This window comes from Metopolophium dirhodum, chromosome 5 (genome assembly GCF_019925205.1).
Source record: "Metopolophium dirhodum isolate CAU chromosome 5, ASM1992520v1, whole genome shotgun sequence".
Lineage (NCBI taxonomy): Eukaryota > Metazoa > Arthropoda > Insecta > Hemiptera > Aphididae > Metopolophium > Metopolophium dirhodum.
Window position 1 is genome coordinate 25,096,045 of NC_083564.1, and position 57,728 is coordinate 25,153,772.

At 27.3% G+C, this 57,728-nt stretch overlaps 9 protein-coding genes across 21 annotated transcripts; 4 read left to right on the forward strand and 5 right to left on the reverse strand.

Annotated features, from left to right (window-relative positions):
• Nucleotides 1-3,586: 3,586 nt before the first annotated feature.
• Nucleotides 3,587-5,724, reverse strand: LOC132944625 (small ribosomal subunit protein eS10). The gene is made up of 5 exons (XM_061014077.1): nucleotides 5,566-5,724; nucleotides 5,237-5,381; nucleotides 5,059-5,172; nucleotides 3,800-3,982; nucleotides 3,587-3,707 (listed from the first exon to the last, which is right to left on the reverse strand). The coding sequence occupies exons 2-5, from the start codon at nucleotides 5,378-5,380 to the stop codon at nucleotides 3,654-3,656; spliced, it is 495 nt and encodes a 164-aa protein (XP_060870060.1). The 5' UTR covers nucleotide 5,381; nucleotides 5,566-5,724; the 3' UTR covers nucleotides 3,587-3,653.
• A 57-nt stretch (nucleotides 5,725-5,781) lies between these two features.
• On the forward strand, nucleotides 5,782-21,824 carry LOC132944622 (pre-piRNA 3'-exonuclease trimmer-like). Of its 8 annotated transcripts, none has more exons than XM_061014073.1 (13): nucleotides 5,784-6,232; nucleotides 6,863-7,097; nucleotides 7,176-7,460; nucleotides 7,527-7,746; nucleotides 8,142-8,243; nucleotides 8,322-8,429; nucleotides 8,934-9,033; nucleotides 12,027-12,126; nucleotides 12,218-12,307; nucleotides 12,402-12,484; nucleotides 13,499-13,606; nucleotides 13,662-13,712; nucleotides 21,174-21,824. In XM_061014073.1, exons 1-12 carry the CDS (start codon nucleotides 6,102-6,104, stop codon nucleotides 13,702-13,704), a joined length of 1,605 nt encoding a protein of 534 aa, XP_060870056.1. In that variant the 5' UTR covers nucleotides 5,784-6,101; the 3' UTR covers nucleotides 13,705-13,712; nucleotides 21,174-21,824. The 8 variants fall into 8 exon arrangements, 7 of the variants coding, with proteins under 7 accessions (XP_060870057.1, XP_060870058.1, XP_060870056.1 ...); XM_061014072.1 differs by lacking the exon at nucleotides 21,174-21,824 and adding an exon at nucleotides 16,607-16,725; XM_061014071.1 differs by lacking the exon at nucleotides 21,174-21,824 and adding an exon at nucleotides 13,887-16,599.
• On the reverse strand, nucleotides 16,745-18,618 carry LOC132944623 (uncharacterized). 2 transcript variants are annotated; one of them, XR_009664476.1, is made up of 6 exons: nucleotides 18,343-18,618; nucleotides 18,067-18,225; nucleotides 17,884-17,990; nucleotides 17,714-17,816; nucleotides 17,044-17,197; nucleotides 16,745-17,005 (listed from the first exon to the last, which is right to left on the reverse strand). XR_009664476.1 is itself a non-coding variant. In XM_061014076.1 (5 exons), the coding sequence occupies exons 1-5, from the start codon at nucleotides 18,407-18,409 to the stop codon at nucleotides 17,112-17,114; spliced, it is 522 nt and encodes a 173-aa protein (XP_060870059.1). In that variant the 5' UTR covers nucleotides 18,410-18,618; the 3' UTR covers nucleotides 17,024-17,111. The 2 variants fall into 2 exon arrangements, 1 of the variants encoding a protein (XP_060870059.1); XM_061014076.1 differs by lacking the exon at nucleotides 16,745-17,005 and having other exon boundaries at nucleotides 17,024-17,197.
• A 1,661-nt stretch (nucleotides 21,825-23,485) lies between the features above and the next one.
• Nucleotides 23,486-35,668, forward strand: LOC132944621 (G protein-coupled receptor kinase 1). 4 transcript variants are annotated; one of them, XM_061014067.1, is made up of 17 exons: nucleotides 23,486-24,766; nucleotides 27,859-27,935; nucleotides 28,144-28,220; nucleotides 29,941-30,042; nucleotides 30,405-30,479; nucleotides 30,539-30,600; nucleotides 30,682-30,733; nucleotides 30,815-31,006; nucleotides 31,095-31,260; nucleotides 31,461-31,602; nucleotides 31,664-31,838; nucleotides 32,097-32,209; nucleotides 32,283-32,445; nucleotides 32,525-32,693; nucleotides 32,766-33,019; nucleotides 33,122-33,286; nucleotides 33,758-34,278. In XM_061014067.1, exons 1-16 carry the CDS (start codon nucleotides 24,654-24,656, stop codon nucleotides 33,272-33,274), a joined length of 2,085 nt encoding a protein of 694 aa, XP_060870050.1. In that variant the 5' UTR covers nucleotides 23,486-24,653; the 3' UTR covers nucleotides 33,275-33,286; nucleotides 33,758-34,278. The 4 variants fall into 4 exon arrangements, with proteins under 4 accessions (XP_060870050.1, XP_060870049.1, XP_060870048.1 ...); XM_061014066.1 differs by lacking the exon at nucleotides 33,758-34,278 and adding an exon at nucleotides 35,106-35,668 and having other exon boundaries at nucleotides 23,487-24,766; XM_061014065.1 differs by having other exon boundaries at nucleotides 23,488-24,766; nucleotides 33,122-34,278.
• A 1,656-nt stretch (nucleotides 35,669-37,324) lies between these two features.
• On the reverse strand, nucleotides 37,325-38,470 carry LOC132944626 (S-phase kinase-associated protein 1-like). Its single transcript, XM_061014078.1, has one exon. It carries the CDS (start codon nucleotides 38,176-38,178, stop codon nucleotides 37,690-37,692), a length of 489 nt encoding a protein of 162 aa, XP_060870061.1. The 5' UTR covers nucleotides 38,179-38,470; the 3' UTR covers nucleotides 37,325-37,689.
• A 6,965-nt stretch (nucleotides 38,471-45,435) lies between these two features.
• Nucleotides 45,436-50,682, forward strand: LOC132944478 (inactive serine/threonine-protein kinase 19-like). 2 transcript variants are annotated; one of them, XM_061013847.1, is made up of 7 exons: nucleotides 45,436-45,755; nucleotides 45,916-46,088; nucleotides 46,153-46,379; nucleotides 46,444-46,600; nucleotides 49,392-49,486; nucleotides 49,559-49,655; nucleotides 50,554-50,682. In XM_061013847.1, exons 1-6 carry the CDS (start codon nucleotides 45,737-45,739, stop codon nucleotides 49,596-49,598), a joined length of 711 nt encoding a protein of 236 aa, XP_060869830.1. In that variant the 5' UTR covers nucleotides 45,436-45,736; the 3' UTR covers nucleotides 49,599-49,655; nucleotides 50,554-50,682. The 2 variants fall into 2 exon arrangements, with proteins under 2 accessions (XP_060869830.1, XP_060869831.1); XM_061013848.1 differs by lacking the exons at nucleotides 49,392-49,486; nucleotides 49,559-49,655; nucleotides 50,554-50,682 and adding an exon at nucleotides 46,707-47,942.
• Nucleotides 49,706-50,031, reverse strand: LOC132944480 (ubiquitin-fold modifier 1). Its single transcript, XM_061013850.1, has one exon. The coding sequence runs from the start codon at nucleotides 50,029-50,031 to the stop codon at nucleotides 49,756-49,758; it is 276 nt and encodes a 91-aa protein (XP_060869833.1). The 3' UTR covers nucleotides 49,706-49,755.
• On the forward strand, nucleotides 50,554-57,553 carry LOC132944477 (putative sodium-coupled neutral amino acid transporter 10). Its single transcript, XM_061013846.1, has 10 exons — nucleotides 50,554-50,682; nucleotides 50,756-50,873; nucleotides 50,939-51,112; nucleotides 51,290-51,396; nucleotides 51,471-51,592; nucleotides 52,113-52,261; nucleotides 53,286-53,422; nucleotides 53,530-53,760; nucleotides 53,841-53,940; nucleotides 56,339-57,553. Exons 1-10 carry the CDS (start codon nucleotides 50,605-50,607, stop codon nucleotides 56,989-56,991), a joined length of 1,869 nt encoding a protein of 622 aa, XP_060869829.1. The 5' UTR covers nucleotides 50,554-50,604; the 3' UTR covers nucleotides 56,992-57,553.
• On the reverse strand, nucleotides 52,255-53,019 carry LOC132944479 (uncharacterized). The gene is made up of 2 exons (XM_061013849.1): nucleotides 52,792-53,019; nucleotides 52,255-52,669 (listed from the first exon to the last, which is right to left on the reverse strand). Exon 2 carries the CDS (start codon nucleotides 52,658-52,660, stop codon nucleotides 52,280-52,282), a length of 381 nt encoding a protein of 126 aa, XP_060869832.1. The 5' UTR covers nucleotides 52,661-52,669; nucleotides 52,792-53,019; the 3' UTR covers nucleotides 52,255-52,279.
• Nucleotides 57,554-57,728: the final 175 nt, after the last annotated feature.

The following is a 57,728-nucleotide window of genomic DNA, read 5'->3' on the forward strand; positions in this document are numbered from 1 at the left end:
ACAGTTTCCAATTTTTTTAGTTTTTTTTCAATGAATGTCAATAAAATGTAATTTGTTGGGAAAAAAGCTTGAATATAATACAAGACTCTTAATATATTGTTACAATGATATTTGAAAATATTAAAAATCTATAGTCACAATTTTTAATTCAGCCTCCAATTAAGTAATTTAAAATTTAAAGATACAGCATAAACAACAACTCCTAAGATATTAGTCACTTGACTAAAAATGGTTTAACTTGTTTGTTTTCTAACTTTAAGGACTGGGCACTATTCCAAGATCATAATTATAGAACACACCTCCTTACTCAAAATTTAATAAAATAAGATATTTTAATTTATTATTATAGTATACCTGCCTATAATTATAAAAAACACTATAATAATTTTAACCTTTTAATATAATTGTGCAAGAAAATATTTCTATTTCTCATATTATTGTTTAAAAATAAGTGATTAATTTCTAATTTTTCAAATTATATTAAATAATTAATTTCACAAACATGATGGTGATACCATGCAGATTCATTTTTAATATAATATTCTCTTAGCATTTTAAATAGTAAAAAAGGTGGGTAAGTGGATGTCGCTCTGCTGTAAAATAGGTGACAAGTGGGTCACTGTAATGGATGGTGTTAAATTTGAATTCAATTATATAAAATCATCGTATAAGAAAAACGATACTGAGCGAAAACGTTCAGTCAGTCTATGATATTACAAAATATATTTGATGATATTATTGTGAATAAAGTAATTTATATATTATAACCTATTTGCGGGGAACCTTGTTTTAAGTTTTCAATCCTTAGCTATAAAAATTGAACATTTTATAAATTGAATAACTACAAAATAAGTATTAAATTTTGTCAAAATTCGAACTTTAAATGCTTATAAAAAAAAATTGTGTCTATGTATTTTTAATATTTTTCAACTGCTATTGTAACATTATATCAGGAGCCTTGCATTAAATTTTCACGCTTCTTTACCCAATAAATAACATTTTATTGATATTTATAGAAAAAAAAAATTAACTTTCTAGTATACATTTTTTTTTTGATAAAGGTAGACAAACTTATGAGGAATCTCGTATTATATTTTCAAATCTTAGATTTAAAAAGAAAAATTTTTATGAATTCTCAACTCAAAATAATTTGCAAATTTTCGTCATTTTTACGTATTTTGTCAATATTTAAACTTTAAATGCTTAAAAAAAAAATTGTGATAATGGATTTTAAATTTTTTTCATCTGCCTTTGAAACAATATCCTGGAGCCTTCTATTAAATTGTCAAGCTTTTTTAACCAACAAATAAAATTTTATTGATATTTATAGAAAAAAAAAACTAAAAAAAATGGAAACTGAAAATGTCCGTAAACAGCTCAAAATAAGTCAAAATATTTGGAAAATGTTGTGGTGTATAGAAAATGCTAATATAAACATTTAGTCGAAATTTCATGTGCCTACTGTCATTTATTTTAGAGTTGCACCAAAAACCAAAATCGATTTACTCGAAAACAGACTTTGCGTAAAAATTCCCGTTTTCCTTAATTTTTCTTTTGTTTTTCGCGTCGCTTTTGAAAACTACTGGGTACCAACTAGATTCACTTTCCTATCAGAGAAGTTACTGTTGAAGAAAATCCAAGCATTTTTACTGTCCTAAAAGGTGATGACAGACACAAAAATAAAAAAATAACACATCATTATAAAATTAATACATTCATCGCTTTGCTCTGAATCTAAAATGTGATCCTATTTTTAAATAATGGTTGCCTTTTTGAACATAATAATATTTTAAGATTTCAAATCAAAATGCTCATAATTTATTCATGATACTTATACGGAATATAATTTATTAGCTTTATGTTGATTCATTGCTCTCATATCCGTAAAAGAATGACAGTATGACACTCATTAACGACAAACAATAACTCCTTAAGATACTTATTATATTATTCCTTCTAGTTTCTACTTACTAACTATGAACTAACATACTTAAATACCTATGTGCATATGCCCAAGAGACGAATCACATTATCTATCTATCTATACACACGCTATAATGTAATATGTATTAATAAAATAATTTGAAGCTTCATAGAAGACTTTAAATCATAAATTAACCTCTTGATTTCCCTTCTACTAAACACTTGTCATCTTAACATTTTAACAAATAAAAAGACAAATAGCACGATGACTACTAATTCTCTTCTTGTCGCACTTTTAAATACAAATAGCTCAAAAATCATTATGTACTAGTGGTACTACAATATTAAGATACTTCATTGGAAAAACAATTTTAGTATTTTTAGCACTCTTCGTGTAAAGTTATTCAAGTAATAAATTGTTTAATATGTATTTTACTTAGAATCAAAGATTACCAGGTAGTGGAAAAAAATCGGTCCAGTTCACACTATTAATAATTATCTTCCGTGTACCATCATCAATGAGTAGCCAATGGCAGAACGCTTTTCTATCGTCTGGAGGTGTAACGGTTTGGATTCTCAATTAACGTGCATAAAAACAGTGTACTCTTATCCTGAATTGAGTCCAGCCATTACCGGGGCTCGGTACTTCATACATTTGCATTATATATCTTGGGAAACTCCATATTCAATATTTGATTCAATACTAATGGGTTTCATGATACATACAACCAAAATAAAACATTTATGTTGCATATTTTAAAATTATAACAAACTAAGAGAAGTATATACATAAAACAAATTAATTTTCAATAGTTTAAAAATTAAGTCACCACATACGCAAGTATTAGCTGTAAATTTGTTATGATCAACCTAGTCTTATTTATTATTTTTTCAATAAGATTTATTTTTACAAACAACTATTGCACGCCGCTGTTTTGTTTTTACTGAAAATTAAGAACTAGTTGTAAATTGTTATCGTTTTACCAGTTTTTAATCAATTTTAAAACTGCAGACTTTATCCAAACAATAACTATAATTAAAAGTGATTTAGGGAAAGCTTATAAAAATTGGAAAACTTTTTAAAAAGATAAAAGCAAATTTTATTTATACTATGTATAAATATATTATCTTCAATATGGGTTGTCTTCCCTAAGATTTTACAACAAATTAACTAATTTTCTACAAGTACACAACACCAATTAGGTCGGTAGATCCAGAAGTGTTAAAAGATTATTTTGTTTACAAAAACTTTCTGAGCCACAACACATGATCATTTAAAGAGTTTTAACTAGGAAAACATAGAATATGGGTACACTAACAATTCGTTATTAAAATATTATATATAATTATTTTTTTTTTTTATTAATACACTTTCCAAGTTTATTTCCATATAAATAAATATTTTATAAAAAAATAACTGCACATTAGAGCTTTTTTTAAAGCATAAGTGTTCGTATATTTCATTGTTTTTTAGTGTTTAAAGATCTGAGCCTAGGTAATTAGTCATTAATATTCATATTATGAGTGTGTAGAGAAGTATGTCAGTTTAGAAAATAATATGTAGTATAAATCTAACTGATAGGTAAATTTAATTTTAAATATTACTAAGATATTTAAGATTTAGGCAAATTGTCGGTTGAAACAATGAAAAAAAAAAATACAATTTGTAAATTTTATACTTTTTTTTATTTTTATTTTTGTTTATTTATAAGTAATATAATTAATTACATTTATTGAGGTGGAGCTCTGCCACGGCCAAATCCACCAAATGCACCAGGTCCTCTCTGAATTAACATAAAAATGTATGATTAATATAATTGTTAAGTTATATTTAAAAAAAAAGTTATTTGTCTGTTATAATTCTAATTATACTTACAAAGTCCAATTCAGCAGTACCAGCACCCACTTCAGCTTTCTTGTCTGTACCAGGTGCACCTGGAGCTCGCCTATATGTTGCTCTGTCTTCACCTGACCGACCGCCTTCAGGTCTACCACCTGGTGTGGTTCTGGGTCCTCTTGAATCTTGTCTAGCTTGTCTCTTCAGTGTAGCTGGAACAATCTGAAGACAAATGTTTATAAAAGCACATCAATATGCATACTGAGCATTATATAAAGATAAATAACAAAAAGTTATCGATCAGAGCTGTAGATTCATACATTTGAATTATTAAACTTGCTAAGACCTATTAAATGCTTGAAAACAGAAAAATGCTTCAGGGCAACAGGATTTTAAAATTTAAATTTGTTATACAAGATTGCATTTTTCTGTATAACAACATACCATGCATTTAAAGTACAAGTAAAGAGCAGTTTTTTTATAAGTGATTTTTACGATTAATTATGAGCCAAATTTGTTGAAAAGTTTATTACTATCTACACATAAAAAAAAAACCGATAAGTAGATGGATAAATAATTAAAAGTAAATTTCCAAAGTCTAATAAAAACAATTATAAACACAAATATGTATTTAATCATACAAATTTGAAACCAAAAAAAATTATGATGTTTATACTGCACATTTGAACATTTTTAGGAATATAGTTGCAGACATATTAATGCCTTTTTTAGTGTATGAACTTAAAAACCATAATTTTTTTTTTTTTGGAATGTACTTCATCAAAATCCACAAAATGTATTTGGGGCATTATTTTTGCGGATTATATTACTATATAATTTTTGGGACATTTATAAAATTATTTTTCGTATTATGACAAATAAATTGCCTTAATTCAAATAATAAATACATAGTACTACGTAATATAAATCATTATCATTTTAACTACAAAATATCAGATAATCTGGTTTTAAATTAGCCAAGGCTGAAATGTATCTATAAGTCACATCAACCAATTAGCTGACTTAATGACATACAACTTTTTTCAGAGTAGATGACTGTGTAATACAATTGTAATTTGTCAAATTTTTTACTCATTTTTTTTATTTTTATAAGCCTACACAATTTTATATGTTGAATGAATTGTTTTTAAATATTTTAAGGGCACTTAAATCCGAACCATTATTATTTTCAATACTTAATGTAGGTTATGTACTAATCGTACCAATACAAATATTTTAAATTATGAATATATTTAATAATAAAATATTGAAGTAAGTTTATAAAACCCTATATTTACCTCAGTTGGCAAATGAAGATAATCCCTAAGGTATTGAATTCCTTCGTTCGTCAAGTACCAATAATAGTGACGCCACGCAAATTGTTCTTTGACATAATCTCTAGATTTGAGACTCTACATAAATTAGAAAACAACATTAATGTATACAGAGTATATTCAGGATAACTGTCTTAAATACCTGCATAGCTTTGATAACTTGCAAATTTGGAATGCCTTCAATATCGGGATGTACAGGTTTATGGAAATCCTTTTCAGCGACCATAACACCTTCTTTGAACAAGTATTCGTAGATAGCCCTACGATTCTTTTTCGGCATCAACATTCTGTTAAAAAAGTATTATTTACTTACTTGAGAATAAATTTATAATACAACACAATATGTACAGATTACAAAAAATATAAATTTTGATTTCTGTCAAAAATCAAATTTATCAGACAGGGATGGCGTTACGAAGTGTATAATATAACTGAATAAAAAGTAAATTAGTTAATTAAATAAATACTTACTTCGATGTTTGTGGATGAAAAATGTTCTCAAATACAAACGGAACGGCCGAAACTGAGTAGTAAATACCACAATTATTTAGAAAGAAGAGACTATGTTATCACTCAACCAACCTCAAAATATTTTTCGTGTTGACTGTTCGCTGTTGAGACAATATTTTTATTAACCGCTAACGCGGTATAAGAAATTATAATAACAGCTACCACAATCTCGTTGTGTCATTTGCGCGGCAAATGGCAATATTATCTCTTATCGCTATCATAATTAGACCTATAAACAGTATAAACTATTTTAGTATTTTCATTCTCCAGACAATTAATAGCATAGAACAATATATTAGGTACCTTATTATACCAAATTTATGTACAGTACTGCAGCGCATATAAAATGTGTACAGTTGAATTTCAATAAGTTAGGTAATAGATATTTAATACCTATCTATTATAGGTTTTTTCCATAGATCTATAATAGTTTATAGATTTTCTTCACATTGATTGAAAATTCGAATTTTTTTTTGATTTTATTTTACATTTAAAAAATGGGTGAGATTACTTGTGAAAATTTTTATTCCGAATTACCGGTTATCGAAGAAGAAATCAAAGAATGTGCTTTTATAAGCTTAGATATGGAGTTCTCCAAATTATTCGACAATGTATCAAAGCCATTTAGGTAAGTTTTTTACATATATCCACAATAAAAATAAAAATCTACAGGAATAACAAGGCCAAATTTAAGTTAAATTACCAATAAAATTATCATAATAAAAAATATATTTTTTAGATGCATGCTCAATGACAAGTTTAAAAAGCCTGCCAGAATATATAGGTTATTATGATAGATATAGTGAACTTCCCTTAGTACTGGAGATTGATGTTTCTAATTAAAATTTTGAAACCCAACACAAACCATAAGAGCTATAAGTAAGCTCAGTTATAACTAAATACAGAAATGTTTGAAAAAATTCAATAATAGTTGCCAGTATTTTCTCATGATATATTACTAAAAAGTAAAAATATGTACCTTCTTAAAGAAAAATTGTTTTCGTTTTTTTTAATTTTTCCTTTGACCAAACCTGTAACTTATTCAGTGTGCTGGTATTAGAAAGACTGTTATTTCTCATTGCTAATTTAGGAAGTAAAATATCTACATTATTTAACATTTTTTTTATTTAATTATTTTTTTATTACGAATATCTATGTTTTGGTTTATCTTTTACAAATGCAGTTATTCATAGACATTTTTTTACAATATCATCTAATCAATTATTGTAATTTACTAACATCATAAATGCATTTACAGTTTATTCGATACAACGGAAGAACGATACAACAAATTGCACCGAAAAGTATCTGATATAACTTGTATTCAGTTTGGTATGGCGATTTATGTTTATGATGACAAAATTAAAACATTTAAAACGAGTACATACTCATTTTATACATACCCGCAGACATTTTATAAATCTGATAGTGTGGTCAATTTTCAAACATCATGTGTTGAATTTTTATGTAAACATAGTTTTGATTTTAACAAGGTAAATCTTATTTTATACCTATTTATTTTAATTATTTTAATCAATATTTTACAACTATTTAATTTTATTTTTATTTAGTTGTTTCATAGCAGGGTACCATATTTAACCGATGAAGAAGAATTAAAAATAAAGTCAGAAATGTTGGATGAATTATTTTTTGACAAATATTTTGAAACTAATATAAAATTTCGTTCTATTGAAGAAGAATTAATGAAAGTTTTAAAAATTGTTTCTGAATGGTATGATACTGCCAATTATGGAGAGCAGACGTTTTTAGAAATAAATGGATGCAATGAACCTGCATTTATTATATTAATGCAATATTATCTTCTGAAAAAGTTAAAATATATACTCATAGATGAAGTAATATTATAAAGAAAATAACCATTACCTACCTATGATAATTTGTAAAATATTTATATTTTTTAGAGTCAATTAGGATTGAATATTACAAAAATAGAAGCTAATACAAATTCAGAAATATTGAACAAAACAGTTCATGAAAATCTAAAATTAAGTTTATTAAATAAAATGATGGGTGTCAAATATTTAATGAAACTAATATCAAAATTGAAAAAACCGATAATTGGGCATAACTGTGCTTTAGATATTTTAATTTTATCCAACCAATTTTTCACACCCTTACCTGGTCAGTGTATATACATAGTTTAACATATTTACATATTTATCAGGCTAAAATACTAAATTAGTTTAAAATTTAAATATTTCCACATTTCACCTTTAGATAGTTACCTAAATTGTAATATTATAGATCCACAATTTGTTGGTTTTGCAATCATTAGATTGATCGAATGACTGATGAATTTGTCCCTATCCATCATAGCTACTTTCAGTCTTTGTAAGTTCTTCCTATGTCTTCTATGATCTGTTTCATATAAAATTGTTGATTGTACCAAATCAAGTTTCCCAATTTCATTAAACTAAATCCTATTGCACAATTTTTTTTTAAGTTTATGAAGCATGATAAATTAAATCAAATATATTCATACATAATGTATACATTCTATACGTTTCTTATTTCAGAAAACTTTAAAGATTTCCAAAATTTTGTATCCAACAACTTTGGACCAATTTATGATACTAAATTATTATGTAAGGAGGTTAAACGTATAGTATCTAAAAATGGTTTGTAAGGTTATTAAATTATAAAGTTTGATTGACTTATGATTTTTATAAACTAAATGAAAATTATTTTTTCATCAGATAAATGGATTGGAAGTTCTCTCCCGGAAATATATTCATATTTAAAAGATGGAGATGGCAAAAAATATCCAGATTCTATAAGTATTCAATTGACTAGTGTTGAAGAACGTAAGAATATAACATATTTCATAATATTCATTATTCATATTTAGTTAATTAATTATTTTTTTAAAAACAGCATTAAAATTAAAATGTACTGCTTTGTCCTGTTTTTGGTAAAAACCTATGAATATAAAAGAACCATTAATATTTATTTCATAAAAAACTATCTATTAAAGTAAAAATAATAACTTTTAATGATGTATATTATTATTTTAGAAATAATATTTGTGTAATAATTTATGATGAAATTTGTTTTACTAAATTTTATTTTAATATATAAATAATAAACAATCATTTCTTTTTAACTAACATTAAAAACGTATAATTTCTGTAGGGCGTTACCACTGGGTAACCTTCCTAATCTTAAGACTCACTGTTAATTTTTCTGCCTTTTATCAAACCTACTTATTATGCAAAACTGTATAGATTGTAGATTTGCTTAAAATAAATAATAATAATAATAACATAACATTTTATTGCATTATATTGAAAAGTCTTTTTATATTCTAGCTCAAGATATGAAATTACACCATGCTGGGTGGGATGCCTATTACACTGGTTATTGTTTTGTTAGAATGATTCATATTATCAAAAGCTTCTCTTGTAAAACGTAAGTTGATTTATCATATGAAAATAAAATATTTTAAAAATATTTTAGCTGCACTTAATATATTATATTTAAAATGTTAAGTTAAATTAATATATAATATATACGTTACCATCAGTGATGTAAATTAGGTTATAACATAAATACCCAGCCAATATTAAAAATGTCGAACCGCAATTTCTTAAAACAAACTATGTGATGTACCTATAAAAATTCCTGGTTTTTCTGTATAATTGGTATGGTGCACTGAAATAATTAAAATTTGATAAATATTATACTAAAAAACATTGAACTAAAACATTTTGAACAGTTATATGCATTTAGTCTGTTATACTACTAATTGTTACTATTGTATATCAAACAGTTGCTAGCCGTACAGGTACAGGATTGTCTGGATTATTTAAACTTTAAAAATTGTGTATTATTAAATAAATATATTATGATAAGGGTTATAGGAACTAAAATTTAAAATAAAACTTCGGCATCTGCATGTTACACTAATGGAATAACCTAGGTAAACCACCGTCATGTAAAAATTTATCAGGAACATAATATATTAATATGTGCTTGCCAGTGGTTGTTTTTTAAGTTACCCATTTGGGCTGGTCGAAACTTTTACCCCCTTCTATTTAAAACTGAAATGACACCACTGACTACCACCCACAGCCTACAGATAGGTTTTATAACACAGTAAACTATTAATAATGTCATCCTCTGTAATTACCGATTTAGAAATCAAAATACTGCGGACTGCCGAGGACCCATCGTTTTTATTATTAAAATTATCACCTAAGAAAATCTAGGAAAACAGATTTTAACAAGTCGTATAGTTTCTGACAGCTCTCTGTTATTAAGAAAATGCCGACTGATAGTTACGAAGAATTCAAGGGGGGGGGGTGTGACGACCCACCATACTCCCATTGCCACCGGCCCTGTAGGCAAGGTTGTAAAATTCAAATATTTTGTTATTACATTTACAACTATGACTAGGAAATTACCTTGATGTCTAATAGTGATAAACAATGTTGATAATTTTGTGTACCGAAATATTTAAATTTGGTTAGAAATTAAATAATACATATAAAATAAATTATATAAATAAAATAAATAAATTGAATCATTTATTTTCACAATTTTATATACTGTGACACTTTGAAGGTAGGTACTACAGGTAAATACTAGATATATGTTATGCAATGACGCAATGTGCTAGTGCTTATTAGGCATGCGTTTGTACAAATATTATAATTTAATTAATTATTATAACAAATAAGTTATCGCGATTTCTATTGTGTGCCTACTATATAGATGACATAGATTCTAATATTCTATATAGACAGCTATATTTTACTTAAAATGTACCTACTGTACGACAATCGACATATTAGAGCTGGAAAGTATGTTATTGTTAGTACGGATTATAGATAAAACGAATTGACAATGCAAGACTGTTTCTAATTAAAATGTAAAAATACATTTTTTAAACTTCTACATACTTAACTGTTTACAACTTTTAATAAGTACTTACCTACAATTAGAGTTTACCTAACAACCAGTTTACAATATATTTTTGATTTTTGATTTGAAATTGAATTCAACATTTTTATCAAAATATATGTCTGAAAAAGCCCGAAGTTGTTGTCATTACCTAGGAAATATTTCTAAATTCATCATTCCCTGAGAATAGTGGACATTAGCGTTATTTCCTAATTAATATCGTATACTGTCTAATTTTATCGGAAATATTGTTACTGACTAATGACTAGTCATTTATGTTAATTCCTTAATTTACGTCTATGCCGGTAACATATATACCTAACTATATTTCTATATTGTATTATATTATTATACTGACTTATTTTAATTATATAATTTTATCATATTTCAGTAATTAATTACAAAAAATTAGCTTAAATTTATGTAATGAATTTTTGTAAATTCTATCTTTGTTTTTTAGATAGACATAAAAATAGTATCAACCGGGTACATTTAATATGATTCTAATGGTGTTTATAACCAATATGACTAGTTGTTTTTTGTGAATAATTATTATTTAACGGTTTAGGACATTTTGGCGTAGGGCCATTACAGAAATTAGGTATAAAATATAAATATATGTATAAATAATTTTTGTATACAAAACTGTACATAATAATTAGGTATATTTAAGTATAATAATACACATTTAATTAAAATAAGGAGAATGCTATTAAAATTATGAATACAAATATTCAGGTCATCATACTAAAATTATGTGCTATTCCTCTTAAAAAACTCATAATATTATGATTATCATAATCGCTGACTAATTTTAAAATACGTTTATTGACGTCGATTTTATTTTTTTTTTTGTGGACTTTTGCCTGTTTCTAATTGGCAAAAGAAGGTGTCTCGGCCACTTTGAATTCACCTTAAACATGATATAAATACCCATAGTGTCGGGAGGTCAACTGCCATTTGTAGATTAAGCTGACAATTTGCCGCTTCTGCATGATTATTTGTTCGATCTTCTTTAAGTGCGCGATCATGAACGTTCCAAATTATAGGGGGGAAAAGTGGGTTACGACGACGATTTCTTACAACTGTACCGATGTAGTTTTCTTCAAACCATTCTAAGAGAGGAAATATTTCTTCAGGCAGTTCATCATATAATAAGTTTACACTATTGTAAATGTCGTCAATTTTAACAAAAGCTGAAGCCAAATAATCCCATAGTATATATATATATAATTATTATTATATAGTTCATACGGCATACCTGCATCCAACCGACGAATGTGAGATAAAAGCTGATAAATTATATCGGTACAATATAATTAATGCTAACATTATATTATCTAAACGCGGTTAAAATCATTTTATGAAAAAATGACTACGCCGAAACGATCACGCCAAAATGGCCATGCCGAAATGTCCGGATTCGATTATTCAATGATACTGAATGTTTTTATAAAATATAATTAATTTAATAAATACATTTGAATGAATGTTTATAGTGAAAATACGGGTCAAAGATATACCTTAACAGAACTTTTAAAATCAATAGAATTTTCTAAGAACAAATTGTTCACCAGTCGATCAATTTCAAACATTTTGGTGAGTATTCATTAATGGTATGAGGTATAATATTATGTTACATTAAAAATGATATATTATATACCAACTCAATAAATATGTTTTTAAAAAGGATTTGGAGGCAGATGATCATCATAATCCCACAAATTATTTAATTATTCAGAATAAAGGAATTCTTTATAAAGCTTTGGATTTAAAAATAGTAAATAATATAATAAACTTGTATTAATAATGATATTATCTATTTGTATATTATTTCATTTCATTATGATTGTGTTTATATTTTTTGGTTTCAGCTTAAACAAGATCTCCAAGAAATTTGTAGTTTTGATATAAAATTACTTTCAAAATATACTGCACTGGTTGCCTTCCCTTTCATGTACGTTTTCCTAAATTATTTGATTTAACGTTTTTAATATACAAATTTGGTTGTACCTACGACATTAATCTAAAGCCATAATTCTGTAACTTGTTAGGTTAAATCAATACTTTTAGAATCATAAGCAAGCAAAGCGTGGACAAAACAAATTTTGAAATCTCCAACCACTAACTACTTTGTTTAATTATCCTCTTTGCAATTTTTATTGGTCTTCTTACTAATATGATGTTATGAGTGATAACATAATATACAGTTTTCAAAAATTAATTGTTAACAAAGTAACAGTTAAAATAGTAAAAAAAAGTTATAAATTTAAATTGAGATTTTTCACCTTAAGTGATATTTTGTTTTAAATTATAATTTTTGTGGTCCAGCTATACATTAAAAATGTATAGTATTTTTTTTTGTATTATTGGTTAGACTTAAATTCATAATTTGTCTGTATATTTTAGATTCTGAGCGAAGCGATGAATCTATTGATTTTATAATGATGTGTTTTTTTTTATTTTTTTTGATTTTTGTGTCTGTCATCACCTTTTAGGACAGTAAAAGCGCTTGGATTTTCTTCAACAGTAACTTTTCTGATAGGAAAGTGAATCTAGTTGGTACTTTGGGGGATCAAAAGTAAAAATTTCCCAGTAGTTTTCAAAAGCGACATGAAAAACGGGAATTTTTACGCAAAATCGATTTTGGTTTTTGGCGTAAGTCTAAAACAAATGACCGTAGGGACATGAAATTTTGACTGAATGTTTATAATTGAATCGTTTTTCTTATACAATGATATTATATCATTGAATTCAAATTTAACACTATCCATTACAGTGATCCACTTGCAACCTACTGTACAGCAGAGCGATATCTACTTATCCACCTTTTTCAATTTGACCAAACACCAATAATTGATCACTATTAATTTTTTTTTTTTAATTTTACCTGTATTTTTGTAGTTGTTTTAAATTATTCATTGTATTAATTATTATTACCTAATTAATATTATTTTTTAACTTTTAATAGGCATAGTCGTATCATTTATAAACTAAAGACAACCTACAAAGTGGAAAATTATTCAGTATATCAAAGAAAGAAAAAAAACAAACAAATTATTTGCCTCAGTTTAGCTATGTTAGTATTTATATAAAAAAAAAATTCAAACATTAATAAGATAATTTTTTTTCAGAATAACTGCTTGTGTGACAATTATGAAATATTTAAGAAAATAATTAAAGAGGTAAGTACAAATTCTAAATATCTATAAAAATATTTACTTGTTGTTATACAATTATATACATTAGGTTTTAAATTATTTTAATAATATTTACATAAATGTTAAATAATTCAATTGAAAGATTAATGTAAAATAAAGTTTCTAATTAGTATTATTTATATTTGTTTAACTAAAAAGTGTTTCACATAGCTTATTCACAAAATCACAAAACAATGTGGAAAACAACACAAAATAATTTAATTAAAAAATATATACTTTATTAGTTATTACATAGAAGCCAGAAGGCCAGCCAAGATTAAGACCTAGAATGGTGTCCTTAAGCCTTGAAAAATGTAGTACCAATATTATATTAGCCCTTCGTGAAAATATTATATTAATTATTTAATTGTACAAACTTTACGATTTTTTGTTTTTTTCATGTGCAAAAACCCTTTATTACTCAACTTGAATAAACGATAAAATATATTAGACATATAATATGAACAAAAAGTAAAACAATTTAAATTAAATTAAATTATTGATTTATTTATTTTAAATACTAATAAAATAATTATAAATAAATAAATTTGGTCCAATTGATTTAAACAATTTAAATCAAATAATACTACAAAAAATACATGGTTTATCTAAATACTGGGTTTATACAATTTTACATATTGTTACTGGGTCTATGCATGTCTTATAAGAGTAAAAATATAGACGATTCGTTCAATTCTGAGTGTAAAAAAAATGCATATTTGAAAATATTTCATAGGTTAGGGAATATTTAACCCATTTAGCATATTTTGGAATATTTTGTAAATTGTGAGAAAAAAATATTTATTTATTATTAATATCAATAATACGGAACCCGGAAAATTTTTTTTTAACATTTATAACTATTTGTCATTTAAATATAAAGAAAACACACAGTTATAGTATCATAAATGGCCGTGAAAATTAAAAAAATCAGTCAATTTTAAAAACCTATTAACACAATGGAACCATTCAACAAAAAAGACATTGTTTTAACAGTGGACAAAAATAAAAGCATATAATATTAATGTTTATTGATTATTTTTGCATATTTTTTAAATTTTTGAGAATTTTCGAAGGTTGTTTAGAGAATATTACCACAGAATATTTGAAATATATTTAATATATTCTGTGATATTACCATCATATATTAGGTGTATTAAGAGAATATAAATCTGGTCTTTAGTTATATCACTGAATACAATTTGTACAAAATCAAAAAAAGTTAAAAGATAATTATTAATTTGGATTTTGTATCAAAAAATACAAGTACCATAATTAATCATAAATCCGTCATCTGTAACCTATACTGTTTTAAACCTAAATACTTGCTTGATGGTTAAAATCCTAACAAATTAAAATTATACTCCTTTAAAATATAAAAAGGTTGGCAAGTGGGTGTCGCTCTGCTGTAAAGTATGTTACAAGTGGGTCACTGTAATGCTTGATGTTAAATTTGAATTCAATGGTATAATATTGTTGTGAATAAAGTATATAAGTTTATATATAACTTATTTACGTGGAACCTTGTTTTAAATTTTCAATCCTTAGCTATAAAAGTTGAACATTTTATAAATTTTCAACTTCAAAATAATTATTAAATTTTGTCAAAATTCAAACTTTAAATGCTTACAAAAAAAAATTGGGCCTATGTATTTTTAATATTTTTCAACTGCAATTGTAATATTATATCAGGAGCCCTGCATTAAATTTTCACGCTTTTTTACCCAACAAATAAAATTTTATTGATATTTATAGAAAAAAAAACTAAAATAATTGAAAACTGACAGTGTTCGTAAACAGCTCAAAAAGAGTCAAATTATTTTATAAATTTTATCATGTATAGAAAGTGCTAATATAAACATTCGGTGAAATTTTCAAGTATCTACAGTCATTCGTTTTTTAATTACAACAAAATAAGAAAATCGTTACAAGAGAAATCAAGGGAATATCAAATGTTGTAAAAATATGAATTTCAAACGCTCATAAAAATTTAATTTGACTTGTAGACATTTTTTTTTTGATAAAGGTAAACAAACTTATGAGGATTCTTGAATTACATTTTCAAATCTTAGATTTAAAAAGAAAATTTTTTATGAATTTCTAACTCAAAATAATTTGCAAATTTTTGTCATTTTTTAAACTTTCAATGCTTATAAAAAAAAGTTTGTGACTGGATTTTTAATATTTTTAATCTGTTTTTGAAACAATATATTAGGAGCCTTCTATTGAATTTTCAAGCTTTTTACCCAACAAATAACATTTTATTGACAATCAGAAAAAAAAACTGAAAATTGATTATGTCTGTAAACAGCTCAAAACAAGTCAAAATATTTTGAATATTTTATGGTGTATAGCAAATGTTAATATAAATGTTCAGTAAAAAATGTATGTATATACTGTGATTTGTTTTAGACTTACGCCAAAAACCAAAATCGATTTTGCATAAAAATTCTGGTTTTTCCTTAATTTTTATGTTGTTTTTCCCGGCGCTTTTGAAAACTATTGGGAATTTTAAATTTTGACAAAACCATTTGACCATCACTGATAATATTCTATTACTTGCTAGATCCTTAAATAAGAACTTTGTTAATATGAAAAAATGTTTATTATTATTTAGAAAATACCTTAAATTTCTTTAAAACCAAAAATACCAAATCCTTTTTCTCATTCAAAATACAAGAATTATAAATAGAATACAACAATGTATAATAAAGCTAGCTTTGTAAAAAAACGCTAAGTGCATCAAAATGCCAGCACTATTTAATAATTAGTATTAATTTAATGTTCAGCTAAAGACAATCTCTGAAGTAAGTTGTAGTAATACTAAGATTGACAGCATATCAATATTATGTCATTAATGACCCCATAAAATCCCTTAGACGGCAGATTCCATAATTATCTCAACATGGTCTGATACAAAATTCCTGATGCTTGATCAAAATGGTAACACTATTGTGCAATTCGTAGGATCATACGTCATAACAATAATGAATTTCTGCTAATACATATATTATAAGTTATAAAATTGTTTATACTTTATTTTTATTTCATTGTCATATCTTATTCTAAAATCAATAGTAAAATATAATTATATTATAATTTAAGTTTGTTAACTACATATGTTAAAATTCTTGGTTGCATAAATAATAATATTATATTCTCGGATTATTGTTTTAACATATAATGAGTGATGACTAAAGAATTATGATAATATTAATAATATTACCTATAACTTTTCAATATTTACTCTAGTGCAGATACAATTATTGTAAATTTTGTTTACAATAAGCATAATATGAGCTGAAGAAATAAACTATTTATTAGTAATATTATAAAATTGTACATAGATATTAATTATTGAAATAAAATATTTATTTTTCACTTTTATCCACATCCACCTCCAGAACATGCACTTCTTCTTGGAGGTCTATAATTTGAACCACTGCCAGATCCCATTAAAGGTTTGTAATCTAAAGAACACGAAATGTTTATCAATTAATAAAAATATAGGTATTGAACCAATGCCAAATTATGTATACATCAAAATAGTAAGTTGTATATACAGTTAATAAAACTGTTTCTATGTAGGTATATTTATTTACTATGAAAATTAAAATAAAATAATTATTAAATGAACCTACAAGTAGTTTTAATTATCAGATCTATGTAATACATATACTTAAGAGGTATACATTATATATTGGGTCAAGTTGGTTGAGAATACAAACAATTTTAGAACAATTAAATACATAAATGATACCATACTCTGTCCAGCGAGAGAAAGGGCTTACACTGTGTCACCCTGCTATCAAAACAGAATCCCCTAAGAAAGGGTGTTACGGGGTGCACAGAAAACCCAATAATGATCGACCTGCGTTGCATTCTCTCGCTGAACAGATTATGGAAAAATGAAAAAAATTATCTTTATGCCGGTGAAAATGTCTTTTAATCAATGCACAACACTTAAATTTAAAAATAAATATTACCTGGTTTTGAATTTTTTGACTTTTCAGAACTGTTCATAGACTGTCCTGCGGCCATTCCATTATTTAATAGTGCTCGTTTTTCTTCTAATAATTTCTTTTCTTTCTAACATATAATTCAATATTGATTTAAATTAGAACTAAAATTTACTATAATTATTAACTAATTTTACTTCTTTTTGTTTTTCAAGTGCTATTTTAGCCTTTTTCTCATATTCTTCTTGGAATTTTACTCGAGCTCTTTGTAATTCCTCTTGTTTTTGTTTAAATAAATCTGGATCTATAAATTATACATGGCTATTTTTATTAGTTTCTGTCAATGAAAACTAATATGATAAATTGATAACTATACATACTTTTTTTAATGTCTGCATCATATGCAGCTACTGCTCTTTGTTCTGACCATTTTAAATAATGAGGCCATAATTTGGGGACTAAATATGCCAACAATATTATAAAAGCCAGGAAGTACCATCCATTATTTTGAATAAATTCTAAAAAACTCCATAGATAGCCTATGTTGAAAAACAAGTCCATAGTTATAAATTGTATTTATAGTACTGAATAATTTATTATTAAATTCATAATTTATTTCAACAACCTTGACATTGTATTTAAAGTCTTACGCTCACCTGTAATAGATTCAAAATATGAAATTTCTTCTTCGTCTGCATAAATTATCTCCTCCTCCATATCCATTTTTATACCTTCACTATTGATTATTTTATAAAAACCAAAATTGAATACGATGTGTCGTGTAAATTAAAAATGTTATTTAAAAAAGTCAACCGACAAACATTCGTTACCAATTTTAATAATTTACTTTACGGCTAGACGAAACTCGTAAATTAAGTTATATCACAGAATATCATAGTTCGTGGCTGTCACAATCACTGAATCACAATTCACAATGATAATTATTATCGTGTCACTTTGTAATATGACGTTGTTTATGTTGATATGAAATAATGATAAACAATTTCCATTATCAGAAACAGTGTGACCGAGTAAGTGAAAAGTGTATAGCTTAGTCGGTCGAAGAATAAATCGAACATTCGAATGTGGACATATTTTGTTAGAGAATAGAGACTATTAATTCTCAAAATATGTTATGAAGCTCGATTTAGATAAAATACCATTTTATTTATATCGTGAACCGAAGACAATAAAATATGCTTTAAGGGGATTCTATACCGTGATTTTCTGTTTTTGTCTGACACTCGCGTGACATAGTATTTTAGACGTGTTTTTTGCCAAACATACCAGTTTATCTAATGACGCGATAAGAATTCTAAAAACAAATTTGAATTTGCCGTCAAGTCTACTTGATATCGAGTATCCCACATTTTTGATTTTTTGATTTTAACTTCTTCGAAAATTGAAATAGTACAATTTTTAAATACTCTTTTATAATATGACATTTTTAGGAATTTGTGGGATAATATCGAAAATGTGGGAAAGTCGATTTCAAGTAGACTTGACGACAAATTCAAATTTATTAGCCGAGAAGACTGAGGGCTTTATACATACATGTGGCCCCCCTTGGCCCCTCCCTCAATCCAGGCTTGTCAAAAAGACGCCCCTTCGACCCCCCCCCCCCCTCCGTGACGCACAAATTGACTATACGCTTAGGCCACAGGTACAGACATAATACATTTAAATATTCAAGTGGGTACGCACATTTTTTTTTAAACTTTTGTATCCACCTTTTAATTTTTTTACAATTCAAGCCCTGCTCATTATAGATTAGATCCTTGCCTAAATAATTTTAACGCATACATAAATTATTGTATCATGATCAAGTAAATTAACTTGTACCGCGTAATATGTCCACTTATCTACCTCGGTAGACCTAATACACCGGAAATGCCGATAGTTATGTAGATGAATTCTAAAGTAGTATAGTAAGTATCATGACCGCTAGTTTTTAAAGACATACAGTATAGTAATAAGCCCTTAATCAACTTGTCATAGCGCACCGGGATAGTGGGATGTAATTGGTTAGCAATATACGGGGTGATTTATTAAGCGTAAAACACTCATTATCTCAAAAAGTATTAATGTTTTTGAAAATATTTTTTTACATAGTTTCAAGTTATTAAAAAAACAACATTTTAATTAAAAAATTATATTTTTAAATATTTTTTATCTTTATAATTTTTTAAGTTTTTTTACTTTTTTGAATGACAGCATAGAGTTTTAATTTCATTTTCCAAAGCAGAATATTTTTCTAAGTATTCTAATACATAAATATCGAATTTAAGACGAGTAGTTTATGAGTTATAAGTATTTAAGGTTTGGACTAACGGAGTAGTGGATACACATTTGCGGGGTAACCCCATACCACTCCACTCCGCCCATCTAAACTTTAAATGCTCATACCTCATAGACTACTCGCCCTAAATTAGATTTTATGAATCAAAATACTTGGAAAAATATTCTGCTTTGGAATATGAATTTAAAACTCTATGCTGTCATTCAAAAAAGTAAAAAACTTAAAATATTATATAGATAAAAAATATTTAAAAATATAATTTTTTAATAAAAACATAGTTTTTTAACGACTTGAAACTATGTAAAAAAATATTTTCAAAAACATTAATACTTTTTGAGATAATGAGTGTTTTACGCTTTATGAATCACCCTGTACATGAAAATAGTATTGTGTAATAGCTGTGCCAACTTGGTTAGGTATTATTCATACTTTTTTTATATTTTAAATATACTTATTTTTACATGTCGCTGTATAATGGATAGTGTTAAATTCGGATTCAATGGTTTCGTAATATTATCATTGTATTGCGCGCGAACAATACTTCGATCACAAAGCTCACTGATACACCTGGCGCATTTTGTCAGCTTGTCACACAAACGCGAACAAATCTCAATACTCGTATGCTCACACGAGGTTTGCCTGCACGCACGGCGCGTTGAGCGATCACGCTCGTTGCGCTCACATCAACGGCTGGAACGCGACGGCTATAAGCGGCGGCACACAATAAAATGTCGACCAAAACCACAAGGGGGTTTTAAAGCGGCCAAACAGACAGCGCGCTAAGTAACGCGGGTACATCCACGGCTCAAGGCGGCGAGCGAACGCAACGCTGCGTCAGGCTCGACCGCCGGGCAAAGTCAAGTAAAATGTACAATAATTGTACATTTGTCCAAGTACAGCCGGCGGCCACGCGCACGGCCAACGACCGGTGCTTGATGGCGGATGAGGGGTTAAGCCACTTCGCGAACTTTCGTCGTCCGCCGCACCACTGGGAGAGTAATATATGTCGAAGCTACGGCGCGGTGGCGCGGTGGCGCGGTGGCGCGAAAACGCGTCCGTGTTCGAACATAGGCGTTCTTAATTTTATAGAACAAGATGTGGATATAGTTTTTTAACTTTTGTGATTTAATTACGTATATTATTATGAGTTAATTTTTTTAATGGTTATATGCTTGTTATAACTTATAGCAAATATCCGCAGTGGTTGTTTTTGGATACCAACAACGCGAACATCTGCCGTGTCGATGAAGTCTCGAAGGTTGGAACAAGTTCAAGCATCAGCGGCAATCGATAAACTATGATAATATATTATATTTATAGGTAGAATGTGTACTCTGTGGCCTTAGATATACCATTGATTATAAACACTAGTATTCAAAGCAATGGATATAAAAACTGTGTATAGTCTGTACTATGTAGTGTAGTTTTAGCTTTTATTACTCTAAGCGGTAAGCTTTAAATTGTAATGCAACAGCAATAAACAAAATACACATATGTTATTATTATACATACTACGCGGTTTCAAACGAGTTTTAATATTATTCCTAGTTAGGAATAACTATTGCACCATTGTGATTGTTTATAAATATTGTAATTTAATTATGTATGAGTAGGTAGGTATACAATACATGATTAAATTATACAAAAGGGCAATAATATTATAAATATTTGTATTGAATATTATTTTTGGGGTATATTAATTTATCATGCCCTAATGGGCCTATAACTCCGAAAAATGTAACGTAGTTAATAGTAGTTATGTCCTATGGTTAAGCTGGTTAGGGTAAATAGTAACCAAAGGTTCAGTTCAAGTAACCTTGAATGCTCAATTGAATATAATATATTATAATAGCCAGCTCGCTTACGTTCAGTATTATAAAACGATAAATATTATATATTTTACTACGATAAACTTTAAAAATGTTTGTTTTAGGTATTAGGTATACTGGCCACAACTTAAAATATTTATTATTTACTTTTAATAATATATATTTTATTACTAATATCGAAAGTAATGATCCTAAGAGACTAAAAAGTGGACGGTAATCGCTTAGTGCTTAGCGCCTACCAGGTCCACAGTAGATCTCAAAATCCCTGTTTGAGTACCTCCCCGGGTAGGACATAGGAGAGTGAAAAATACTTTATGACCTATTCTTATACTTAACAAATATACAAAAAAAAAATTCATTAAAATTGGTCGAGTCGTTTCGAAGGAGTTAGAACATTACACCGTGACACGAGATTTTTATATATTAGATAATATACCTATAATTACCTAGATATTGTATAATTTCAAATTAGATGCTCACAATATTTTTTTAAATACAAAATTTGTAGGTATGTATTTTAATTACATAATAATACCAAAAAGATTTAAAAATTAAAATAATCATGAATGCATCATCAGCAAAAGCTATAATTTTTTGACACCCCAACAATTTGCCTCTTGGGGCATTTGTCCCTTTCGCCCTCCCCTAATTGCGCCACTGTATGTGGGGCATAATTTAAGGCTAAAATCTGATTAAAATTACATGTAATTTATTGTTTTAATTTTTTTTTTTAATGCTTCTTGTAAAATCTAACTATATATACCTGATACATGTGACATTTAAATATTAAATAATATCTTTACAAATATAAATGATAATTAACAAATTATGTAAAATTATGTTTTTCTGACATTCGAAACGATAATCGCTGTATTTTTTGTTGCCAATAAACGATGCTGCGCGGGAGTCAAAACATGTGCAAATAGTTCGGCCCCCATGGTACTAGTTAGGTCAAAAAAGGTATAGACGTTGATACATTATAATATATTTGCACGCGCGCGCAAAGTTCAAAACCCGTCGCGTCGAGCCACGACATTAGCGCTCGGTCATCGGGACGCACTGGCGTGCTCACTCACACAACTACACAAGGCCTCGTTCGAATTGAGGGACGGTCGGACGGACCACCGACGTCGCCGCCGCGGCTTTAGATCTATCACAGATTAAATGAATTTAATCTGTGGATCTATCTATAAAACCCCTAACGTTATCAGTGTCCGCTCCGTTCCCCTCGACCAGCTGAACACTTGAGCAGCGAGCACTGAGCACGGGCGCCGCGGCTCACAGAGTAATAATATTGAAACGAGCCGTCCCGGCCGGTGATACCCGTCCCGGCCACAGCCACAGTATTGCCAGCACAACAACAATAACAACAACAATAGCTACTGGCGACACCTCGTGACAGAAAACAGAGAGTACGGACCATAGACCGACTATAAATGGACTGATCGTAGAAAGAGAGGTTCGTTAATATGTCCATGGTACGGACAGATGCGACCTGGCCGTCAGTCGCACGCAAGGTTTATAGATAATATAGATAGACATATTATCTATAAACCTTGAGTCGCACGCACTCGCCGTCACGCGACATCAGCGAGCACGCACGCATTGGTTACGCGCGGTGGACGTGATATCGCTAGGGGAGTGAGGGGGGACACGGCGACTGCAGCGAGACGTGTGTGATACTCGCGGGCATCGGCCGGAGCGCACCACCGGTAGGCGGCCACGAGCTCTCGAGCGGCGGCGGTGCAAGTGTGCAACGGACCCGACGGAGATTTTTGTCGTTCCGCATTCGCATTCACGTACGACTACTACGACTTCGTACGGCTGAACACCCCTCTCCACCGCGTACCCCACCATCGTTTTGCGGCCCGTGGCGTGTGTGTGTGCGGGAGCGCGCGCGCGCGCGTTGGTGTGAGTAGTTTGTGTGTTGGTGTGTGGGTGTGTGACTAAGTTTGTGTGTGTGTCGACCGTCGGTGTGCTTTTGTGTGGTCGGCCTGTCGTACGACAATAATTATTATATCGCGACGATAATAATAATGTGATGTGCGCGCGGGCGACCTAGTTTCGCGTTACGTACACTTATGTGCCGCCGTCGGTTAAACGACCGTTGTCGTCGCCCAGGTGACTGATACCCGTCCGACACCATAACACACAAACTATAATAATAAATAATAATTGCAATACCTAATGTATAAATAATATTTCACGGACCGACCACCACCACCACCACCGCTGGCGCCTGGCCGGTTAGTAGTTAAAAAACTACCACCACTGAGGTACCACACACCACACACCACACTCCCCCGGACTCTTTGGTCGGACGGTTTTGTTTTTTTTCGATTATTTCGTTCGACCCGACGGGAACCCAACCGTGGCGACAATAATTTACATCACGACGTCGCAGGATCGTCGTTGTCCAATTAGCCGTGGTCGTCATGTCCGACGAACGCCGCGGCCGCTGCCGTGGCTGCGATGACGACGGCCACCACGGTGACCGCGGTTGTTACGTGTCTTACGAGATCGCGGCCGTCGCGACTGCTGCGAACGCGACTGCCGTGAAAACTGACAAGTGATAATGGTTTCCACCGAGTCTAGGTTGCCGACCGTCGTGGCCTAGGTTGTTGGTGTGGTGTTGAATCGGTTGTTGTCGTTGTCGTCGTCGTCGTCGTCGCCGCCGCCGCCGATTGTGGTGGTTGTCCGACACGTCGTTCGGCTCTCACCCGCGGTATCGTATTATATTGCGATTTCCATCAAATCGCCAGTCAACCGTCGAGTTTCGTTGGCACGGACGCCCGTCTTGTCCGTGTTCGAATCGCGTGTGAACTACCCTCCGCGCACGATGGCCGACTTGGAAGCCGTGCTGGCCGACGTCAGCTACCTGATGGCCATGGAGAAGAGCAAGTGCACGCCGGCGGCCAGAGCCAGCAAGAAAATCGTCTTGCCTGACCCCAGGTAATAATATACTCTACCTGTGCGCCTAACCAATTACAAAACTTTTAAATACTTTTACTGCACTCATAATTGAAGAAAAATAGATATTTTTGCCCTATTCAAAACAATAACATCTGCCTTTAGGTGTAGTGAAAACAATCAGGATTTAGCAAAAAGAACTAGAAAAACTGTATTTAGTGAGTTTATAATTTATTAGAATAGAAGCATTGCAATTTGTTATAATATGTTTAACGAATGATTTTTATCTGCTTACCCTATTGGATAGGTAGGCAAATAATTGTTTTGTAGGTCAAAAAACAAAATTTGTTTGTACTTAATTTTCTGCTATTTTGAATAATGATAATAGCCAATAGATACCTTGTATTGTACATTTACAACATATTTAGTTAGTATACTCTGTTTAACGAGAAAGCATACCAATTCTGCACATCCCCACACGTCATCCTGCTATCTAAACTGGTTACTCTGGCAGGGTATCGCATGGACATTGTAGAAGAACCAATTTTGGCCGGCTTCTCTTGCTGAACAGAGTAGTATTGATAAAAATCTCAATTAAACAGGTTTTTTTAATTTAAATAAACTTGTAGGTTTAAGCTTTCAATCAAGGCTGTTATAAAGTAAAAATTGCAAATAGACCACCAAATAATTTTAAGCCAAGTAAAATTATTGATACAAATTCGTGTACCTATAATATTATTTCTTATTGAAAAGTTGTCTTTATAATAGACTCTCCTATTTATGTCTTCTTAAATAAAAGTTACTACCTACCTTAAAGCATTAAGATATTATTTAAAATGGACATTATTTACTTATTGTTTTTATAGAGTTTGTACAAATGTTAAAATTGTGTCCTAAAGAATTTTAGAGCTTAGCCGATAACATACAAAATCATTTCTAACATCATTAAATTAAATTTGCTCTATTTAAATATTATACTTTTTTTTATTGCTGTTTATATGAATATATATGATATTTCTTAACAATATTGTTTTGTTATTAAACATAATTGTCATTAAGAGGACGTTACACCCGCATATGTTGTCTCTATCTCATAAATTTGCAACAAAGCAAAAACTGATTTGCACGGGATAGAACCACTCAGGCTGTAGTGATAGTTACGACTACAAATTGATATACAATGTTGATAAAAACATTGTCTGTGAAATATCATTTTTATTTTTTTATTTTACTTATATAAAAGAAGTTCTTATTGTTTCAAAATGTATTATTTTTGTGTTTTTCAAATTTGAATAACTTTTTTTGTAGTTCCGATATTAAAAAAAAATTAATATTTCACAGCCAAAGTTCTCTTTTTTATGTGGTGAAAATTTTGTTTCTTAGTTATCTAAAGTAGCCTTCTCGGTTCTTTCCTGCGCAAAACAGTTTTTGCCATGTTTAACATTTGTAAGACAGACAATACATGCGGGTGTAACGTCCTTTTAATTTGCCAAATATGTATTGCTCCGTTGACCAATACACAAAGATTATGAATAAGTATTCTTAATTTTTTATGAATATTTATTTCTTCACTATTGTTAAAAAATATTTGCGTTTTAATAATAATTCTATCAAGAAATATTGTAAATTTCAAATAGAACAAAATATATTCTGTAGTTTATAGTTGTAAATTATTTTATTCCTTTTAATTATATATAGTTATGATTTATTCTTTCATTATACTACTAACATAATATAGTAAGTACCTATAGCATGTTAAAAATGTTTTGTAATTGTTATAATCATTATAAGACAAGTTACATGCATTTATTATTGTTTAAATTCACCGTTTATGTAATTAAACAATTTTTTGCCTTTTGAAATTATGAAATAGTTATGATAAGTGTTAAAAAACAAATAAAATTACAATATATTAAGGTTTAAACTCAAAGCTATACATTGAAAAATAATCTTTGTCTATTTTTTTTAAACTCATATAGGTAAAGACAAATTTAATATTTTCATTACTGGAATTTTAAATATATGATCAGTCTGACAGTCACATAGTCACATGTTAGAATCTTCATTCAAAATCAATAATAAAAACTTCTCCCTATCCACTATTTAAATATCTATTTTATATTTAACTGTTGTTTAAACATTTTAAATTAAAATAACAAATTTAGGTAGGTACCTAATTATTTGCTTTCATGGTTTTTTTTATTTTTAAAGTAAACAGATAAATTAATAAATGGACATTATTCATTAATTATTTTGCACAGAGCAGAGTATATTTGTGTAATGCTTAAAATGTGTCCTATAGAAATTTAGAACATAGCCGATTTCATTTCAATAGCAAAGTTATGAAATGCAGATGATTCTTACATTTTATCATTTTTATTAAAATTAAAATTAAACTAAAAAAAATGATTTACTTAAAAGGTTTTTTATTTATTTTTAAAGTAAACAGATAAATTAATAAATGGACAATATTTATTTATTATTTTGCACAGAGCAGAGTATATTTGTGTAAATCTTAAAATGTGTCCTATAGAAATTTAGAACATAGCCGATTTCATTTCAATAGTAAAGTTATGAAATGCAGATGATTCTTACATTTTATAATTTTTATTAAAATAAAAAAAAATACTAGGTATAATATTTTTGTAATTTTAGATATTTTTATTCACCATGATGTGTTATGAAATGAATTTACATTTTTTTGAAAATTATTCGTTTTCATACATAGGTTTTCACAATATAATTTCAATTTGTAAGTGAGTTATGACTGAGTATGAAAATTCTTGCAACTAAAAAATGCTCAGAACTGTTAAAAATGGAAATGCACAGATAATATTCTCACCTCCAAGTTTGATAATATGTCAACTCCCTCTAATATTAAGCTAACTACACAAAATTGGTTCTGCTGAATACAAACTTGCTGTATTCAAAATAAGTATTACCTACGTCCACTTAACCATAACTTGTTGAAATTATTTTTTTATCTTTGTAACAATTAATAATTTCTATTAAATATAAAAATCAATTTTAATTTTATTACATATGAGAATAAACAGGCACTAGATTTTTGTTGATAAATAACAATTAAAATAAATTAGTATATTTTGTGTAATAAACATTTTTTCTTGTTTTAGTGTTCGAAGTGTAATGCACAAATACCTGGAAAAAAAAGAAGAAGTTAATTTTGATAAAATCTTCAATCAAGTTTTAGGTAATTTATAATTATTTACAATGTGTTTCACACTTTCACAGTGTTTGTCCACTCCAATACATAATTTATTCAAGACATTATTCTGCTTAAAGTTTATATTTAGCCGAAATCTTGTTTAAAAAATATTAGTAGGGACAAATACAGAGGAAACTTATATGCATATTATGAAATATTATGTTTATGTATATTATGATTTTGTATATTTTAGGTTACTTGTTATTCAAAGATTTCTGTGAACATCTACCTGAAGATGAGCAAATACCTGAAATTAACTTTTATGATGAGGTAAGATTTATAACTCTTTTAAACATATACCAACGTGACAATATGGTTAGGATAAGAAAAAATTCTATCTTTTAAAAAAAAAACTGATATATAATTCATTCTTGTTTAAAAATGTATTTTATCTAATTTCTATTCAAGTGGAATAAAGGTTATTTTCTATTTTTGTATTAAATTAACATATTTTGGAGATAATTACTATTTACGATAAGAGATTATGAAAAATTTTGCATAGTCGATGATGTATTTAAAACAAATTAGAATTATTTACTATAGAAACTACCCACATTTGTCATTATCACATGGTGATTACATGGGTTAATGTTGAAAGGTCATTTTTGATGTACAATTCTCAACAATACAAGAAAATTTTACATAAGTATGTTTTTCTGAAGATGATTAGTCAAAATAATATATTATTGTAAAATTTTTTAACTCATAATTAATTGGTTTGAGTATTTTGTTTGTAATAATAGTTATTATTTTTGACGTGGATTTGCTTTATTTAATTGTAAAATGGCTCTTTGCATTCTTTCTTTACATTACAAGTTATTTTTTTTACTAGTCTTATATAAATCAAACCTTAGTTACCTATGTAAAAAAATGTAATATCTACTTTTAAAATAAGTTTTTGAATTGGTTAACATTTAAAGACTTAAAATCTTTTTCCTTTTTTTATTTTGTAAGATATTCCAACTATATATAATAATGATATTGATGCTTGTTAATTTGCTGTAAATACATTAAATTATCATTATTATGAATTAGGTAAAAATTATAATTGAGTATGATATGTGTCAGTAATGTATGAATAAATTATTAAGCTAAATTAACAAAACAAAAAAAAAACGTTAAAATCCAAATATATATGCCAGCCTAAATTATTTTTTAGTGCATATATACTTTCATTTGCTGGATACAAAATTTTGCCACTATTAAAAGCAACCATTACTTGTGATGGTATATGACTGCATAAAAGAAAATGGTAGAAGGCCTGAGGACTAAAGTTTTTTCATCATGAAAATAGGGTGAGCTTATGGTCAAGTGGAACTGTTACAAAACAGCCCCAGTCATCATCTTTCCTTGTAACTTTAATAAGTGACCTCATTACACTGTAAACACGCCTATGGCGGGCTATCCATATAAATTCTCAACAACTTGACTCTTGCATCTCTATTGAGATTTTTTTTATATACATACATTGTTCGTTATATCTGTGGTCGTACTAAATACTAATTTGAAATGCATTATATATGTTTTAATAATAAATAATATTTTAGAGTAATTAATAAAGGAATGGAATTATAAATTAGATAGTTAATGCATACTGTGGAAATTATATATTTAATAAACATATTTATAAAATAATAAATAACATCTTGTTATTGTGTACATTTTTATGGTATAGGTATAAAATAGGTTAATTGTTTTTGTAATATAATATATTAAGTAGTATCTATTATATGATAATTATTCAAGTATATACATATTTATACATTGTTTACAAAATATTATTATATTAATGTTATAATAACATTTTCAAACAAAAAAATTGCTGTCTGATTTATACATTGTTTTCAAAATTAAATGTTCAATTTTATCTATAAATCAATAGTATATAAGATATTTATAACCTTTAAAGTATTGTTTCTTGTCTTCATAATTTATAGTAAAAACACATGTTTGATATTCTAAGAGTTCAGTTATATATATTTTTTTTCAGATCAAAAGGTATGAAAAATTAGAATCAGTTGACGAAAGAAGAAAATTAGCCAGGGATATTTATGATAATTATATTATGAAAGAACTTTTATCACATACTCATGTAAGTAAAAATGATTTTATAGTCAATTTAGAGACTATTTTAACAATTTTAATATTTTATAGCTATAATAACACAGTTTTTATACTTAAACATCTGGGTCTAACCTTCTCTCCAATGCTCTTAATCAAAGAGCAAATTAATTTGTTGTACTAATTATATCGTTGATCAGCCTTTTAAATCATTTAAATGCCAATTATTTTTTCCTCCCTCTCAGTTCTCAATAAATATATCCTAACCTAATAATATTCATCACATACATTTTTTAAACTATTATACTTTTTTAAGTTGTTTCTCTGTTTAAATGTAATGGTTCATAATCATAATTTCATTAATTTACATTATTGATTTTAATTATCATTTAGAATTATCCCAAAGATGCAGTCGCTCATGTTCAAAAATATTTGATGAAAAATGAAGTGCCTGTTAATTTATTTGAAGTAAGAAAAACTGTACGCAAAAAATGTTTTTTACGTAATAATATTATTTTTATTTTTAGCCTTATATTAAAGTAATATTCAATCATCTTCGGGAAGAACCTTTTAAAAAATTTCTAGAAAGGTATGAGCATTTTGAAAATCTATTTTAACATTATAGTTACATTTAAATTAATAATACTAATTGTAAAATATTTTTTATTAGTGATAAATATACTAGATTTTGTCAATGGAAAAATTTAGAACTTAATATTTCGGTAAGTAATTTAATATAATATATAATATTATGTATCACATACATAATTGAAGCATTAAATAATTGTATTTTTTTATTGTAGTTGACCATGAACGATTTTAGCGTTCACCGTATAATTGGTAGAGGTGGTTTTGGGGAAGTTTATGGTTGTCGAAAAGCTGATACTGGCAAGATGTATGCGATGAAATGTCTTGATAAAAAACGAATAAAAATGAAACAAGGTGAAACACTTGCCTTAAATGAACGTATTATGTTGTCTCTAGTCAGTACAGGGGTAAATATGACCATATCAATCTAATAAAGCATATATTATATTTAAACTTGCAATTCTTTAATCATTCATTATTTAACTTGGTTTATAGGTGGACTGTCCTTTTATTGTCTGTATGACGTATGCATTTCATACACCTGATAAGCTTTGTTTCATATTAGACCTAATGCATGGTGGTGATTTACATTATCATTTAGCACAGCATGGGGTATTTAATGAACTTGATATGAAGTTCTATGCTGCTGAAGTAATTTTAGGTAATTAGAATTAGAATTTATTAAAAATATATCATTTAAAACTAATTTTCTCAGTCAGGGTTTTGTGGTTTTTTCAATAGTAAGAAATATTTAAATACTCAAAATTATATTTTTAAAAGATTGACCGAGCAAATTAGTATTTTATGTTTAAAAACTATGTTATACATATTATTTATTAACATATATTATTTTATAATTAGGCTTAGAGCATATGCACCGACGATTTATTGTCTACAGGGACTTAAAACCTGCCAACATACTATTAGATGAGTATGGACATGTACGAATATCAGATTTAGGTTTAGCGTGCGATTTTTCTAAAAAGAAACCACATGCTAGCGTGTAAGTTAAATAAAAAAGAATGTGTTGAGTATTAAAATTGTAATATATGTTTTATAATTAGGGGTACGCATGGTTATATGGCACCAGAAGTGTTATCAAAGGGAACAGCTTATGATTCAAGTGCAGATTGGTTTTCTTTTGGTTGTATGTTATACAAACTACTTAAGGGTCACAGTCCATTTAGACAACATAAAACCAAGGACAAACACGAGATTGATCGAATGACTCTAACAATGGTACATTTATCAATTATTTAGCTTTTTAATATTTCATAAAATAAGCTATTATATTTTTTACTTATAGTTTATAGTAGTAAGCCCATAAGTAAATAATATTACAACTATTCATTATTTTTAAATTTAAATAATTTCAAGCATGACTTTAATGCATTTATATATTTATCAACACTTAAATAATTAAGTTAATTAACTATTATTTATAATATAATAAAATATGTATTTGTTAATTTTGTTAATTCAAATTAACAAAAACAGTTTATGTTGCAGAATGTAGAACTTCCAGATTCTTTTTCAAAAAGTTTAAAAGATCTTTTAGAAGGACTTTTACAACGTGATATAAATGAAAGAATTGGGTGTCGAGGAAGGGGGTAAAATAATTGTCAACATTTTTAACTGTCAATATAATTTTTTTATTAATTATATTTTTTAATATTTTTTTAGGTCAGATGAATTGAAAGAACATCCTTTTTTTGCGGGACTTGATTGGCAACAAGTATACATGCAAAAATATACACCGCCTCTTATACCTCCTAGAGGAGAAGTTAATGCTGCCGATGCATTTGATATTGGTTCATTTGATGAAGAAGATACAAAAGGCATCAAAGTAAATTTAAATTATTCTTATTTTTATGAGTGACAAGTTGTATGGATAATAACTGATTTTGAATATTTGTAAATAATAGTTAACTGATGCTGATCAAGAACTATATAAGAACTTTTCTATAACTATATCTGAAAGATGGCAAAATGAAGTTGCTGAAACAGTATTTGAAACAGTAAATTCTGAGGCTGATAAAGCTGATCAAAAAAGAAAGTCTAGGCAAAAAAAATTCAATGAGCACAATGAAGAAGGTATGTTTATATATATTAAAAAAAAAAAAAACAACAAATTTTATTAATGAAATCTTAATTTGATTTCTTTAGAATCCGACTGCATTCTTCATGGATATATTAAAAAATTAGGTGGACCATTTGCATCTGCATGGCAAACAAGGTATGCTAAACTGTACCCTAACCGGTTGGAGTTGCATTCAGATTCAGGATCAGTAAAAACTGAAGTTATCACTTTAGACCAAGTATTAGAAGTCAGTCCTGAGTTAGTAATAGTTAAAAATGAGCAATGCATTGTATTACGTATGAAAGATGGAAAAGATGGCAAACTAGTTCTTACCAACAGTGTAAGTCTTAGTTCATTTTATTAAGAATGACTAACATTTTATATTGTTAACATTTGTGCCCCCTTATTTTGTTTATATTGTTATTGTTAATTTAAATTATAGGATGAAATTGGTTTAAAAGAGTGGGCATTGTCGTTACGCTCTACCCATAAATCCACACATGATCTGTTAAAAAAATTGAAAAAACCAGGAAAAATGTTCATTCAAGAAGAAACTGATCCACTATCATCTACTACAAACACCAACGGAAATTAGTTACATAATAAGGTATTAGGTTAAAAAAATCTCTTTGATGAATCTCAATACTTCTCTTTGAATTAATTTAAATGTTCTGCTTTATCCATAACCTTCCCCAGTTCCCAGTTTTTGTCGACTTTTTACCCAAGTTTTATTTGCTAAGGTTAGTGTAACACTACTATATAAGACTGTGGTGTTTCATTATTTCTTGTTATTGTATTGAGAATGGATAGTATAGATCAATGTTATAAAATACTATTTTTTATACATTTTATAATTTTTTAGTACAATTTTTTCTAATACATACATTTTTGTGCATAAGACCATACTTATTAAAGGAGTTCATGACATATGAAATTATTTCTAATATTTGGTGCCATAAAATCTATAATTTCAATCTACAATCATGTATTGTATTTTCTATTGTACATATTTATTTTATTATTTTTGTTTATTCGTGCCAGTAAATAATTTTAGTCAAGTATTGTGAATCTGTTACAGGTTGTTAATGACTGTATATTTCCATGCATCAATTTAAATTACATTTTTCAAATTTAAAACTTAAACAAAAGAAAAATTATTTGCATGCAATATCTTAAGTATGTGTAAGATAATATTATATTTTACTGTTTGAATTTTTTATTTAAAGTTATTGTCGTTTATGCAATAAATGATATTTCTTGTTACTTTTTCAATTCTAAAATGTTTAAAAAATAACAAAAACTAAGGTAATTCATTGATTATAATATTATATAGATTTCATCATTTTATATTAATTATTGAATAATCAAGAAGAAATATTGACGATTCTTTGATTTTGAAAAAGAGAGGGAAGTTTTTGTGTTAAATATGATTCTCGAACATTGGTATATTTTGTAGCTTGAATTTAATGAAAATCATATTATATGTTGTAAATTGACAACCTTGCAGATATTTTCAGTTGTAAATATTGTCCGTTTAGTTTTAATTTCACTGAAACCAATTGAAGCTAAATTTCTAAAGTAGATAAATGGTTAGCAATTTTATATGAATAAAATTTTTTTTTCAATTTGCAATTAAATATATAAGTTCTGTTAGCTACTTACTTCAATTTGTTTATCAGTATCTTCAAATGCATTTTGACTGAATCAACATCATGTCTAGTCGGTAAATTATGTATATTAATCCAATGATTGTGGTTTCTTAATTAACATGTACCATTACAAATTGGAAATACATCATAGTGGTTTTGATATTAAGTATCCGCTTTTTGGCTCTCTATTGAAGTCATACAATTGTATTTATAACAAGACTGATAATTTCGATGTGTTAAAACAACAAAAAAAAAACCATAATTTTCATCAATATTTTGATCACTGTCAACTTTTAGGACTTAAATTTTCACTTTATTTGCACCTCGTTAATGATATATAATATGAATAGAATGAAAATTTTTTTTTTCAAAATAAGCCTTATCAATGTTAAAAATATGACTTAAATTTACAAATTTCTTATGCCAACTAACTTATAATTTTTTTTTAATGTCGACAATCAAAAAATATATATATATATATCTATATATCTATTACAATATTGTGGCCAACAAAATTTGTAAATACATTTTAATTTTAAAATTCCTGCATCATAATATGTTATTAAAACTTGTAAATATTATACTATACATCCTAGTCTAGAGGAGTAGGTAATTAGTAATTACCAATTTAAATAATGATAATTAAATATAATATTATATAGGCCTAATTAGGTTTAATGTGAAATAATAAATTGCTTTTAAATACTATTTTGTCCACTATATTTTATATTATTACTATTGTTTTTTTTTTTCATTTTTTTTTTTATTCACATCTAGACAGTGTACACCGTTTGTCATCACCTCAAATTAAATCAATAATAATCTCAATATAATATTTAAATTTTAATGACCATTAGCGAGAAGGGAATAATATATTTAAACATAACATAAGGTTTAATTGTTAATATTTAAATCTTCTACCAACTTATTGTTCTTTTTATTGTTATTTTATTTAAATAAATAAATAAAAAGTATTATTTTTATTGTTAATTCATTTAAATTTTTTATATCTTTTGTTACTTTATTTATTTATTTATTTTATTGTATTATTATTTATATTTATTTATTATTATTTTGTTATGATGTATATTATTTATTAATTTAACCTAGTCTTAAAAACTGTGAACATTACAACTTTTATTGTTTTAATTAGTATTGCAATCCCATTGTAATAAATTATACAATTAACATCGTGTATACACATTTCAATTTAATGAATATTGTAATATTTAGATATGATATATATCTAATATTATGTTACATATGATTTAATTAGGCGTGATTGCTTTATATCAGGTTATTAAGATTGTATGAAAATATAGATTAGAATTAAATATATATAAATATATATATATATATGACTCGATTATCCAGTTATGTATAATTATTGTTTAGAGTTAAAATAAAATTTAAAAAAAAATGTATCAAAGTGTAATGCAATAAATCCCATTAAATGTACACACGTAAAATGTATTTCAGGGAATTTTTATCGACATAAACCTTTGATCCTCTTCTATGTTCATTTTATCCGAGTGATGTATTTTTTTCGATTGCCGCTTGGAATTGTTCCAAATATTTGTACATTTTTGGAAATGTTCTTAACTTTCACAGGTATTTCCAAAATCTTAACGTCTTTGGAACTGTTCCAATAACTAACATATTTATAGACGTATTGTATGAGACTAAGTAAAAATGCCACAACGCTATCAAAATTAATTGAACATTGCTAGCAGAATCCTCTTGCCAGTATATTTCAATATACAGCTTTGTAACTAATAAAGAAAAAGAACACCTCTTGTCTCCCGAGGTTTTTTTTTTAAATCTTCATCCTAGTTGTACAGATGGAAAATAATTCCTTTTTTATACTGCTCTTTAATTATATATACTCAATACTTTTTATTTAGTTTATACATGCTCCTTATTCATAAGTAAAACAAAACAAAAACTGTAATCCTGGATTATTGCAAGTTATAATTAGTGAAACTGCTGTGCATTTTTAAAAAACTTTATAGTTATAAATTTTTAATAAATTAGGATTATCTAAGTTATTTAGTTCTGATTGGAATAAATAATAGATTGTTGACCGTTGATCAGATTTAATTAGAATAAATACAATTAGTTTTAATTCCTTCTAACACAGAAATGTACTAAATTTGATTTTATTCTTACTGAATTTCTAAAATAAACTAGGTATGTCTAAAGAAGCTTATAAAATTTTTAATTTACACCTTTATTAAATAGAAATGATTCTATTTAATAGAACTTTTGAAACATTATTGGTAGATGATTATTTATGGGATAATGATTTTGAAGTTGATACCATCATTCATGAACTACCTACCCAAGTTTATGTTTGAAAGTCGATACAATATTTGTTTATAAATATATCAATAAACTACTGGCCAACATTATAGTCGGGAGAATGATATGTTAGCAACGTTTTTTTTTCTTCGGAAAGCAGAGATACTAAAAATCATATACATCATTCTATATATAATACATAATATTTCAAAATGCGCGCTCTGCGAAACCATCACAGAAATTCATCATCAAGTGTGCGCATCAGCAGCTACTTTTCATTTTCCCGACTATAGTGACAGTAAGTTTCATTGTAATAAAATTCACATTTTTTTACAACATTTACAATAGACAATTGTACAAAATATAAAAACATACTATTTAATACACAGCCACGACTGTTGATAAAAAGAAAATATTTCCCTTAAGCTGTACTGCTGACCAAATAAATAATATTAATCTAGACATCAAGATGGAACACAAAATATGCTATTTTATTAGTTTATTATTTTTTTTTTTAGACAATTTTAATATTACTAATTCTGTAAACTCTAACTTAACAGAAAACTGACATCAACTGGTGATTTATAAAAATTCTATCACACAATGTTTCAATTTTTTAGTCAATAGACTTAAGCGTCTCAAATTATACTTTAAAAAAAAAGAGATGAATTTAAATTAAATAAAAGAAAACTGTATTGGGTAGATTCAATTTAATTTTATCAAGAAAATAATATACACTTTTAGTAAAATAAACACAATATTATATTGGAACTTACAGTAAAAGTTTAGGCATTTTAGTTATAAATTAATCAATACTCACACAAATCAAATTTGAAATGTATGCGTAGGTTAATCTACTTAATATAATAAGGCCAAGTACAGTTAAACAGGTAAAATGTACAACAAATGTTTAAATCCAAATTTTCCTTATATTAAGATATAAACTAAAATACAATTCCTATTACAAAAAGTAAACAAATATAAAATAAAGGTTTATTATTAAATGAAAAATTAAATATATGTCGTTGACAAAAAAAATACACTTGTAGATAAAAATTAATTACTTTTCCTCACACCATTCATTCTCTTTACGTACTTGATCCTCCTCTGCAGCCGTGAAATCATTTTTGATGTTGAAGGTTTTCCTTATTTCCTCAGGTGTCTTACCCTTGATCATATTAGCGACTGTCTTGCAAGTTACATCTAACAAGCCTTTGATATCCAAATAGTTGGCGGCCAATATGAGTTCAAACAGCGTACCCTGATCCACCTTCAAGAAATCTGCGTCCCAACTGGATATATCGTCGGTGCGCTTTTCACGTCCTTCGTCGTCTTCGGCCGGTGGTGGGTCGTCCTTGTGGTAGGTTGCCCACTGGATGACTTTCTTCAATATACCAGCGTTCACATTGGGCAACGGGACGATCTCTTCGTCTTCCTCTTCCAAGCCCAAGTCTTCCACCATAGTTTTAATTGTCACCGAAGCCTTGGCGATCTCAAAGTCGACTTGAAACACTTCTCCATCCGAACTCTGCAGCTTTATCATAGGCATCTTGTATTGACGTGAAGCGTGAACAAGCGGGTGAAAATACAGTCGAGAAAAACGAAAATAATTAAATAAGGACAACTGACGAATTAAATATTGATATGATACAAGCTGAAAATTGTATTTTGTGTGTCACTCAAATCAGTTAAATATTAAATTATGATGTAACGTATAAACACTATAAACTATTGAATGCTCAAGTGGAAAGCGTTTGATGAAGTTGTGTTTCGATCAAACAACAAACACTCGGAGCGTCACAAAAAGCCATATGGGATTTGGTAATGTGGTGGATACTGTTTGTGGAGCGGAAGGGATAGGGATTCGGGATATTATGGATAAATAAAACTACAGTGCGTCCAACGTGATTGAACGGAAATGCTGATGGTCAACTCTGCACTCTGTTGTAAAAAACCAACGTACTTATAAAATATAAGCAAAGCCCGTACGTTCATGCCCTAAAAAATGCCTAAATAAGCATGCATTCCAAATTGGCAAAATATGCCTTAAAAGTTACAAAAAAAAATGCATTTATATGCCCTAAATATCTAAACAATTTTTGAAATAACGTGAATTGTCCATTTATTTTAGATTCTGAGTGCAACGATGAATGTATTGATTTTACTATGTGTTTTTTTTTATTTTAAATTTATTTTTTATTTTTGTGCTGTTGTAGTAAACCCAAAAGCCATTATATTATTTTAAATAAAATAAGTAAAATAATAAATTATACATAGTATTGAAGATAGTCAGCCCTCGTCGTAGGTCTATCAAGCTTACGACAGTGCTTATAGTTATTTTGTAATTAAAACTTGTAATAATAAAGTGTTATGTAATTGTCATATTTAAAAAGTCTAAAAAGTGTTATTAATTATTTACCTATCTTTCTTAACCACGACTCAAGACGACAACGAACGTGCTACGTCGTTTAAATAATTATTGTATTAGTGTTAAACGTGTCCTTCACGGCGATCACTACGCTGTCATCACCTTTTATAACTAATTATACATTATACATATTATACTAATTATACATATAATAATAATTTATAAATAATTTGATGACGTATTTATTATACTTTATAACAGAAAGTCTATATAGGAAGTACTCTATAATTTTATTTATTTTACACACCTGGCAGTAGGCACCAGATTTTTTTTATAACTATTTAAAGATCGAATTTTGACAAAATTTAATAATTATTTTGTAGTTAAAAATTTTTAAAATGTTCAACTTTTATTGAAAATTTTAAACAAGGTTCAACGTAAGTAGGTAGTTTCTGTAGTAGCGTCTTCGAGATTTAACATACAATATGTAACAGAAAAACTTGCGAAAAAAAAATGATGATACTTAAACGTAAGACAAAAATTGTTAAAATTATATGATTAGTAAATAATTTAAGAAATTTACTCATGTCAGCAAATATAAAAAAAAAATATTTGGAAAAAAGGTTATTACATATTAGGTACGTTCCAAATTCTTTTAATCAAAAAAATTGATATTTTGAAAAAATCTAAAAAATTAACTACCTGACTACTTGATAAATGTTTTAACCATCAAAATTGTTCTTATAATTAGATTTACAAATTTTCTATTTTGAATATTATAATATCCAAAAATTTTTAATCAAATTTGAAATTTTTTATTTTCAGTGTTAAAAAAGGTGAGCAAGTGGGTGTCGCTCTGCTGTACAGAAGTTTACAAGTGGGTCACTGTAATGGATGGTGTTAAATTACTAATTACTAACCACAAATCTCCACCCAATAACACGGCTGCCCAGATTAGTAAATAGTAATGTCGTGTAACGTTGAAATCGCTAGTAGTATTAGCACAGAATAGATTTAATCTATTCTGTGGTATTATTGTAAATATATTGTACCGCCGAAAAACCATAGATATTATAAGATATATTTATATAATATCAATATTTATGCGAAAAACCGGCCAGTGAGTAATCACTAATCTATAATATTTATCATGATTTAAGACTATGGATTTTTAACTTTTTTCATCTGCCCTTGAAACAATATCTTAGGAGTTTTATATTAAATTTTCAAGCCTTTTTAAACAACAAATAAAATTTTAGTGATATTTATAGAAAAAAAACTAAAAAAAATGGAAACAGAAAATATTCCTAAACAGATCATAATATTTTGAAAATTTTATGGTACATAGAAAATGCAAATATAAACGACCAATGAAAATTTCATGTATATAGGTTCATTTGTTTTAGAGTTACGCCAAAAACCAAAACCAATTATGTGTAAAAAATCCCGTTTTTCCTTAATTTTTATGTTGTTTTCCTCAGCGCTTTTTAAAACTATTGGAAATTTTAAATTTTTGACCTTCCCAATGCACCAACAATATTTACCTTCCCATCGTAAGACAGGTTAGAAAAATTGAAAACTGACAATGTCCGCAAACAGCTCAAGATAAGTCAAAATATTTGGAAAATGTTAAGGTGTATAAAAAATGCTAATATAAATATTTAGTCAATATTTCATGTATTGAGTTATTAGTTTTTGAATTACAACAAAATAAGAAAATCACTTCTTCAGAAATCGAGTGAATATCTAATGTTGAAAATATTTTAATTTCGAAAGCTAATAAAAATTTAATTAGACTTTCTTAAACTTTTTTTTTTTTTGATAAAAGTAGATAACCCTATAAGGAATCTTGTATTACATTTTAAAACCTTAGATTTAAAAATAAAATTTTAATGAATTTCTAACTCAAAATAATTTGCACAATTTCTTGAGTTTTCCATATTTTGTCAAGATTTGAACTTTAAATGCTAATAAAAAAAAATTGTGACATAGATTTTTAATATTTTTCAAATGTCATTAAACAATATAGTATATATAGTAGGAGCCGTACATAGCACTAATACTTTGAGTAAATTAAAACAAGTTATCTATATTATAATGTTGAACATTAAATTAATGTTAATGAAAGTATGAACAAGTAATTTTTATGAAGAATAATACTATAGTGTAATATCACTGGAATTATTTTAGTTATCCCAGATAATAAAAAAAAGAAGTTAATTTTTATTTTGAAAATTATTTAGAATAATTACAGTGGTTACTAGTTATACCGTGTGATTAATAATATCAATACAAACAATTTAATAAGTTTAACTTAATGGCATTTTATAACAATAAAATTTTTTTTAAGAAAACCATTATTTAACAAAAAAAATTGTTATACCGCTTGTGTGTCACCATACTTATTTGATTAAAAATCAAGAAAGTAAAATAACTGAACAAATAACAATATACTTTTGTTTTGTGTCGTCTTTATTTTCACTGTTTTCTTCTTGGCAACGTTTTGTCTTCGTCAATTGAACTGGATCTTGAAATTAACTTTTCATACATTGATTTATTTTGAAATGGTCTGGGCCTTTTAATAACTTATAAGTTCAATCATATCTTCTCTGCTGAGTACTTCTTGCCTTAACAATCTTTCAGCAACCTAATGAACAAGAAATAATTTGTACAGATATTTATTTAGTATGCTAATAAGGTATATGGATACATTGGTTTTCATTCTGTCAGTAAAGTATTCACCATAGCATTAAGTCTATTTATTTTATTATAAAATGGTCAAATAGCTAGTAATTTAACATAGCATTGGACTTAATACCTTAAGAGGACACCTGAATGTGTTCTGTTATATAAGCGTATAACATGGCAAAAACTGTTTTGTGCGGGAAAGAACCAAGAAATTTGCTGAAATTATACACTGATATGTGCCTAAACCACCAGTAGGACTTAAAGCTATTTAAAGTGAATAATGAGTAAAATAATCATGTCGTAATATCCCAAGATATTTAAATTAATTTTGAAGAAACTCAAAAGAAACAATAGGTAACTAAATTTTTTATGGATAAAAAACTACTTGAAACGTTTAAATAGTTATTTCTTCATCCAATAAATATGACACAATATAATTAGTACGGAAAGATAACTTGCAAAAAGTACACTAACATAGTATACTTATATACTAACCTTTATAATGTCGCTCTTGTGCTTTTTAAATAGTTCCATAGTATCATCATATGCTTTAGTGACCAATATTTTTATTTCTGACTATCAATTGAGCTGTAGCTTTAGAATATGGTTTTTGACAAGGATATTTAATTTTTTAAACAAACATTCCCCAGCTTTTCACTCATTTCAAATTATGCAACCTAAAATATCATTATCTAAATTAAGTATATCTGTATTTTATTTAATTTTATTAACCTTTTCACTGAAAATTGTGTATGCTATGTGAAAAAAAGTACGGTAACATCATTGGCGCAAATCGCAGGGGTGCTAAGGGTGCTTAGCATCCTGAATTTTATGTTAGCACCCCAAATCCTGTGATTATCACTTATAGTACTACCACCATAATATTTCCATTACAACTAAATTTATTAAAAATTCAAAAACAAATTCAAAAAATTTTGGTGCTTAAGCCCCCCTGATATTTTTGGGTGATTTACGCCTATGGGTAACATGCAAATGATAATATTACAAAATACAAGAACGTAATAGTACGTCTGAAAATGTGAATGGGCTACTTTTATGAACATAATAGTACATCCAGTGAAGTGAAAGTGTTAATGGTCTGTGTACAACCATGATCTCAGTACCTGTGCATATGCGCTTTCAGTAACTTTTTTTAAATCCTCTTGTGCACCAGTTGTAATTTTATTAAAGAATACTTGTTATGATACTAACCGCCAAGAGTCATGCACATTTTATTGAACAACTTAAGTTTTGAATAAGTTTTGGGTAAATATCGAGCATATCCTTGTCCTTTACCTCTAGTCCTTCCTTTATTGAAACCTAATAAAAACATAAATACATTTAAATCAAACAGACTTACAAAATATAATACTTGACATGACATCAGATCAAAATTTACTATGTCTTTCAAATTTATTGCAGAAAAATATATATTGGAAAACTAAGCACCAAAATATGTTTTAAAATAAAATTATATATTTATATCACATCATTCCAAATATGAAATTATAAAGGAAAACCTTTTCTATGATTTCATGGTTAAATTTTGAAGTAGTTAATTATAATTAACCATTGATCAATAAAGTGGCTAATTATTATTAGTCCTGTTCAAAGAATAATAATAATAAAAATAATAAACATGTCGGAAAGATCATACAAAATATTATTGTTCTCGGTATGTATGATATTTTTTAACAATTTTGATATGCATTTTAAAATGTTATGCTATTTAATCGTACATAAAATCATTTTCATATGTTACGTGGATGAAAGAAAGAGATAACAAACCTTTCTGTCATATATCTAAAAAAAATATATATATAAATGTTTAACAATACTTTTAATAATGGATCTGCATACTGTAAGAACCAGCCACAAACAGCATGACCAGCTTCATGATAAGCGACTATTATTTTCTCATCAGCCTGCCAAACTCTTCTCTCCTCAACAGCTTGTTCAAAATGCTGCATTTTGAAATACTAGACACTGGTTCTCTTGCTGTTAGTGCTGCTTCATTGTATACATTTGCAATATCTGCTCCTGGAATACAATAAAAAACAATACTATTATATTTGTTTTAAAACTTAAGAACTTTTGGTTAAGGGGATTGCAACCAGAATGTACTAATCATTAGATTTATGAAAACTGATTTAAATTTGTTACTATGTCTACTCAAGATCGTTCAGGCCACTTTTTTAAATAGTGTTCATAAACTTCTATACATTTTGTTTGAATATTTAAAATTTACAAAAATTTAAAAGTTGATTTTTCGAAAATTAAATGAAATATTTTAAAATGTTGCCTGACGAGGTCCATCAGTAGGATTGACAAAAAGTACATACAAATGAAAAAAAATTGTTTACCGTTCACGCGCGCGATACCAAAATGGTTACTTGGACGTGCACATGCGGGAGCGCTTTGCTATTTTATTTACACAGTCACACACACTAATAATCACTTACTATGCACACATTTAAAAGGCCCCTCATGCATACAATTTGGAAATTGCCTATTTTTAACTCCTTAAAAGTTAAAACTGTCAGTTTGCAATCCCCTTAAGGTAGTTTCCTGAACATACACATGACACTAGGTAGTCTCACACACACACTGAATAAAAATGAATCAAAACACTATAATTTTGTAAACGGGAAAGTAAATAAGAAACAAGAAACTTCAAATATTTGTCTAAAAATATTTATATGAAATAATATGCACTAACAACTGTAAAAAAATCGACTATATGCAAAATATGCCTTAACACCCAAAAACATGCACTATCAAACTTCATATTATTATTACAATTGTTATGAAACGGATTTGTATTTCAGTTAGCATGTTTTAGTAGTCGACGTCAGCTCTGTAGTGTGGCGGCCCGTAGAGAATCAGGACTAGAGTCACCACACTAGTTAAGATAAACTTAGACCTGTGTTAAAACCAGCCGGTCATGGGTAGACCGCATCCTACAGCGGTCGGTAGAACTTGTTTACCGGTAGACCGCATACTATATAACAGCCACCTTATGAGATGAAAGATTCACATGGACACGCGTATTTAATGGTAATATTGTACAACCCATGATATTACGTACCGTGTGTCCACGAAAGTTGGGTACCTATATACACTCAGTTACCTAAATTACTCAGTAAGTTTCTGCGTATTCTGCGTATCCGCGCAGTTTGAGATTACAATTAACATTTAAGAAATACTGTACCACTCACCGGCAATGTGATTTCGCGTCATAAATGTATTATCTGTGACGCGCGCAATATTGATGTGCAAATCGGAAAATGAAAATAAAAATTATAAAAACATCGTACATTCAAACCATAGACCTATAAAGTATAAACTAGTATGGAATATTCTATGAAAATAGTTTATAACCGTTTACAATTCAAACGGCATTAACAACCATAGATTAGTATATTATAACAACTACGGTTCAAGCGGATAATATATATTATTTACTTATAGCTAGCCCCTTAGATCATATTGTACAATATCACGATTCAAGACAAATTAAATTAAATTTGTCATGTACAATTAATATTATATATTTGTATAAGATATTTTAGAGGCCACGACTGATAAGTTGCTCGTGTTTCGAGTCCATTTTATCCATAGATAATAAAGATCTTTATTATCTATGATTATATCATTATTATTGTTCTATGATTATAATATCTTAGTCCGTGGTAGACACTTTTCTATATATTTTCTATATTTAATCTATTCTGTGATCATACTATTCATACTACAGAATGTTCTATTTGTTATTCTGTGGTATTATCTTAAATCATGGTATTTATTGTCAATGGTAATAGTTATTACTTACTTACTACCTAATTATTATTTAATTTTTTTTTTTTAATATTGAATATTATCCCCACAAAGTGATGTGTTTAACAAATAAAAACTTATATGATTTTTTCTACGAAAATATAGTATTTAATTAAAGTATTAATTGATGTACCTAATCAATAATATTGAGATACAAGACGTATACTATATCCGTTTGATTTTTATTTATTTACTTTGAATTGGAAATTTGGAAATGTCTTCTTCGGATATTGGTAAATATAGTTATAACATACTATTTAAACATTAAGTAAATTGTTATTATTGTAGATTTCATACTATGTACAATGTACAAACTACATTATCTGTTGAATAATAAAGTATATTTGGTTAATTTTAAAAAGTGTATTTGTTTTAATATCAAATTATCTTTAGATGACAACAGTATACCGATAAATGATTTACCCAATGATACAGAAGCAGCCATAAGGTATATTAAAACATTATTACCAGTAACTGTAAAGGATACATTTAAATACCCACCGGTTGTATTTATTCACCAACTATATGATATAGTACATAATAAGACATTAATTAATAAAGAGCTGGTTGGTAAATATAATTTGAATTCCTTGTTCATTATAGAATGTGTCATTTAAATTTTATCCATAGGAGATATTAAGAAAGCAGTCCAAGATACAAAAACTTACAATTGGAACTTCTGATTCTTCTTCAGCATTAATATTATATGAAGATTATGTTAAGTACACATTAAATATATATCCAGAAAACCGTTGTGTCAACAAATTTTTAAACGTTATTTTACCTTCAATAAAATCATTTGGAGTACAAAAATGTACATTGCTTCAACAATTTAAATTGCAGCAATACGAATTGACGTAATTATTTAAATTAAATGTCTGTTTTATTTTCTTGGTAATAAATAATATGACCCATTTACAGAGAATTGATCAACTGTGGACTTTTATTGATTAGAAATCAAGAAAGTTATTGGATATCTTTTCCATCATCTGGTAACTTTATAAAGCGTTACATTGAAGGTCGAAAATATATTATTCAAATAATTAAACGGAGAAAATTTCAAGAGATATTAGAAAGTGTAAGTTGCTTATGAGTCTACTACTATTTTTTACAAAAATTCTGAAGCAAATTTTTCTAATTATTTTCAAAACTATTCTACCTAATTCTCGACCTAAATTCTGTAGAGTAAAACAATTAACAAGTGCACAGAGTAAAATTGGAAAAATTGGAAAAATTGGAAAAATAATTACACTGCACATGTGTCTTCCTAGATGTTTCAAAATTCGGAAATGCACTCTCAACTATAGCCAACATTTAATATTTCAACTGGTGTCTCCAAAGGAATCTAGGAAAAATAATCTCCTGAATAAAAACCTCTGGATAAAAAATCTACAGCAAAAAAAACACATAAGTATACCAACTATTGGATACAACTGTCAAAAATAATAACTAATAATAATAAAAAATGAAAAATTTGAATGATAATTTTTAGAATATTATCTTGGTCAGACAGTTCGATTGCGCATAAATTAAAAATAAATAATAATTTATCTATATAATATTTAGTCGGTCAGTTTATTACAAAAAAAAGTTTCTCAGACCTCAGTTCGCTTACACATAATATAAAAAAAATTATGATAATAATAACTAATAATAATTTAAAAAAATGAAAAATTTGAATGATAATTTTTATAATTTTATCTTGGTCAGACAGTTTGCTTATGAATATTTAGTCAGTCAGTTTGTTATAAAAAAAGTTAGTCAGTTCGCTTGCGTATGTTATTAAACACAGCTGTTAAAAATTCTCCAATGGTTATATTATTTTTATTTTGTCTTTTAACTAATTTATTTAGACAGATGTTTTCAATTTGATTGTGGCCTTTTATATTGTACTACTCTCTTTGGGTTCACCTAAAGCATCTATAGCTAACTTGGCTCGATCAGCATTAATTTTGTTTTTAATTTTTCTTATAAGTTTCCGTATTGAGGGCATTTTTGACCTACAAGTTTTGAGAACCTTTTATTCAATTCTTCTTGTTGGTTCTGTTTTAAAATTAGAGTGAATTGACCTCTTATTAAATTCAAAGGTAAGATTATTATCTAGGCAATATTATAGGCTTTTATGATATTTTAATTTTAATGCGAGTTATGAGTATTTTAAGATCTACAATTATATACAAGTATTTGCTTTGAGGATTTTTATCTGGGGGTTTTTGTTCTGAGAATTTTTTCCAATTACCCTCCCAAGGGAGTTCTCGCGTCTGTTCTTTATAATTTATGTGCTGCAGATCAACCTTATACTTTAGACACCCACAATGTACATAAATACTATAAATAAAATTTGCCTATTGTTCCTATAAACAAACTGTAAATATCTTGTAAAAATTTAAATAATATATATATATTAATTTATTGCTTAATTGTTTTTTTTTTTATGGAATTTTTACAATATTTAAATTATTAAAATATGTTTTTCGATTACACGATTCAGTACATAAATTAAGATATAAATAATGACTATAATCAGTGGTTCACCAAAGTATATTCATTATTATTCATTTTGCGGAGTAAAATATAGAACAATTAGTCACGACGACCTCAACTCAGTTTTGAGAACAGATTTTAGTGCTCTAAAAAGTATAAAAAATGTATGATGTATAATACCGCTGACCGTCAAAAATTTGTTTTTCTGCGCATCCCCATATGACACCTTGCCATAGTGGAATCGATGGTAGGGTGTCGCATGCTGATGCGCAAAATTGGCTCGTTTTTCACTGGATAGAGCATACAATTTATGTATAACTGTATAAGAAGACTTACTTAATTGATGTTTAAATAAACATTTTTTAAAATTGAGCAATTAGTAACTATCCTTAGACACTGGTTTATTTCTCTCAGAATTTTTTCTTTTTTATATAATAATTTATCATTGAATTCAAATTTAAATCATTCAGAAGTGAATTGGATAATAAGGATTACTAGATTTTTTTTACATACTTGGCATTAAATTAAAACTAATTTTCAAATATTTAAACTAAGTTTCTAAGTTAATAAATCAAATGAATCAAACTGCTTCTTTAGTCATTTTTGTTTATTCTTTTTATTAAAATTTTAAATATTATATTTGATCAGTGATCATGAGTCATTACTAAGTGAAAATGTACTAGAATAAATTGTGCAATATACATCATAGTTATAGTCGTCATCACTATTTAGTATTTACACTTTTTTTTTATAAAACAGTAAATTAATTTAGATGTAATCGACCAAATACCTAAATGTTAAGGGAACATGGTAAGAAAATGTTTTAGTACTCTAAATTAATTTTAATATATAATAAAATAACTAATTGATCATTTTATTTAATATTGACCGATACTGTATTATGGTAAACAAATTTTGCAAATAACACTAATGATGGTTCCGCACACTAACTCTATATTAATAAATAATGAAACACATTTTAATATTAATGAATTATGATTATAATATAGGAGAATTAATAAGATTATATTTATATAAATAACTGATTACCTATAGCAGTCATTGTATAAGGATAAAAGAATTTTTTAATTGTTATATTTTTTTATGAGATTTAATATTTAAATAAACTAGTATTCCAAAAATATTCTTAAACCAGGAATGTTCATAATTCACACGTCCAGAGACCTAACATTTTAGGATATGAGTCATAAAAGCCAGCAGGGTTCTAGTAAAATTCCTATTTATAATTTAATTCTATGTTACTTTAGGAAATTGCTTTTCAAACATCTTAAATAAATGTTGAAAGTTTTTTTCTTTCTTTAAATAGGAAGTACACAATAATAATACACTAAAACATAATAAAAGTATAATATTTATAATTTTAGGATTTAGAAGTTCGTTGTGCTAAGGTATCAAAGATAAAAGAACTCGGTTTTAAATACTTTTTACATGATATTAAAGGATCAGAAGATATAATAAAGTAATATAAGTTACAAACAATATATGAACAATAAGTATTTTATTAATGAACATAAACTTAATATTTACCTAGAATGAATACAACATCAGGATGTCTTTTAAGAATTGCTTGAAGAACAATTTTTCGTTCTTATACAAATGGAATTATTTTACTTACAATTTATTATAAGGTATTGTATAGAAAAATAAAAAATAAATGTTTAATAAAATAATACAAATCGAAACAGATTATTTGAAAATTTATTTAAAAATTTAATATTATATTACATATTAACATTTAATTAATCCGACTCTATCTCTTGGTATAAGCCTCAGGTCTGATCCATGTTTTAGAAAAACAACACCCGCAGTTTGTTGTGGGTTTATACCGATCCCATCATCTGTAATTATGGCTGATGTTTCGGGTGATACTTTGAACTCTTCAGCTGCAAATTTTAAAACGGCAGTGAATGGAGCAGCTTCTGGTACCTTAAGTATTTTAAAAGGTAGTTTTGGATCCGATGTTAATGTTATTTTGAATCCTACTGTTTGAATAGAATCTCCCATTTTGTACAGTTTGTTTAGCACTGTTTCAGAAAATACTTGTACACAAGTCAAAAAACATAGAACTACCAAAGTTTGATTAATATTTACAGCTAGTCAAGTATAATCAGTAAATTAGTTAGTAAAGTTTTAGTGCCTTTCACTATTTCTTTTTTCTCGTCTATCATAAACTTAATTCTTATCACCGCTGATGTGGTGTCCAGGGTTTCCCAGAATGTCTTATCAAACATAACTACGTGTTTGTTTCTGAGTTCATACATATTATTTATGTTAACTTTAACACTTGGCAGTTTTTTAAATTGTATTCAACACAATCTTTTAGGCGATAGGTATACGCGAATAATAAATATCCAATTATAAGTTTTACATTCTGTTTTTGTTAAAAGATTAACAATTAATATAATATGAAAACATTCAACCTCACAATTTTAACAGCATAATTTCATTAAAATTATTTATTTTAGAATGTAAAATTGACGATAAATAATATTGTTAAGTTTTAAAATTTGCAAATTTTTTAACTAGGTACTATGACTAACCTATTTAAAACAGTTGAATGAGAAATACGTTTTTAAAATGAGAGCCCATGTAATGACGTTAGCCAACAGCATTATCGGTGTTAGCATACTAGCTATGCCATTTTGTTATAAAGAGGTAAACATGATATTGTATTATAATTTAAAAATATATAACTAATGTGTACCTCTATATTTATTCATATATATAGTGTGGAATAGTACTTTCAACATTATTATTGGTGTTAAGTAATTTGATGTCAAGAGCCTCTTGTCATTTTCTATTAAAGTCTGCTATTAAATCGAGGACACGAGATTTTGAATTTCTAGGTATGCAACTACATTTGTTTTTACAAAATTTTATATTAATAGTTGATTGATATTATTTATTTCAGCATTCCATTTATTTGGAAAACTAGGGAAAGTCACTGTTGAGTTGAGCATAATAATGTTTCTTATGGGGACCTGTATTGCATTCTTTGTTGTTATGGGTGATTTAGGACCACAGATTATTGGTAACACGTTTAACATAAAAAATACTGCAGCTCTTCGTCCAAGCATTATGATTGGTAAATATTGTATGATATTATAATCATAAAAATTATAATTTGTGAGATTAATTAATCATAATTTTTACAAATATAAATTATATATTTATATAACTATGTTAAGATTATTGAACTGCCCTTTGGATTGATTAATATTATGCAATTGCTTTTATTTATGTTAATACAAATTATTTATAGGTTTAGCTGCATTTGTAGTATTACCGTTGGGATTGTTACGTGATGTTAATAGTTTAAATACAATTTGTACAGCAGCAATAATATTTTATGCTTGTTTAGTATTTAAGGTATGTCTTTAGATTAAATAAATAATATTTACAATATTAATTACACCTTTTATAATTTGTTATACTTTTTTCAGATTTTCATTGAAGCTTTTGACAAACTTTTCTCTTTTGTTTGGGTTTCAGAAATATATTTTTGGAAACCAGTTGGTCTTTTCCAATGTTTACCAATATTTTCAATGTCTTTATTTTGTCAAACGTAAGAATTAAGTATTATTTGTAGATATTATAGTACTTAATAATTAATATGATTTTACTAAATTATAATACATATTTTATCTTTCAACTTAAAATATTATTTCATTAAGAGTTATTTGATTACAATTAAAGAATGTTTTGTATATTTGTCTTAATTCTATTCCATACAAATTGCTTAAAATATCTAATCCTATTTAACATTTTATTTTAAAATAAATATTCATAGTAATATATAGCTTATAAAAGCATTTAAACTAGCCGTGCTGACTCGATAATTATGCATGCCGACTAATCAATCAAACCAAAATTAAATCTCTTATAGAATAAAATAATTTCTCTATGATGAATGTATAATTTACTTATTTTTATAATTTTGAAAATAAAATATCTTTTTACAATTACCAATTGTATGAAATATTTTCATTCGGTATTTGTTAATTTATAATTGTTAACTGTATTTGTTGATTGTTTTCAAATTAAATAAAATATTAATTATATTTATAAAATTGTATGTTTAATAGACAGCTGTTTGATATATTTGAGACAATTACAAATGAATCATTGGATAAGTTAAATGCAGTAATACGCTCATCGATGAATATGTGCACTAGTGTTTATATTAGTGTAGGAATTCTGGGATATATTGCACATTACGACTCAGTATTAACAGGTAAAACAATTTATTTTATTAATCGTAAATAATAGTTTGTAACAAAAATTCAGAGTTTTCTGACCACATACAATTATTGTTATTTTTTCTAAATGTTTTTGACTTTCCACAAAAATTACATGACCATTTAATTGTGCCTTTGGACTTTTTTATTGTACGACATGTTACAGTTTTTCCTGGTATTAGCAAAGTATCACAACCTTTACAGATGTTTCTTTTAATTTCTGGATCAATTTTTAGTAAACTTTTTTGTGATAAACCTTTCATTATAGAGTTATATGTTGATGATAAACCAGGACATTGTTCAGCCAAAGCTGTACTTAATTGATATAGGTAATTAATTCGATTTTGGGTTATCTCCATATTGAATTCTTGTTTTTTCTTCTCAGTTTTTGTCATATTTATAACCTAAAATATTTAATTATTGCTAATTGATTATAATATGATATTAAACTGGGTGAATTACTTATTATTAATAATAAAACAAATTCTCTCTTCAATAGTTCAATATTTTAAACAATTGTACTTACTTCTATCACAGATTATCTCTGCTTCTATGATTTATTAATATAATTTACTAATACAATTTAAATTTAGTTTTAGAATTAATTGCATATTAAATTATTAACTGTCGAATAATTGTCTGTAATACTCTTCACTTTTGTTCATCATATTTCATTGATCCGTTTTATTTTATTATTTGTTTTGTTTACAATTTACATCAGCAAAATTTCGTTTTGTACACTATCAAATATGATTGTTATAATCATGGCAATACAATTCTGCGATAAAACTGTTTTTTAAAAAGTTATCATGTAGCCGTCAGTGTAGCCAACCAAATGTTTTGAACAATTTTCAAATTATTAATAAAAATAATATAATATTGTATTGTATTATTTGTACAGTTACGTTTTAAAGAATATTCCTAAAATATTGAATAGTATTATTATATTATATAATTTATTTGTTAAGCATACTGTTTAATTAGAGTAAATATTTAATTTAAATGTTATATTATTTACAGGGAACATTCTTACTAGTTTTTCACAATGCCTGTCCAGTGACATAATTAAAATTGGTTTTGTTATGTCTATTGCTGTTAGTTTTCCTTTAGTAATATTTCCATGCCGTTCATCAATATACTCTCTACTTGCTACAAAAGTAAGATTACAACTCGGATAACCAGACTATTTACAATTAATTTCAAATTAAGTATAATTAATATAATCCTGATTGGTAAAATATAATTTTAAATTTGTTTTCTTAAGGATTATGTACTCGTATCTGGAGGAAGACAACATATTGCAGAAACCCCTTTCAAATGCATCACATTTTTTATAGTATTGTTTTCTTTAGTCACCGGTTTATTAATGCCTAATATAGAAGTGGTATTGGGACTGATTGGATCCACCATAGGAGTTATGATAAATGTTATGTTTCCTTCTATGTTTTTAGTACGTGTGGCAAATAAAAGTCCTAAAGAAAGGTTTTGGGCTAGAGTAAGTGTGTCAACTTGTTTAGTAAATGATAATAAATAATTTTGTGTTAAAGTAATATTAACTATACATTTTTTTTTCAGTTTATATTTTTTGTAGGTATATTTATTATGGTAATGGGAACTTTGGCTAATCTTTTTGCTATACAACAAACATTTTCAAATACGAAAACAGTTCATAGAGGTAAAGTAGAAGTGAAAGATTATTTTTACTGATTTGAATAAATTATATGACAACAGTATTTAATATTTATACATTAAATTTCATTCCCACATCTGACACAGTTGGATATTACCTCACTTGAAATAGCCATATCCGTATTAAGAGACTTGCCTCAAACGCTTGTCTTTGCAGGCTACGAACTCTACTCACAAATAATAAACACTCGAGTTTGAAAATTAAAGTTCTTATGTATAAAACATTACTCAAACCTCCATGGACATATGGTCTCCAACTATGGGGTACAGCAAAAGTGTCCAATACTAACAAAATTCAACAATTTCAGAATATTGCCCTTAGGAAAATAACTAATGCTCCACCCTTTGTTTCTAATTATACTTTACATAATGACCTGTCAATTAAAACCGTGACAGAAGAAGCTACATGCTTCTACAAAATCTTTCAAGCCCGTCTACAAACACACCAAAACCCATTCATTAAAAACCTAGCCACCCAAACATTAACTGGCAACCCCAGGCGTCGTCTAAAATGGAGCGTAAAAAAATCAATTACTCAAAAAGTATTAATGTTTTGAAAATATTTTTTTACATAGTTTCAAGTTAAAACAACGTTTTTATAAAAAAATTATATTTTTTTAAGTTTTTACTTTTTTGAATGACAGCATAGTTTTAATTTCATATTCCAAAGCAGAATATTTTTCTAGGTATTTTGATTCATACAAATCAAATTTAGGGCAAGTAGTTTATGAGTTATAAGCATTTAAAGTTTAGATGGGCAGAGTGGAGTGGTATGGGGTTCCCCGCAAAATGCTTGTCCACTACTCTGCTTGTCTAAACTATAAATACTTATAACTTATAAACAATTCGTCCTAATTTTGATTTTTATGGATCAAAATACTTAGAAAAATATTCTGCTTTGGAAAATGAAATTAAAACCCTATGCTGTCATTCAAAGTAAAAAACTTAAAAAAAATATGAGGATAAAAAATATAAATTTTAATAAAAACATTGTTTTTTAACAACTTCAAACTATGTAAAAAAATATTTTCAAAAACATTAATACTTTTTCGGATAATGAGTGTTTTACGCGTAATGAATCACCCTGTATAGTTGAATTCATACAACGCCCAGTCAAGTGCCACTAAAATATAGTGGGTGGCTTCTTATCAAGTACTCATGTATTATAGACTTTATCAAATATGCTTATTGTGCATCAACTGTATGGATTGTATGTATTATTGTGTAAAATAAAAAAATAAAAAAAATACATTAAATTTATTATTAGTTTATTAGTTTCAAACTAATCACATTTAAATTTAAAAAAATTTATTTATTTTAAAATGTTTCTATTAACCACCTTCTTGGTTACGTAAATGCACAATAGGGTTATACTTAAAATATATTTAATAAAAATTAAACTTAATAATAATTAAATTATCAATTGAATTTTGTATGATAAATTATTATGTGGACATTGTGGGAAATCATGATTAAAGAGTTCAGTAAGAACATTTACCCAGGACTTGTCAAAGTTTACTCAGTGTTATTACTGTTTTATAGTATCTCATATTTTCATAGTTTTTTAAATGTACTCTTGTGACTGATATATCTTATCCTAGTCTTATTATAAAATTGTTACTTATCTGTTAGGCATATTATTTTAATATAAATATGTTTTTAGGCTGGGTACACATTTTTTGTTTCTGACCGATTTTTGTAAGGTTTTCGTTGTCATGGTTTCCTTGTAAAGGAAAAATATTGAGTAGCGTGCTATGGTTTAATTCTAAAATATAGATTTGTATTAAATTTTATTTCTAATAATATTATATACAATGCCACCGTGGCATACATGTTTAATTACGTCAGTACTTCCGTGTTAAATTGACTACCCAAATATTTTCAAGACTGCCTGTTAACAATTATCCAGTGACTTGACATCTTCCCTAATAAATGTAATATTTATGTAAACTGTAAAAAACTTAGTTTAGTTTATAGTTATCCCCCACCATTTCATAATCCTGGCTACGCCACTGATCATCTGGGTTATCTTGACTACCTAAATATTTCCAAGACCACCTTGTATAACTAAATAATATACTGTATACTTATAATGTTGAATTAATAATTTTGAGAGAAATTAAAAAATATTATGATGAATTATTTTTACCGGATAAATAAGGTATTTTAAATATACTAACCTATTATACCTACCTAATAAATATAATAACTAAATGTTAATTAAATGTCAAAAATATAACATGAATATACTACTTTTTTATTTAAAAATTGTGCTAGTCGAGATAACACGATTGTGCACCTAACCTAGTAAAACAGAAGTACCAATATTTCTATTAAAATAAAATATTTTTCTTATTTTAATATTTAAAAAAACTGTGTTATAGAAGCTGAATCATTGAATTTTAAACCTATGGATACACATCATGACATTATAAATCCAAAATTGAAAACATCTGAAGAGATAAGAGTTGAACCTCCTATTCCTGTGGAACCTATTATAAAATCAAATGCTGATGTGAAACAAGAAAAATCAGTTAAAGTAGATAATGGAAATACTATAAGTAAAGATGCAATTAACAAAGAGGATGAGGAATTGGAAAAAAGACCTGAAATAGAATTACTAGAAAAGTTAAAAATCCATGAAAAAGAAGAGAAAAAAATATTAGCTGAATCCAAAAAAATTTTAGAAGAATTAAAAGGAGCTCGTCAAGTACAGTTTGAGAAAAATAAAAGAAAACCTGTTAACAATGTAAAGGACTTAAACATCAGCATGAATAAACCAGAAGTTAAAAAAAAAAACCAATTAGTTAAAGATAAGTTGCCTTTACCTTTAGTGTTGAAAGAAGCCAACAGACCTAATAAAATCAAAATGGAAACAATTAGAGATAAACGAGATTTGACGTCAACAGTCCATAGTAATAATGAAGGAAAAGAAGAAAATTGTGATAAAAATGAAAAATCTGTGAATGAAGATGTCCCGAGAATAAAACATGTTGATAACATAGGTAATATTGAAAATATAAGTATATCAAATTGAATATTAAACATTGTAAACATACCCACTTCTTCTTCCCACCATTCCCATCACCATGGTTGATCTCTATATTTTGCAATACTTTATGTATAATTAATTCTAATACAAACGTAATATGTACTTACCACAATTATTGCGGCAATATTTTTTTTAACCTTTTTGTGGACAAATTTGTATTATTTTTATGTGTATTAAATTAAAAGTTCCTATATGGTTAACAGTAAATACAATTTGTATTTAATATTTTCGTGTTACTAAAGTTGTATTATATTCACGGGGTACTCTCTAAGAAATGGAAATGGAAAATAAAATATTTGTTTGGTTATTCAAATTTAATGATTGTTTAATACTTTATTTAATTGTAGAAGCATTCTGCATGAAATTTGAATCTTCTATCTATTATAATTATGTGTAATAAAAACTAAAATTAAGTTATAATTGAATTTCTTATGTAACCGTAACATACCTATGTGCCTTACCAGTTTACGAGTATATTTTATTTATTAATTGTCTATTTTCTGTTTTAACATACATTTTTAAATAATAAATGTACACTACAATAATATTATTTATTATGTAATAGATTCCTTTATGTTCAGCAGCAAGCACCTAAATATTCCTAAACTTTTTAAATATTTTTCAGCATTTTAAAATAAATGTAGTTTAAACGTTTTTATCTTGAATATTTAACTGCTTTTGGTTAAATAAATTCATGTTTTTCTTAAGGGACAGTATGACAC

Coding starts and splice junctions, on each gene's coding strand:
- LOC132944625 (XM_061014077.1), bottom strand. CDS start 5,380: ATGTTGATGCCGAAAAAGAATCGTAGGGCTATCTACGAATACTTGTTC. Junction 5,173..5,236: donor AAGTTATCAAAGCTATGCAG/GTATTTAAGACA, acceptor TAATTTATGTAG/AGTCTCAAATCTAGAGATTA. Junction 3,983..5,058: donor ATCTTCATTTGCCAACTGAG/GTAAATATAGGG, acceptor ATTTGTCTTCAG/ATTGTTCCAGCTACACTGAA.
- LOC132944622 (XM_061014073.1), top strand. CDS start 6,102: ATGGGTGAGATTACTTGTGAAAATTTTTATTCCGAATTACCGGTTATC. Junction 7,098..7,175: donor ATAGTTTTGATTTTAACAAG/GTAAATCTTATT, acceptor ATTTTTATTTAG/TTGTTTCATAGCAGGGTACC. Junction 9,034..12,026: donor AAAAGCTTCTCTTGTAAAAC/GTAAGTTGATTT, acceptor GAATGTTTATAG/TGAAAATACGGGTCAAAGAT.
- LOC132944623 (XM_061014076.1), bottom strand. CDS start 18,409: ATGGATATGGAGGAGGAGATAATTTATGCAGACGAAGAAGAAATTTCA. Junction 17,991..18,066: donor TGATGCAGACATTAAAAAAA/GTATGTATAGTT, acceptor TATAATTTATAG/ATCCAGATTTATTTAAACAA. Junction 17,198..17,713: donor GTCAAAAAATTCAAAACCAG/GTAATATTTATT, acceptor CGTGTTCTTTAG/ATTACAAACCTTTAATGGGA.
- LOC132944621 (XM_061014067.1), top strand. CDS start 24,654: ATGGCCGACTTGGAAGCCGTGCTGGCCGACGTCAGCTACCTGATGGCC. Junction 30,601..30,681: donor TTTAAAAAATTTCTAGAAAG/GTATGAGCATTT, acceptor ATTTTTTATTAG/TGATAAATATACTAGATTTT. Junction 33,020..33,121: donor AACTAGTTCTTACCAACAGT/GTAAGTCTTAGT, acceptor TTTAAATTATAG/GATGAAATTGGTTTAAAAGA.
- LOC132944626 (XM_061014078.1), bottom strand. CDS start 38,178: ATGCCTATGATAAAGCTGCAGAGTTCGGATGGAGAAGTGTTTCAAGTC.
- LOC132944478 (XM_061013847.1), top strand. Junction 46,380..46,443: donor TTGCAGCAATACGAATTGAC/GTAATTATTTAA, acceptor ACCCATTTACAG/AGAATTGATCAACTGTGGAC. Junction 49,487..49,558: donor GGATCAGAAGATATAATAAA/GTAATATAAGTT, acceptor ATATTTACCTAG/AATGAATACAACATCAGGAT.
- LOC132944480 (XM_061013850.1), bottom strand. CDS start 50,031: ATGGGAGATTCTATTCAAACAGTAGGATTCAAAATAACATTAACATCG.
- LOC132944477 (XM_061013846.1), top strand. CDS start 50,605: ATGAGAGCCCATGTAATGACGTTAGCCAACAGCATTATCGGTGTTAGC. Junction 51,113..51,289: donor TCGTCCAAGCATTATGATTG/GTAAATATTGTA, acceptor AATTATTTATAG/GTTTAGCTGCATTTGTAGTA. Junction 53,941..56,338: donor TACGAAAACAGTTCATAGAG/GTAAAGTAGAAG, acceptor ACTGTGTTATAG/AAGCTGAATCATTGAATTTT.
- LOC132944479 (XM_061013849.1), bottom strand. CDS start 52,660: ATGACAAAAACTGAGAAGAAAAAACAAGAATTCAATATGGAGATAACC.